Source organism: Brassica napus, chromosome C8 (assembly GCF_020379485.1).
Source record: "Brassica napus cultivar Da-Ae chromosome C8, Da-Ae, whole genome shotgun sequence".
Lineage (NCBI taxonomy): Eukaryota > Viridiplantae > Streptophyta > Magnoliopsida > Brassicales > Brassicaceae > Brassica > Brassica napus.
Genome location: NC_063451.1, coordinates 8983573 through 9044520, shown reverse-complemented (window position 1 = coordinate 9044520; position 60948 = coordinate 8983573). Strand labels below are relative to the sequence as shown.

The 60948-nt window shown below is 41.4% G+C and overlaps 2 protein-coding genes and 1 pseudogene across 2 annotated transcripts; 2 read left to right on the top strand and 1 right to left on the bottom strand.

Moving 5' to 3' along the window:
• Positions 1–2250: 2250 nt before the first annotated feature.
• LOC106414531 (late embryogenesis abundant protein 1-like) lies at positions 2251–3135 on the top strand. The gene is made up of 3 exons (XM_013855170.3): positions 2251–2449; positions 2562–2762; positions 2934–3135. Exons 1-3 carry the CDS (start codon positions 2309–2311, stop codon positions 3012–3014), a joined length of 423 nt encoding a protein of 140 aa, XP_013710624.1. The 5' UTR covers positions 2251–2308; the 3' UTR covers positions 3015–3135.
• A 6321-nt stretch (positions 3136–9456) lies between these two features.
• Positions 9457–10875, top strand: LOC106412603 (annotated as a pseudogene).
• Positions 10876–19853: 8978 nt separating this feature from the next.
• LOC125591840 lies at positions 19854–28647 on the bottom strand. Its single transcript, XM_048766708.1, has 3 exons — positions 26664–28647; positions 20633–20943; positions 19854–20531 (listed from the first exon to the last, which is right to left on the bottom strand). Exons 1-3 carry the CDS (start codon positions 28606–28608, stop codon positions 19854–19856), a joined length of 2934 nt encoding a protein of 977 aa, XP_048622665.1. The 5' UTR covers positions 28609–28647.
• Between the last annotated feature and the right edge of the window lie 32301 nt (positions 28648–60948).

Here is a 60948-nt window from a genome sequence, read left to right as displayed (position 1 = left end):
AACAGCCATCTTTCAACAACCATTCTCCATACACTGCTTGTAACTGACGATCCATCTGCAAAAATTCAAAATAAAACACATTAGCAAACATAGAACATGTATGAGTTAAAAGCACATTAGACTAGAAACTTTAATTAACATGAATGTTGGTAACCTCATTAATTAAGTTATAAATTTCATTCAGTAGCCCAAATATTGATTAATAAACATGAATTAACAAGAAAATGTTAAAAATTCTTTATAGTTTTTGAAAAATTGCAAGTTTATTAAACACTGACGCAGACGACATCCACAGAGGTCTTCTAGTAGACTTTCGTAGAAGTCGTCCATTTAGGTCATTTTTGCAATTAAAATTTTACAAAGGACAGAGAAGTCGTCTCTACGGCAGACTTCTTTGGAAGTCTTCCTTTGTAAATATTGGCATACTTTTGTTTTAAAAAAAAATCTCGAAAAAACCAGAGACGACTTCCATGTAAGTCGTCTAGGATAAACAAGTTAGTTTTGCATTTGACCGGATTGTGTCAGAAATTTGACTTTTCCTGTACGACTTACACGTAAGTCGTCCAGTTGTAGATGACTTACCCATAAGTCGTCCAGTTGAAAACCAAAAAAAAAAATCATTATTTTATTATAACTAGACGACTTCCATGTAATTCGTTTCAGGTTAGATTTGCAATTGAAAAATAAAACATTTATTCTAGACGACTTACTTGAAAGCCGTCCAGTCGATGACTTATACTGAAGTCGTCCAAGATAAGCAAGGTTTGACCAGAATCTTGGAATAAAATCTTGGACGACTTTCGTGTACGTCGTCGACCGGACGACTTTCGTGTACGTCGTCGACCGGACGACTTTCAAGTAAGTCATCTAGAATAAATTAAATATTTAATTTTATTTTCCAATTGCAAAACTAACCTGAAACGACTTACTTGGACGTCGTCTAGTTATAATAAAATATTGATTTTTTGGTTTTCTAAGTCGTCTAGTAGAAGTCAAAATTCTAACACATTCATGTCAAATGTAAAACTAACCGGTTTATCCGAGACGACTTCCTGGGTTCCTCGAGATTTTTTTTAAACAAACAAAAATGGACGACTTTAGTAAAAGTCATCTCAAAAAAACACATTTAAAAGTCAATTGCAAAACTAACATCTGCATTGACCAGAAGACTTCTAGATAAGTCGTCTACAACCATAAGACTTACCCGGAAGTCTTCTAGGCGGACAGATCTGGATAAAATCTCGATTTCATACCTTAAATTAGTGAGATAACTTCCTTAGCACACATAAGTCTTCTCCAACCACACAGAAGCTCAAGTGAAAGTAACCCACCGAGAATCCTAACTTTCAATGGCTCTATGAACCATAAAAATGTTAGAATCAAATTCTTGGTTTTTTTTTTAATGAATATGGAGAGAAAGTAAAGAGATGTTGTTTTTGTTCGTAAGAATTGAGAAAGAAAGAGTGTAAATCGATTTTTAGGTGCATTAAGAGCTTCAAATTGGTTGTTCATGGTGGTTGGTGTATTGATGGCAATGACAATATTGTGAATACTTGAGGAAGATGAGGGTGATAGAGTAAAATATGCATTTTCGAAAAGAAAAAAGGTGATGGCATTTTCGTGGATAATCTGAACTTTGGAGGTGAAAGAGGCAAGTCAAAGTTAAAAAAAAAACATGAGTTAGTTTTGTGTTTGACTTTAAGTTTTGAGTTATATTTGCAAAAAGCCCTATTTATAAATAGTTCAGAAATTATTTAAAAAGTTTATAAACTTAATTCCACCTTTTTCATACTAAACGCTAAACAATAATTACTAAATCCAAATGTTGAGTTTTTGTTTAACTGTATTTTTGAAAATTAGTATCTAGCTTAGTGTATTTCAGTCAATTTCTCTATTCTTATGGTCGGAGTTTCTATAACCCATACAACCCATAAATTATATACGGGTTAGTCTTGGATATCAAAATTTGGACCACAGTTCGCCATGCCCAAAAAATTGAAATTCCAAAAGGAAGAAAATTTAGATTGGATAACGGATCCTTATTCATATCGGTACTCTTACTAAAAATAATTTGATTTTTCTACATGGGAGGAGGGTGGAGGGTGGCAGACCAAGAACTTTGATTTTTTTTTGTTTGAAAAAGTAAAAGGAAAGAAAAAGTCAAAATGATTTTACAGAACAACACAAATGGCTAACCACAATTCTCTCAAGATCAACATAAATAAATTCACAAACACACAAAAGTTTTGTCCACCACTTACTAAAAATTCAAAGAAATCCAAACAAAAGTGCTATAAATATACCCCGTATGAAACCAATTCAATCAATCAAGGCTAATAGAACGAACTCTTTCATACACTTGAATCTTCTTTATAAATTTTGCTTCTTTGGATCATCAACCATGTCACAGCAAGCATTCAATGCTGGCCAAACCAAGGGCCAAGCTCGCGTATGATCTGCGACCTCAATTTTTTTATTAATCAATTTTAAACTATATGGAATACGTATTTTACCAAATCATAATTATGTTTTTGTATATAACGTTCTAATGGATACGGCAGGAGAAGGCCGAGCAGTGGACTGAGTCTGCCAAGCAGACTGCACAATCAGCACGTGATAAGACTGCAGAGGTGGCACAATCAGCACATGACAAGGCAATTGATGTTACACATTCAGCACAAAACAAGTCTGCTGATAAATCTCATTCCACCAGAGAATCCGCCCAACATGGCCAAGAACAAACCACCGGTTTTCTCGGCCAGGTATATTTTTGTTACGTTTTCTTCCGTTAAGTTCTTTATTGAATATACCCATTTGAGGTTAAATTTACAGCATATATTATGTAGGTCTTCCAATATACCTTAATATAGTTATTAATAATAAAATATAACTTGGTAAAAATATTGGTATTTCAATATGATTTTGGAGAGCAGACAGGAGAATCTGTGAAGAACATGGCTCAAGGTGCTTTAGATGGTGTTAAGAACAGTCTTGGCATGAATGAGAAGAAATGAATAAATGAATATTTTACGTTTCAACTATTATATTTATTTACATATTGAAATGTTATTTCTGATGTTTAGCAATTTCTATTTTCTCTAAATTATGTTTGTAATAATTATTCTGTTTTTGAAAGATTTTGTGATCATAAAAACTGAGATGTAATAATGTGGTGTAACATACACACTATAATTTTCATTTTTAAGGAATGAAACAAATTAACAACACTCTTACCATTAAATTACAACGCTTTTGATAAGCTTAACCCAATGGAGATCGAAGAGAAATAAAGGAAAGAATAAGGAAGAAGGACAGAAGAGAAGTTAGAAACAAAGCTTAGGATGAACATCTTTTGAGTTTTTTTAATTAAATGTTAAGTTAAACTCAAAAGAAAAATGTCACTTTTTTTACATAAGATGCATCTTTGTGTAAATAAATAGAAAAAGAAAAACTTTATATGGTATCCTTCACTAAGTTATGGCTTGTAGCCATGCTTGAAAACCATTGGTGTGTAGACTATCTTTGATTGTGAGCAGCCTAATGGGGATGTGCTTATCAATACGTTGAACATGATTCCTTGAGGCGTTGCCTCACCATAGCGTCGATAATTTCTCTCTCTCCATACAGCATATATATGTAACACCCGTCTCTTCCTCTCTCGACAACGGCGTGTTATTACCAGTAAAATATTGAATTAAACTGAATTATTCAGAACCGAATAATAAACCGAAACATTTAATAATATTAAAAGAAATACATCTTTAAATTTAATTATAAAAATATGTCAAGTAAATCTAATGTAAAAGTGAAATAAAATATGCGATCCCCAAGACCCAAACCGTCAAGATACCCAACTACTCGGCAAGTTCACCTGCAAGGGGAAGAAGAGGGGTGAGCAACAGTGGAGTCACTTAGTGAGGTATGGGATGCTAAACCGCAAACCATTGACTCAGTACTTAGCACTATGACTATGTAGGCCTAGCTCTAGCATGAAACAACCTCGGTGCCTAGTACACCTTACAAAACAAACATATGCCTAAAGCACAATACAAACAATGCGCTGATAGTACCAGCTACTCTATGCACCCCGCATTTCCTCATAAGGATATATATTATCACCAGGCGTACAGTATTCCATCTCTGCACTCCCACAATCTGCGCGTCGGCGACTGATACAAACGTCTTTATACCCCCACAATCTCACTGCTCGTCGGCGGCTTACACAAGCGTATTTGTGCACCCGCAATCACACTGCTCGTCGGCGGCTTACACAAACGTCTCTGTGCACCCGCAATCACACTGCTCGTCGGCGGCTTACACAAACGTCTTTGTGCACCCGCAATCCACACAAACAGACTTATATATTTATATACACATATATATATATATATATATATATATATATATATAGCATTTTTAACATCACTCAATTCATTCAACTGTTGAATCATCTAATATCCTATTTCCGGTTTAACAATCAATAATAATAATAATCAAACAAGACTCTCAAACAGACTCGATTCACAGAGATGGATCATGTTTCGAAACTAGACTTTCCATAATAGTAGTACTAAACTAGCTCATGATTAGACGAAATAGCCCTCACCTTGGCAACTGGCTGAAATGATCGACGGGAGATGGTCAACTGCAACACCAGAGTCAACAACTTAGGCTCAGAGTCTCAGAAAATAAAGTTTCCAAACATGGAAACTTTCCTAAAATAGAAACTTTCCTAAAATAGCAACTTTCCTAAAATAGAAACTTCCCTAATATAACTTATTTCCTAATAAATTAGAAGCTTTCCTAAAATATTCCAATAACTAGAAATATGGAGGCGACAAACTTACTAGAAAAACCCGCCGGAAGCTCGTCCAGAAATCCCGTCGGAAGCTCGCCAAAAATAGAAGGGCGGGTTATCAGATTCTCCCTCCCCCCTTAATAGAATTCGTCCTTGAATTCTTAGTTGTGCAATTTCTCATCTTCACGACATTCTCAACTCGTCTCCATATATATTTACGTTGTCCACAACTGTTCCTTGAATGTCCTCCTCAAGGTCTCCACAATCGCCTTCGTATCTCTTCATTGGAATGATCACTTAGTCGTCCTCTTGCTTTTACTTTGCCATAACACACTCATTGCCCATGGTACTATCTTGTCCTTTCGATAGATATCATCCTTTTCCAGATTCCTCAAATCCATCTCGATCTTCTTTTTCCGAAATACTGATGAAGTCCTTTCCAACCGAAGTCTTGTTTCTTCCAACTGTCCAGTCCATACCACAGCCCAGTTCTTTGAATCTGTCTCTCCTCTTTCGCTTCGGGTTTGGGTTTGTCCTCGAACTCCCTCCACTTTAAGGTTTTCATCCCTTAAATTTCCGATCAACGAACACACTTACTCGCTGCAACTCAAAAGAACACCTCACACGCATGTTATTAGACAACTAATCCCAATAGTCTACTAACTACAACCTAGCAATGCAAACCAGACAACCTATCAGTGCTAACTAGCAACATAACAGTTCTAACCAAGCAACCTAGCAATTCTAGATTCCGCTATCTCAATCCTAATTCCTATAACATCAAATCATATTGCTGGACGTGACAGGTTTCCCTAATGCCTTTTGTGACTCTTTTTGACTCGATAAATATTTAAAACCGATTAAATCATGAGTTCTGGTTTCGTCCATGCTTCCAGAACTCATGATTTAATCGGTTTTAAATATTTTTCGAGTCAAAAAGAGTCACAAAAGGCATTAGGGAAACCGGTCACGTCCAGCAATATGATTTATTGTTTTAGGAATTAGGATTGAGATAGCGGAATCTAGAATTGCTAGGTTGCTTGGTTAGAACTGGAGGTTGCTAGTTAGCATTGCTAGGTTGTTTGGTTAGCATTGCTAGGTTGTAGTTTGTAGACTATGGGGATTAGTTGTCTAATAACTTGCGTGTGAGGTGTTCTTTTGAGTTGCAGCGAGTAAGTGTGTTTGTTGATCGGAACTTTAAGGGATGAAAACCTTAAAGTGGAGGGAGTTCGAGGCCAAACCCAAACCCGAAGCGAAAGAGGAGAAACAGATTCAAATAACTGGGCTGAGGTATGGACTGGACAGTTGGAAGAAACAAGACTTCTTTGGGAAAGGACTTCATCAGTATTTCGGAAAAAGAAGATCGAGAAGGATTTGAGGAATCTTGACAAGGATGATATCTATCGAATGGACAAGATAGTATCATGGGCAATGAGTGTGTTATGTCAAAGTAAAAGCAAGAGGATGACTCAATGATCATTCCAGTGAAGAGATATGAAGACAACTGTGGAGACCTTGAGGAGGACATTCAAGGAACAGTTGTGGACAGCGTAAAGATATATGGAGACGTGTTGAGAATGTCGTGAAGATGAGAAATTGCACAACTAAGAATTCAAGGACGAATTCTATTAGGGGGGGGGGAGAATGTGATAACCCGCCCTTCCGGATAAGAATGGTCGAGACAGAAGATTTTCCGAGCATCAACTTGGTTGTCGAATCGCGGGCGGTAAAGATCGATCGGGAAATTTTGAAGAACGAGGTGGTCGAAGAATTGATTGTGAGCGAACTATGAGTCAAATAAGTTTCTCGGCCATAGTTAGAAGAAGTCTTATATTGATCAGACGGATGTTTTGGAAGCATAACATTTTTGGAAGCACGACGTTCTAGAAGCTCGACGGTTTACAAGAACGACATTTTCCGCAAAAATTTGTATCAGCGGAATAATATTTCGAAAACATTGGAAGCAGGATGGGATTTAAGCAGGACGGGAAGCAAGCACGACGGGATAGAAGCACGACGGGAAAACCCGAAATTGGACGAAAACCCTAATTTTGGTATTATGGAAGTTTTCGATGAAGCCGAAGGATAGGGAAATATTTACCGCAAAGGTTAGAGTTCAGTATGGATTTTATTAAAAATATTTAGCTCATCAGAACGGGAGTGGAAAAATATTTGGGATGGATCGCGGATCAGAAATTTGTCGGAAAGACCGAAATCAAGCGAATGACCGAGAAGCTCGAGGTGGCTCGTTGCATGGGTTCAGAACGTGGTGTCAACCATCTAACAATCTGAGTGTCTACAGAAGCTCGAGGTTTCGTCGTGCATGGAAGCAGTACATGCAGCCTGACATGTAGAAGCACAAGGTTGATCGACCAAGCACGAGGTGTCTCCGCGCATGCAACCGAAGCAAGCTGATCGACATGTGTGTGCTGCTGTGGCGCCTTGCATGAGTTCCAGTCATGCAGCCTGACATCTGGGAGGAGGGTGGCGTCCTGCATGTTTCCTGGCCATGCTGAAAGACATGTGGAGCACGAGGTGCCGCCGCGCATGCGTCCGGAACCATGCGGAGCGACACACGGACTGCCACCAACCTGAAGCTGATTGGTTACTGTCTCTTATAAATACCCCACGACCCCATATCATTTATTCACATACAGACCTGTCCAAACCAAGTTAAAACCAGGAGAGAAAGGTAGAAAAAGAAACCAAGAGTTTCCGAGCTATTTCCAGAGTTTTAGAGAGTTTTCGTGGTCAGTTCTCTACTGATTTCGAGTCAGCGCCTAGGGAAGGTTCTGTCCAAATGAATTCGTCCAGGCCAGTCAGTTCCTTTTATGATCATGTGGAGGTACTGTCCAGAGTTAGTTCAGTTCCACGGGTTCAGATCAGTCGAAGTTCTGCTTGATACTCCGCCGAGAAGTTCGAAGAACTGTCCAGAAGCTAAAGGAAGGACTGTCCGAGTCCAGATCCGTCCATCCAGACCTGTTAGTGTCTACATGGTGAAGCCGAGGTTCTGTCCAAGGCGAGATCAGTTCAGTCCAGTCCAGTCAAGTCATCCCTTGGGTTTTGGCCAAGTCTCTTCCGATCAACCAGCTGCTTATCGGCAAAGAACACTGTGAGTTATAATCAATTGATTGCTGAGTTGTTTTCATGCAGGATCCCGTTACTTGGAAGTTGGATCATGGCAGGCAGCCGTGTCTAACTGAGTAACGGTTTAACTAGTAAATAATTGAGGTTATGTTGATTGAGTTGATGGCATGCTTGTTATTGCTTGAGAACCATAGTAGCATGCTAATGGTTAGGTTGATTGTTTCGTATTCTCTGTTCCTTGTTTTGTATAACTTCTTGTTCTTGTCTGATGTTTGCTTCGAACCAAGCATGGCATTCTGATTCAGCATGTCGGATAGTTTTCAAAGGGTCTCTGTCTATTACTCTGAATAATTTATCATTTTTCGCTTTCCAAATGTACCACATGATCCAAGGGTATAGATCTTTATCTAGTTCAGGGTCTTCTATATCGTTCTTCCTCCAAAATAGATAATCTATATTTGTAAAGTGGCTTGCGTTACCATTTTATATTTAATACATCTTATTTTTTTGGTCAGGAAATATTTTGATCTTTATATTATTTCACTGTAATTCTCCCTCGACTTGTGTCCGCTACAAACCTAAAGTTTTAAGAGGTTGATTGTTTGTGGTTTTTGTTTTAGTTTTTGGCATTTGTTTTTGCAAAAACTATTTTTCATCCAATCAAATTTTAGTTTTTAGTTTTTGTTTTTCATTTGATTTGCCAATCAAGATATCTAAGAAATAGATTTCCTAAAATTTAGGGAAACTTGTTTTTAGAAAGTTTAACCAATTTATGAAGAAAAACCAAAAACCAACTTTTGTGAGTTTTTAAAAGGAAAAACGAATTTTGATTTTTTTTGGTAGAAACTAAAACATTTAATTAGTTAATAATTAATAAATAACATGTTCATAAAGATAAATAATAATACAGTATTTTGGTACATTAGCTATAATTTAAAAATAATGTGATAAATTTGTGTTTCATATTTGTAAAATAAATTTATATATTTTATAAATAATATTAATTAATTTTAAAACTTGGTTATTAATTTTTATATATAAAATAATTGAATAATTTTAATAATTACTAGTCACATTAAAATAACCAAAATTATAAAAACATAATTTGTTTTATTAATACAATATATTGTATTAGTCATGAAAAATAAAAATAGCCATTCAATTTTAAGAAAATATAAATAATTTATATGACAAAATTTATAATTAGTTTCAAAATTTTAAGTATTTTTATTTTTGTATAATTTATAATATTTATATAAGAAAAACTATAGCTATTTAATTTTTAAAATTAAAAATAATTTATATAAGAAAAATTTCTAAGTAATTTCAAACATTTAAATATTTTTTATTTTTTTGGAATTTATATAAATTTTATGATAAATATTTTATTACTATATATTTTTATAATAGTATAATAATTAAAATATTTTATTGTATTTTATTTTAAAATAATTATCAAAATATTTTGATAATTTTAATTGTAAATCTAAATATTTATCTATATTTTATTGTATTATTTTAAAGTAATGTATTACTTAATTTTTGAAAAAAAAATATAGCAAAACCAAAAACCAAAATCAAAATCTAAAAACTAAAAACCAAAAAACAAAAGCTGAAAATCAAAAACCAAAATATAAAAACCAAAACAAAAATCTAAAAACCAAAAACTAAAACTAATAATTACCCAAACAAGTCAGCTGAGTTTTCCAATTTATCTGCTTCTCTCTTCCTTCTTTAACTACAGATGGCTAAGAAGAAACTCAACCCTTTAGAGGACCCACCAAAGTCATCTTCAAGCGACGATGAAGTGGAGACTCTATCTGGAGAGGAAGAAGAAGAAGAAGAAGAAGCTGAAGAACAGATATCCGACGATTCTTCATCTGAGGAAGAAGACGATCTCATGGATCCCGTCATCATTCCACCTGCAAGGAAACCAAAAAGCCCAGCAAGACACGCCGTTGCTTCTGGATCTAAGAAGCTCACCGCCGTAACCGTCGCAAGTCCTTCGAAACCTGGATCTAAGCGTTCGAGTGAAGAGATCTCCCCAAAGAAGGTGCATGCAAAACGGTCCAAGAAGGAGGATAGCAAGAAACCTCTGTTTCAGAGACTGTGGAGCGAAGAAGATGAGATCTATCTGCTACAAGGTATGATCGATTTCAATTCAGAGACAGGGAAGAGTCCGTACGAAGATATGGATGGGTTTTATGAATTCATCAAGAAATCGATTAGCTTTGAGGCTAGTAAGTACCAAACTGTTGAGAAGATTAGGTCTTTGAGGAAGAAGTATGTGAAGAAAGTGCGGAGAGGTGTAGAATCTTTGCCCAAGGCTCATGATATGGAATGTTTTAAGTTGTCCAAGTATATTTGGGGATCTAATGGAATGGCTCTCAAGTCTAATTTGAAGAAGAAGATAGACTCTGTCAAACCTCATGGTAAAGAGGTTGAGAAAGACGTTGAATCATATGGGTCGCTAAAGAAGAAGCTGGACTTTTTGGAAGCTAATGGTGAAAATGTACAAGGGGATGATGATGAGAAGGAAGAAGAAGATTGAGAGGTCTTGGTAAGAAGGTGGAAGTAGACAAAGAAGTGTTGGTTAATGGAGATTCGAAGTCTGTTGGTGTGATGAGTGCTTCCGACTGGTTTGAAGACTCGTTTCTTGTTGGATCCATTGCGAGTTTAGGTGTGGGTGAACGGTTTGTGAAACAGAAATGGAGCATGGTGGCTGTGGAGACTAAGAAGAAAATGGAAGAGAAGTGGAAGCTGTTGCAGGCCAAAGAAATGGAACTTGTGTTGCAGAAGACTGACTTTATGCGTGAGGTTGGCTCTGTTATTGCTGAAGCATCTTAAGAAGGCACAATTATGTAGTTTTATCGGTCTAAGTTGGAGATGCAATGTCTCTTTTGTTATCTAATTATGAAGTTTCTATTGTGAAACTTAAGATTTAGAACTGTAAGTTTCTGTATATTATTAATGAATAAGTGTTTCCTTTATATAGGGATTACAAGAGAGATAAATGGAAATACAATAATAGGAAAGATTACAAATCAAAAACATAAACAAATTAGGAAATAGACAAGTTGTAACCGCCTCTCTCTCCTCTCCAAGTCTCGCGGCCGCCTCTCTCTCTCTAGGGTTGGGCCGTCTCTCTCTCTAAGTGTATGAGCCGGTTATGGACCGGGCCGGTTATGGACATCCACCAATTGATTTATAACACTTCCCCTTGGATGCCATAACCATACATGGATTGTAATACGCTTAATGTTGCTTCATTAAAACCTTATCAGGAAAACCCAGTGGGGCAAAACCATGATAAAGGAAAAAGAGTACAACACGTAATACTCCCCCTGATGTGAACCTCAGTGGAGGTCCTTCAGCCTACGCATCCTAATCTGATGCTTGAGCTTCCTGAACGTGCAGGTAGGAAGTGCCTTGCTGAATAGGTCAGCTGAATTGTCGCTGGATAGTACTTGGACGACCTGGACCTCACCGGCTTTCTGAAGCTCGTGAGTAAAGAAGAACTTAGGCAATATGTGCTTCGTCCTATCACCTTTTATGTAACCGTCCTTGAGCTGAGCAATGCACGCAGCATTGTCCTCATACATCACAGTTGGCTTTTTGTACTCTGCCATCCCGCAATCAGCTCGGACGTGTTGGGTCATCGACCTCAACCAAACACACTCGCGGCTGGCCTCATGTACGGCCAAGATTTCCGAGTGATTAGATGAAGTGGCCACGATGGTTTGTTTCATGGAACGCTATGATATGGCCATACCTCCATGTGTAAAGACATATCCTGTCTGTGATCGAGCTTGATGTGGATCTGATAAATAACCAGCATCAGCAAAGCCAATTAAACCATCTTTGTGATGGTTAGTATAATATAGACAAAAGTCTTTCGTTCCTTGCAGATAACGAAGAACATGTTTGATCCCATTCCAATGCCTCTGGGTCGGACATGAGCTAAACCTAGATAGTAGTTTCACGGCAAAGCTTATATCAGGCCGTGTGTGAGTTGCCAAGTACATTAAAGCTCCTATGGCACTGAGATATGGCATTTCGGGACCTAAGTCATCTTCATCGTCCATCTTGGGATGGAATGGGTCAGTGTCCAGGCCGAGATACCTCACGACCATGGGACTGGTCAGAGAATGGCAATCGGCCATATTGAATCTCTTGAGTACCTTTTCAGTGTATGCCATCTGATGCACAAGGATCCCATCATTTATGTACTCAAGTTATAATCCCAAACATAATTTTGTTTTCCCGAGATCTTTCATCTCAATTTCTTTCTTAAGGTATTCAACCGCTTGGGAAATTGTATCCAGAGGTTCCTAGGATATTCAGATCATATATTTCGATGATTATCAATATTGTTCTCGAGAACTTGCTGTACATTCAGCCTCTAGTACTTTCATTATCCAGTGGACCATATAAATATGCAGTCACTACATCAGTTTGCTGCAAGTTTAATTTTCTCTCTTATATAGCCAGAGAAATCTTAAAAATAATTGCATCCACCACGTGGGAGTATATCTCCTCATAATCTATTACTAGTCTTTGTGAGAATCCTTGTGTAACATTAGCTTTATATCTCACGATTTCTATTCCTCACAAGACCCATTTATATCCAGTGGTTTTAACATCATATGGCGTCTTAATCATATGGCCAAATACGCCTTTCTTCTTTAAACTATTTAACCCCATGTTTTCATTCAATCTGTTCTACGAGTGCGCATTCTTATATTGACGTGGGTTCATGATCCTCGCTTATATTCATAAATTCAAGTGCTACATTGTATCATCTTATGTCGACATTCCTTATTGTGTTCCATTATGTTCCACACATGATATAATCGATTGAGATTCATTATTATCAGGACCTTTAATACTTTGCAGCTTGGCATCCCAAGCTACACTGTTTGGTACCTGTACCTTAGAGCCGGCCGGCCTTATCTCTATTTCTGGTATGGTTTTCTTGACCTCGGATTTGTTTTATCATTCTATGCACTTTTCTCTTTTGTTTCCGAGGATTCTTATCTTTTGGAACTTATTGGTCTATCTTATATAGACTCTGTAGCAACTTGACTGTGGCTCTCTTGGACATCAATTTAGTTGGTGCTTTACAAGCTGGTTTATATATGACTTAATCATTCTTTTTCGGGTCAGCAAATGTGTCTGGCATTTGATTAGCTACCTTTGTAAATGTATAATCTTTGGACGTCTATTTCACATTCTTTAGTCCGAGGATCTTGCCAAGACAATGATGGTCGATGCCATTCTGTTTCTCTTACCAACTTATTATTTTCTCCCCCTAATGTTGGATAGTCGGATCCATTAAACTTTGCAATCCGTGTTCTTGGCCACTAAATAGATCACCCATATTTGGCTCAAGGTACTTCATTATTTGTGGGAGATTCATATCCAACATATATCCCCATCCTCATCCTCTTCTAAGGATCCATCTTAGATGGCACATATATTTGTGGTGGCTTATCCAAATATCTCAAGATGTTATATGTCTGGCTCATAACCCGTAATAAATTTGAGATGAGAATATCTATGCTCACTTAATGGTCTGATGCTTATTAGTTAAGATGCATGTAAATTCGTGTGTCCCCAAGCCTTGGACTGAGAGTTTGGACCTATGGGTAATGGCCAATACAGATTTATAAAAGGATTCAGCCAAGCTATATATAGTATGGACATGTGCGGATTTGTCCTCACTGCCCCCTCATGGACATACTATAATGTTTAAGTGCTTTGGGACATCATGGCCTAATGAGTTTCCCTTGTGTTCATGCTACACACGTGAGATTCTATGGGATAACTCTTTGTGCCCTTTCCAATATCAATTTCGCATCATGTTTTGGACAAGGATGGCCAATCCGGTCATACCATAAAGTGTATAATTTCGTGGGTAAACAATTCTGGTTACCATGACTATTGCCTCTATCATACTGATCTTGGCATAGTCTCGATCAATAGAGAATGCATGTATAGTTTTTTTCTTAGGACTCATTATGGCCTTGGGCGATTTTATACATATATCTGAAGGAACTCTTTGTTTCCTTCGCCCATTGTTTCAATATGGAAACCATTCATTCTTATATCTCTATATAATCTCAATGGATTTTTCTGGGTGAATATAAAACATCTAAATGCTTGCCCTTATACATATCTGGCCATGGCCCTTAATGTGTACCATACCCGCAAATCATATTGGCATTTTCAAAAATCATTCATTCCTTTTATTAAGTTTTAATAAAACAAGTTCATAGAAATGAAAAACATAGAAATGAAAAATATCATAACAAAGAACATATAATTTAGATTATAAATGTCGAAATCAATCTTCAGTTTTTTTTTTCGACAATCTGAAGTTTCATAATCCATAAGATCGTCCTTCTCATGATTGAAGTTGTTTTCATCATCTTGGTAAGTCATATGGGCTTCAGGATTCTTTCCTTTAAAGCTCTCTTGATAGAGGTCAACTAGATGCTTGGGAGTCCTACAAGTCTTAGCCCAATGATTGCTCATTCCACATCTATGGCACACGTATTTTTCTGATTTAGTCAAGTGTTGGGGTTTGAAAGAAGATCCACGGCCACGACCATGGCCTCGTCCAAATGAGCCACGGTCCCGTCCATGGTCTCGACCATTTTCTCGCCCGCGGCCAAAGGATCTTCGACCGCGGCCACGTCCGTTCGATTTGTCTCGACCAAGGGCTTGTTGGCCTCTTCCTTGGACGTGGATGGACTCTTTATTGTCCTCTGTAGTGTGTGCATCAGGTAGTGTAGCTGATCCAAGTGGTCTCATCTGACTGTTTCTCATTAGTAATTCATTGTTCTGCTCAGCGAGCAAGAGACAAGAAATAAGATTAGCATAGGTTTTGAAACCTTTCTCTCGGTACTGTTGTTGTAACAGCACATTGCTTGCATGGAAAGTGGAAAAGGTTTTCTTAAGTATATCCTGTTCTGTAATACTTTCACCACACAGTTTCATTTTAGAAACAATTTTAAACAGTGCAGAGTTATATTCGTCCACAGACTTATAGTCTTGGATCCTTAGATTCGTCCAATCAAACCGAACTTTTGGTAAGATCACCGTTCTCTGGTGATCATATCTCGATTTCAATTCATTCCAAAGATCTAGTGGATTCTCAATGGTTATGTATTGATCCTTGAGTCTCTCAGCTAGATGATGACGAATGATCAAGATGGCTCTGTAACGATCCTTTTCATTGGCATTATTGTTCTCGGTGATACACTTCCCGAGTTCCTTGGACTTCAGGATGATCTTAGCATCGAGCGCCCACTGAAGATAATTGTCTCCAGATAGATTTAGGGCAGCGAAATCAAGGTTGTTGATTTTCGACATCTGAAGTTATAGATTAATATTTTTAGATCTTTTAGGAATTGTTTTTAATGTTTAAACGATTAGGGTTTTATGTTCAAACAATCAAACAAGCCTTCACAGCCAAGATCTATGCCTCACGGCAAATGAGCAAGCCGCAAGGCCATGGATGTAAACTAGTTAGTTTTTATGCATTTAGTTTGTCGTGTAATTGCAATCCTAACATGGTTTGTTTCTATCAGTTCATGATGCAATCAAAACAAGCAAACCTATCAGCCAAGCAAAGATCAAACCACACGGCTATTTGATTCAATTCAACACCATTCCTAGAATAAGTTCTAAGTGTAATTGCAATCAATCAATGTGATTAAGTTATGGTATGAATGCAACAAGGCCACACGGCCACGAGTATGTTCAAGTCTAGAACAGTTTAACCTAATATGTAGTTTCAGATTTCGATTTTAAAATAATTTATACTAGGTCATTAGGGTTTTAGTTTAAACAAGCCAAACAATCAGATTCGAGTTTGAACAATCCTAACAATAGTTCTAGGTGATAAAATCAACCAATCAATGTTCAATTTCAAACAATCAAAATCGATTTTCAGAACTATGGTTTCGATTTTATTAACAAGCAATTTCAATTTCAGGATGATCAAATTCAATCTCAATCAATCAATCAATCAGTTTAATTAATCAATAGTTTTCGAATTAGGGTTTAGGGATTTCGAAAATTTGATCTTAGATCAAAGGGATTTGATTTGAGATTCAAAACCTTTAATGTTCTGATTTTAATTGATCAATGGATCAATCTCGATTTTTTAGGGTTTGGGGATCGAACTTATAGAGCTTCGATTTACTCGCTTAGGGATTGATCTATTATCTTATGGCTTTCATCTTAGGAGGTGTTATTGGTTTATATATTTTGATTGATTTAGAAATTCATATAGTATTTAGGGGGTGTTATTGGTTTGTATATTTGAATGGATTTAGAAGTTCAAATCAAATCTACTGTTATTGGTTCTATTATTTTAAAATCAGATTTCAAATGTGTTGTTATTGGTTCTATGATTTTGAAATAGATTTTAGAATCATGTGTTATTCAATAGTATAGATTTGTTTAAAGATTTGATTTGGATTTGGATTTGAGTGAATTTATAAGTTTTTTTTAGAAGTAAAATACAAAGGAACAAATATTGTGTTGAGCCTTGTTATTTTGATTGGATTTGTATTATTGGTAATTCCTTAATACTTTTTGTGTCCTAATAAACTTCGGTTGACAAACATACTACTTCAATATTTTAGGAACCATCCTCACTAGAGGCTCACAGTTTTGTGACTTTCTCCGCCGGAGGTTTCGTTAACGGAGTGGAGAAGTCAAGGCTTATTGGCCGGAGTGCTTAACTTCTCGCTGCACCCAAGTGAAATTCGAATGTAAAGCGGCTTTAATTTTTTTAAATACTTTTGCATCACCACGAACTGTGTATACGGAAACGACGTACTCAATGCTGATTTGCTTCTTCGTGGTGGATCTAGATGAAGAAGAAGATAAAAAGTTTTTCGAGCTGTTGTCTCTTGTGAAGATTGGAGAGAGACATTATTGGCACTTCTTCCATTTTTAAATTGACATTAACCTTACTCTTCTGTTGAGAATGAGATTCTTCGCAAGTGAAATGGTGGTTGCGACAAAAGAGAAGACGGTGGAGTTTGATTGTCAAAGTCTCCAGATTACACTGAATTTCAAAAGAGTTGCAAACGAAGTGTCTTTCATACGAACATACTGAATTTAGTTATCATATCACTGTGATTCAAATAAAAGAAGTACATGAGCAATCATAAATCAAGAAGTAACACCATCATATGAAACAAGAAAATTGGATTTCATCAAACTTAGTCATGCTTGTTTTGATAGGTTCTTAAAGCTTTTAGGTCAAATTTAAATATTATCAAACATGAACCCAGAATTTCTTGGACAACAAAAAACTTCAGAAGAAGACATAAATTTATCCGTTGCATTACGATGAATTAGATGCATGCCGTACGTATTTTCTGTCAAATTATATGTTTGAAGAAACGGTAATGAGAACTTCAACTCCAAATACATTTTTGATTCTGAAATCTATATCATTAATTTTGAAATCTATCTGTTCAATTGTAAAATAAGTGGATTTGTCAAAAATTTCAAAATCCAAATAGAATTTATAAATCCATCAAAATGGTAGAACCAATAACCCTCACTTATAAATCCAAGTAAAATATGCAAATCCGGAAGTTTTCCCTCGGATTTGAGTCTATTTTTCACTAAAAAATCCTAACAAATCCATTCAAATCCATTATAAAATCAAATATATTAGTAAATCCATACGATTGAATAACACTTCATTTGATACAGAATTTATGAATCATTAAACCAATAACACATGATTTTATAATACAGATTTGAAAATCATAGAACCAATAACACTAGATTTAGTTCGGATTTTCAAATCCATTAAAATACAACAACCAATAACCCCTACTTAGAGATTATATTTTAGGGTTTCATTCTTTACAATCAACCAAATTCGATTCATTATGTTCTTAGAATTCGAAATACTTTTAGTTTAGTTGTTTGTAGAAACCGGACCACCAAGAATGAACCTCGAGCTTAGACACGATCGGGATGCGAGCTGGCTGGAACGCGAGCTGGACACGAGCTGGAACAGAGTCGCGAACGGATTAGGGTTCGTCGGTATCGTCGGGTTCGGATTAGGGTTCCAAAGCAAATCGGCGCGCACTGTATCTGTGCGTGAGGACGCGTCGGTGGTCAGATCGACAAGCGGTTTACACTGACTGATTCGTCTCGGCCAGGGCTTCGATTTGATATCTTGATCGTCTTCTGGGTCCTCACGGTTTGGGAGAACGGCCTCTTCGAAGTTCCGAGGCAGATTCCTTTTCATTTAGGGTTTTAGGGTTTTAGCGATTTGGTTTTAGGCTCAGGGTGTTAGAGGCTATCGTGCTGATAACGTGTTGTGAAACTTAGGATTTAGAACTGTAAGTTTCTGTATATTATTAATGAATAAGTGTTCCCTTTCTATAGGGGTTATAAGAGAGATAAATGAAAATACAATAATAGGAAAGATTACAAATCATAAACGTAAACAAATTAGGAAATAGGCAAGTTGTAGCCGTCTCTCTCTCCTCTCCAAGTCTCGCGGCCGCCTCTCTCTCTCTAGGGTTGGGCCGTCTCTCTCTCTAAGTGTATGGGCCGGTTATGGACCGGGCTGGTTATGGACATCAACCAATTGATTTATAACAGTTTCGTTATTTTCCTACCTAACTTTCTGGTTTTCTGTTGTATCTTGTAAACTCTACGGATGTAATTAAAAATTCTGCCAAGTCAGGCAATTAGCTATAAGAGCATGGTTATCGCCATATCTTAAGCCCATTTCTTAGCTATTATGGGTCGAAATAAAAATGAAAAATACTGAAAACGTTTGCAAACGGGCCATCTCATTTCTTAGTTAAGAAGTTCTCGGGCTCGTCCTTCTGGGGCAGGTGTCACATGTTTGTTCGGTCTAGGGTTTGTGTACGGGAAAGGAGTGTCTCTCTCTTTCGTTCTTCTCATTTCTTCTTCTCTCGAACTCTCTCGACGCCGACTAGGTGGTAAAATCGAAATCCCAATCGTTCTTCTCATTTCTTCTTCCGTCATCCCAAAAGTTCGCCGGCGATTTCATGCCCAAATCCAAAACCTCTGGTTGATTGCTTTTTTGCATTTTGAATGTTTTTTTTTCAACCTCGTAATTTTTTTTTTCAATTTTGTAATTTTTTTCAACTTTGTAGTTTTCTTATGTTTTCTATTTTAATGTTATATGTTTTATTTTAAACACAAATAACTTACTAAAAAAAATTAAATTTTCTATTTAACTAAGAACCAACAAAAGTATCTACCAATAATCTCCACTTTTACGCAAGTATCTTAACTTCATCTCTTAATCTACATATATTAATAAACTATCCTAAGGAACTTCATCTTGGTCCTAGCAATAAGGATGCCCTAATATTATTGTCTTTGCAGTTTCCACGCTTTATTTTAAACCCTTAAGCTCCATTAAGTTCCCAACGTCTGGCTAATTGACTCTATTGAAAATCCTTTAGCCAACTTTATCTATCATCCTCTCTTGTTGAGTTTCCATCGACTGACTCTCTGGACCTGGATTTGGGATAAATATAAAACACTGGACGGAAAACCATTTCAAGAAACAGTAACCTACATTAATAAATTCAGCGGAGACTAGTTGTACTAAAAAAGCAACGAGTAGCGAGAGCGTTGAAGTAGTGCCTTACACAAGAAAATAATGTGTTACACACTTCAAGATCTAAAGTGCTAAATCATATCCAAGCCAGTTTGCAAACACACCTTTTCTCATATCGATCACTATCTATATTAGGCAGATGTACAATGAGACAAATATTAGCCTCTTTTGTGTCAAGATGCATTAACCTATTTGTGGCAAGAATTAAAAACATGATTCGGGAATCATACTTGATCATACAAGGCGAAAGCAATCACTAATTCATAAACATTTAAAAAAAAAATCATAAACAAGATCGCAACCTTGATCATACTCGGGAATCTAGACCTCTCCTTCACCCATCGCCTCGTCCAAACTCGGGGCCGCACCATCTCCGCCTTCCCCAACCAGAGGGTCTTGCCCCTCAGGGACTTCCGAGGATGTCGGGAGGATGCGCTCGGATTTCAGGTCAGCCAGGATGAGTTCAAAACTCCAGTCCACGGCCTCCAGATCCTCCTTGCAGGCAGACAACCTGGCCTCCTCGGCCTGGAAAGATGAAGGGGTCTCACCTTTGAACTCCTGAACCACGGCCATCCCACCATCAATGCTCGACAGGACCAAATCCCTACTGCAAACACACTCAAGGGAGCTTAGAAAGTCTGCGATCCTCGTCAAACGGGCCTGAAACTCAACGCTTAAAGCACCTCTGGACTCCTCGACTCCGCGGTTCGTTGATTCTTCGCCATCCTCAATCTGGCGTTGAAGTCGACGTACCTCCGAAGACTTGGTCTTCATGGCCTTCTTCTCTTTAATCAAATAACTCGCCGTCTTCCCAAGGTCCCTCTCGAGCTCGCCAGTCTGAACCTCGAGCTTGGACACCTTTGCGGAATGAGAATCCTCGACCATTTTCATCATAGCTTCGAGCTCGAACAATTTGCCCTGCGTCTCCGTAAGCTCTCTCGCAAGACGACTGGCCTCAGAACTGCAATTGTTTATCATCCCGTCGATCAACGATACAAACTGCAAGATGAAGCCACAATTAGAGATGCGAAGCAAAATGGGGGTGGGCAAAATCCAATACGTCGAGAATAAAACACCAAAAAAAAAATAAAAGGACAAACCTTTCCACGAAGTCCCGACGCCAGACTCAACCCCTCTGGATGCGAAGGCTCCCCATCATTGCCCTTCGTACACCTCCTCTTCCGACTCCTCACTGGAACAGCCGGAGTAGCACTGGGAGCACGCAACGCTAGGACGATTTCCTTTTTGGTTGGAGGTGGAGGCATCGATTCAGTGACCTTCTTCTTATCATCAACAAAGATCGGAGTTGTAGATGAACCAGAAGGTTGGGCCGAGGCATCCAAAACACACAAAATGCCTGTCCCGGACTGTTCCCCCGCATCTTGCGGATCCTGAACCATAGGATCGACGGCTGGAGTGACAACCGGAGCAGAAGAAGACGGAGGCTCGGTGTGGGAACCAAAATTCGCACTGTCGATTTCCGTTTAAATAAGGAAACTAGGAAAACCCTAATTTCCAAGAGGACCCGGATATCTGCTAATTACCACACGTCAAGCAATCAGAACACGAGAATAACAACGATAAGAATAAGAAATAAAAAAAGAGAGCAAAGTAGATCTTATTCCGAATCTGCGTATGAGCGTTTACAACAAGGTATAAGCCTGGGCTCGAGAGCTGTCGGCGAGATTCCTAGTTCTAGCAACCCTAAGACGGCTAAACCTAATTGAGTCGCATCTCGAAATAACAAAAACGGAAAATTGCCTAAATTGCTCTAAGTGCTAAGTTTGCTCTAAAAATCCTCCCCGATGCTCCTCGCCTAGGACTCCTTATATACTAGCTCCAAGGTCGGTTTACACTTTTACTCTTCTGCCCTTAAGCCGTTATAGCATTAAAATGGAGATATTCCATTTTCCCGATCTTCCAATTATCTTCAAAACTTCCGTATTTATCCGCGGAAACTTGACATTTATCCTTCCTTGTGGACCAAGCGTAAACCGTGCTGCGGTTTACGGGCTTTTGGTTAAGAAATCGTTGGATGGGCCTCGAGTCGTGTTTTAGATCCCTTTGGGCTGTCTTCCGACTCGACACGTTTACTACGAATTCTTTTCAATAAAGAACAAACTTTCCGCGGTTTCTAATCCGCGAAGTTTGATTGAAGGATTTGAGTAGCGGAAAACATGGACTGAGCTTGCTACGGTCTTCGGGAGATAGCATTCGAAGGTTTGACGAGAATGCATGGATTGATGTCGTATCGATGTTCGGAAGGGTTCGATCGCTACACAGCGACTGAACTTTGGCTTGAGCCCGATTGCTACGTAGCGACCGAGCCTTGGCTCGAGCTCGGTCGCTACGTAGCGATCGAGCGGGACGAGCGCTAGGTCGCTACCTAGCGACCGAGCGGGATGGACGTTCGGTCGCTGTGTAACGACCTGTTTCGAGCTTTCGTCAGACATCTCGATTCTTTCTTCCGTAAAGCTTTTTCGTAAGGAAGAATCTATTTCGAAAAGTACTCTTCGGAGAAATTCTTATTTTCTTCCTCGGACGTTTTGAATGTTAAATTTGTCGTAACCGTTTTTGACCCCAACAGTTAGCCCCCCAGCCCATTAGAGTTGTGACCCTAGCGGGCGGATAGATGACTTTGACAAGGTTAAGTGTATTGGACGAAATTCACATTTTAAACTCCGCGGAAAAAAGTTGTCGAGACGATATTCCGAATCCATACTTCTATAAGTAGTGAGCTCTTGTCATTCATTTTATTCACACCTTCCCTTCTTCATTCCTTCAAACTCATTCAAAAATTAAAAAAACTCTCTAGTTTCATAACTTTCCTTTCAACATGTCTTCCTCCCAAGATGATAAGAAGGATTCCGACGTGGAGATGGGCGAGGCCACTTCTCCGGCGGAAGCGCCGGCTTGTGTTGCCGGTCATCTTTCTTTCCAAGAGGAACTAGTTCGTCGTCAAGCCGAGAAAGAACTAGCTCAAGCTGGCGCTGAGTTTCCGTCTTCTTCCGCGCAGGTCGTTGCCTCGTGTCATGGGACTGAAGTCATGGATCTTCTCCCGCAAGCCCTACCTGCAGGATCTTCCACGACTCCGATCCTCATCGAGGACAAGGAGAAGGCCGCTGACTCTATGCCTCCTCCTCCAGCCAGAAAAGACGTCGTTCTGGCATTGCGTGCTCCTAGAGCTGTCCTGGCTACTCAGCCTAAGAGTCGGAAGAGGAAACTTGCCAAGAGTGGTGACGGGGAGAATTCACAGCGAGGCGGATCGAGCCTAGCATCGGGACTTCGCGAAAAGGTTTATCTCTTGTTTGAATTCTCGATCGTCTTTTGTGCATTCTTTTCTCGGACTTAGTCCTAAGAATTTTCACCATTCGCAGTTCATATCGTTGATCGATGGGATGATCGGCGAATGTGGTTCTGAGACCAGTCGCCTTTCCGGGGAGTTGGTGGAGCTTCAGGGCAGATGGTCCGAAACCGAGGCCATGTTGACGGCTGTCAAGGACTCTCACTCTGCGAAAGTGTCGAAGCTCGAGGTTGCGATTGGAGAGCTTGAGAGGGACCTTGGGAAGACGACGAGTTCCTTACTTAAGGAAAAGAAGGCCAGGAAGGCCAAATCCTCGGAGGCGCGTCGACTCCAGCGTCAGATCGAGAGTGACACGGGACTAGCGCGCCGTGGGATCCAAGAGGCTACGGATGCCCTTCGCGCGGAGTTTCAAGCTCGCTTGGCGAAGATTTCTGCTTCCCTGGGTTCCCTCGAGTGTATCCGGAGCAGGGATCTAGCTTTAGCGACGATTGAGGGCGGGATGGCCGTGGTTCGGTCGTTCCAAAGTAAGACTCCCCCGACCTTGGAGGCCGAAGAGGCCCGACTGTCCGGCTGCAAGGGAGATATGGCGGCCGAGAATGGAGATTTCGGTCTCGTCCTGGCCGACCTGAAATCCGCGTGCTTCCTTCCGGCGTGTTCAGAAGACCCAGAGGGGAAAGACCCGATGGTCGGAGAAAACGGAGGTGGCGCGGCTCCAGGCTCGGATTAGGCAGCGGGTGAAGAGGGGGCGTAAGTTCAGAGGATGACTTGGGTTAGATCTCTTGCGAGAGATTTTTTTTTTTTTTTTTATTTTATGTTTCGGCCTTGAATGGCCTTATTTGTATTTCGGGACTGGCCGTGTGTGGCTTTGAATCTCTGCCGCTCTGCGGCTTTATTTTTATGGTAAGATAATCGGATAGCGCTTTGTATGAGTTTGCGAATAGTGGGGAGGAAGGTGATGAGTTGTCGTCTCATATCCTTCTTCGATTGTGAAATGTTTCATTCGAGACCTGTTTCGAGAGTTCTTCCGTGAGATGTGAACTCTGCAAGGGTGCTGAAGATGTCGAACATAAACATAGAGGCATGGTTTAAGAATCTCTTATCTTTCGATAACATGCCTTAGAGATGTTAGAGACCAGTGCGTTGGGTTTAGGGCAAGACCTAGGTTTACTCTCGGTTTAAGGATTGTGCGGTGACTAACCGGCTATCGTTTTTCCTGTCGCGATTTCTTCCTAATTTGTGTCGATGTAAAGTCCGCGATAGGTTCTCGGCTTATACGACTTGTTTGATACGAATCGAGCATCTCTCCGGAGACCGGAAGTGCTAGACCAAAATCTGGGATTTCTTTTATAGCGCTATTATCCTTGTGTCGGATGTAAGAGAGTCATCTTCGTGAGATGGCTATGTCTGTTTAGGACGTTTTGTGAGTTCGATGTGATCAGCATCGGACTTGGTGGCGTGTGCCGTTGTTTCGAATTTTTTACGCAAAATAGGTGCTAGTGTGTGCATATATATGTTTCTTTTGTGACGGAAGTTTCGTTCGTTCGAAAGAAATAAACTTTTGAGGCATCTTTTGCGACGTCTCGCGATGCCAAAGGTTGCTTCTCCTAAACAGTTGACTAATATCCGAAGACCTCGCACTGATTTTACAGGTGAAGAGGTTTTGATAAGTCGAAAACACCAAGAGCGTGGTAAGAAGTTTTTTCGATTTTGGGGAGTATACGAGTATACGTACCCACTCCCCCCTTTTTAATGAGGGGGGACAGCTGAATTTGCCTTTCGGCAAACTGCCTACGTACTCCTTGCAGAGATCAAGCCGTCTCGTAGTTCAGTGATTGCGGGTTGGTTCGTTTAGTGATAGTATTTTTTGAGATGCATCGCATTCCAGGTTCTAGGAATTTTTATGCCCTGCATGTTGGCTATTTCGTAAGAACCTGGTCGGACGACTTTTTCGATTTTATAGGGACCTTCCCAGTTTGCTCCGAGTTTTCCCGCGTTTCGTTCAGCGGTGTTTTGGAAAACTTTGCGAAGGACCAGATCCCCCTGATTGAGCCTATGATTTCGTACGTTGGAATTATAGTATTTTGCAGCGGCGTGCTGGTAGTTTTGAATTCAGATAAGCGCTCGATCCCGGCGCTTGTTAATGAGGTCGAGATCGTCCAAGAGCATAGCATTGTTGAGTTCCTCTCGTTCGAGTAATAACCTTCTTCAAACACCGGGAAATTCAACTTCCGCGGGAATCATGCATTCCGTGCCGTATACCAGAGCGAAGGGAGTTTCTCCCGTTGCTCGCCTTGGGGTGGTACGGTGAGACCTGAGGACTCCCTCGAGTTTGTCGGCCCATCTGCTGTTTTTGGCCTCTAAGCGTTTCTTCAGTCCGTCGAGAATGGCCTTGTTGATTGTTTCAGCCTGTCCGTTGCACTGCGGATATCTGGGAGTTCACTTGTTGAGTCGTATCTTCCATTTTTCGCAGAATGCTTCGAATCGGGTGGAGATGAATTGAGACCCGTTATCGGTTACGATCTCGTAAGGAACTCCATGCCTACAGATGATGTTTTTCCATACAAAATTCTCGACTTGGACGTCCTTTATACTTGCGTACGAGTCCGCCTCTACCCATTTTGAGAAAAAATCGGTAAGGACTAGAAGGAAACGCTTTTGCTTTGAATTATGCAGAGGTCCGACAATATCCATGGCCCAGCGGATAAAGGGGTAGGGCGATGTGATGGAGGAAAGAACTTCGGCCGGTTGTCGGATGGTTGGTGCATGCCTTTGGCATTTTTCGCATTTTCGTGCGAATTTTTCGCATTTTCGTGCGAATTTTTCGCAATCTCCGATCATTGTCGGCCGAAAGTATCCATGGCGTTTGATTTTCACGGCTAGTGATCTCCCGCCGGAATGGTTGCCTCAGGAGCCGGAATGTATTTCCTCCATTACTTTTCTCGCATTTTCTCCTTCCAGGCATGTCATGAGTGGTCCGGAGAATCTCCATTTGTAGATTTCGCCGTCCACTGTTACGTAGCGTGCGGCCTGTGTTCGGATCTTGCGAGCTGCCCATTTTTCGGCGGGTAGTTGCCCGTCGACGATGTAGTCTCGAATCGTCTGAAGCCATGGGTTATCACAGCCGTAATCAGATTGCTCTGATGGTGGTGGTATGATAATTTCTTCTTCGTCGTCTTGGCCTTTTATGAGATTGACGACGATTGGTGGTCCGATGCTCGGATGTTCAATGAATTCGACCGGAATTACGCTTTTGAGTCCTGGATCGGAACTTGATGCTAGGGCCGCGAGGGCGTCCGCCTGGACATTCTCGGAACGGGGGATCCGCGTAAGGGCAAAAGAGTCGAAGTCTTGAGCTAGACCTTGGACCAATTTGAGGTACGCGTCCATCCTTTCGTCTCTGGCTTCATACTCTCCGCTGAATTGACTGGCCACTAACTGGGAGTCGCAGTAAGCGTGGAGATTACTTATTTTTAATCCGTGAGCCAAACGTAGCCCTGCGATTAATGTCTCGTATTCGGCCTCGTTGTTCGAAGCATGGAATTCCAGCCTAAACGATTGTTCCAAGATCTCGCCCGTCGGAGAGGTGAGACGGATTCCGATACCCGATCCTTGCTTGGATGAGGATCCGTCGATGTGGAGGAGCCAGGTGGAATTTGGTTCCTCATTGGTTATTGTTCCCGTTGGAAGTTCGACCAGGAAGTCTGCGAGCACTTGTGATTTTGCGCTTGTCCTCGGTCGGTATTCGATGTCATACTCGCTCAACTCGACCGCCCACTTAGCCAATCGGCCTGATTGACTCGGGCTATGCAAAATTGTCCGTAAGGGAAAAGTCGTGAGGATGACAATCGTGTGGGATGGGAAATATGGTCTTAGTTTTCGAGCCGATGTTACGACCGCGCATGCCAATTTTTCCATCAACGGATACCTAGATTCGGCATCCAACAAGGTTTTGCTTATGTAGAAAATAGGTTTCTGCTCCCCGCGTTCTTCCCTGATCAGGACTCCGCTTACGGCCGTTGCCGATACAGCAATGTACAAGAATAAAGGTTCCCCTTCCACGGGTTTTGCGAGGACTGGAGGGGTAGCTAAATAGCGCTTCAACTGTTGGAAGGAGTTTTCGCACTCCTCCGACCTTTCAAATTTTTTATTTCTTCGCAGGACGTCGTAGAAGGGCAGGCACTTATCTGTTGATCGTGAAATAAATCGGTTGAGCCCTGCGATTCTGCCGGTCAGTCTTTGAACTTCCCGCTTATTCTTTGGTGAAGCCATCTTGATTAGTGCGTTGATCTGTTTTGGATTCGCTTCGATACCACGGTATGTGACCAAGTAGCCGAGGAATTCCCCTGATGCCACGGCAAATTTACATTTTGTCGGGTTGAGCTTCATGTTATGGGAATTTAATTTCGCAAAACACTCTTCGAGATGTGACACGTGATCTTTTGCTTTGAGGGATTTGACGAGCATGTCGTCGATATAAACCTCCATCGTTTTTCCGAGTTGTTTGGAGAACATTCGGTTTACGAGTCGTTGGTAAGTTGCACCGGCGTTTTTGAGGCCGAAGGGCATTACCTTATAGCAATAAGTTCCGCGATTGGTAATGAACGCAGTCTTCTCGCGATCGTCGGGATTCATCCTAATTTGATTATAACCTGAGAAGGCATCCATGAAGGATAAAAGTTTGTTGCCCGCTGTTGTCTCTACCAATCGATCGATATGTGGTAGAGGGAAGCTATCCTTTGGACATGCTTTGTTTAGGTCGGTAAAATCCACGCAAACTCGCCACTTCCCGTTTTTCTTTTTGACTACTACAGGGTTGGCGAGCCAGTCTGGGTATCTTACTTCTGTTATCGACCCAACTTTGAGCAATTTTTTGATCTCATCGTTTACTGCGGCAGCACGTTCGGGTCCTAGCTTCCGCCTTTTCTGCTTGATGGGTTTGAATGTTGGGTCGATATTCAACTCGTGACATGTTATGTTAATGTCGATCCCCGGCATATCTTCTGCAGCCCATGCGAATGTATTGAGGTTCTTTTTAAGACAGGCTATGAGTTCTGTTCTTAAAGGCTCGCGGAGATTGGCTCCAATCTCGACGCAGCGTTCTGGGAAGGCTTCGTCGAGACAGATCGTCACCACGGGTTCGCATGTTGGCTCGCGTTTTTCGTCTAGGGCTGCGATGCTGCGAGATTGCCAGAAGAGTTCCGCTGAATCTTGACCTCGTGTATCTTTGCTGGAGGTCTTTTTCTCCACTTTTCTAGGAGTGATCTCGAGGATTGGTCTTTTTCGTTTCAGTTCCGCGGCGAAGGAAACCTGTGAGACTCTCGGATTTCCCCATATTACCTCGACTCCGTTAGGGGTCGGGATCTTGAGGCAAAGATGGTACGTTGATGGGATTGCGCGCATGGCGTTTAGCCATGGCGTCCCCATGATAACGTTGTAAGATGCGGGATGGTCAACGACTAGAAGCTCTGTGACGTTCGTCACAGTTCCGGCTTTGACAGCTAGATTAATCGATCCATAGGCCATGGTTATTTCCCCCGAAAGTCCCAGCAGTGGGTTGCGGTATTTTGTGACTTCAGATTGATTGATCCCCATTTTTTTGAGCGTTTCTTTGAAGATGATATCGGCCGAACTACCGGTGTTGATAAGTACCCTAGCGACGTCGACATCTCGAATCGTCAACTCGATGACAAGGAGGTCGTTTCGAGGTTTGGCCCGATCGACCGTTGCTACCCCCTTGAATGAGATGACGTTCGCGCACGTCGAGTCTTGCATATCGTTTCTGATCGTTGAGTGGCTTTTGCGGGTTAGATTGATCCGTACCCCCCCCCCCCCCCTCCTTCTAGCGCCAAACTGTGGGAACCGAAATTCGCACTGTCGATTTCCGTTTAAACAAGGAAACTAGGAAAACCCTAATTTCCCAGAGGACCCGGATATCTGCTAATTACCACACGTCAAGCAATCAGAACACGAGAATAACAACGATAAGAATAAAAAATCGAAAAAGAGAGCAAAGTAGATCTTATTCCGAATCTGCGTATGAACGTTTACAACAAGGTATAAGCCTGGGCTCGAGAGCTGTCGGCGAGATTCCTAGTTCTAGCAACCCTAAGACGGCTAGGACTCCTTATATACTAGCTCCAAGGTCGGTTTATGCTTTTACTCTTCTGCCCTTAAGCCGTCATAGCATAAAAATTGAGATATTCCATTTTTCCCGATCTTCCAATTATCTTCAAAACTTCCGTATTTATCCGCGGAAACTTGACATTTATCCTTCCTTGTGGACCAAGCGTAAACCGTGCTGCGGTTTACGGGCTTTTGGTTAAGAAATCGTAGGATGGGCCTCGAGTCGTGTTTTAGATCCCTTTGGGACGTCTTCCGACTCGACACGTTTACTACAAATTCTTTTCGATAAAGAACAAACTTTCCGCGGTTTCTAATCCGGGAAGTTTGATTGAAGGATTTGAATCGCGGAAAACATGGACTGAGCTTGCTACGGTCTTCGGGAGATAGCATTCGAAGGTTTGACGAGAATGCATGGATTGATGTCGTATCGATGTTCGGAAGGGTTCGATCGCTACACAGCAACTGAACTTCGGCTCGAGCTCGGTTGCTACGTAGCGACCGAGCCTTGGCTCGAGCTCGGTCGCTACGTTTCGATCGAGCGGGACGAGCGCTTGGTCGCTGCGTAGCGACCGAGCGGGACGAGCGCTCGGTCGCTACGTAGCGACTGAGCTGAGGCTCGAGCTCGGTCGCTACGTAGCGACCGAGCTTGGGCTCAAGCTCGGTCGCTACGTAGCGACCGAGCGGGACGGACGTTCGGTCACTGTGTAACGACCTGTTTTGAGCTTTCGTCGGACATCTCGATTCTTTCTTCCGTAAAGCTTTTTCGTAAGGAAGAATCTATTTCGAAAAGTACTCTTCGAAGAAATTCTTATTTTCTTCCTCGGACGTTTTGAATGTTAAATTTGTCGTAACCGTTTTTGACCCCAACACTCGGCGCAAATGTGGATAGGCTCCTTCTCAGCTTTACGGTGAGCCATCTTCCCCCGGAAAGAAAGGAAGCCGGCGACATAGGCTGGAGCATTGTCGGAAGGGGTTGACTCCGGCGCCTGGGAGGAGGCCTCAACCATCTCAGCATCAGAACTCTTCTTGTCGTTTTGGGAGGAAGACATCTTCAAATAAAAACTAAGGAGAGTTTGGAAAGAGAGAGGAGGTGTGAAGAAAATGAAGGATGGGAACTCAATACTTATAGAGGTATGAGTATGAGATTTCAATATATATATAAATAATATATATTTTTCGTACAAGTTTTTCTTTATCGAAATTTGGTAAGCGAACCTTCGGATATAAACTTCGTCCAATACGCATATCTTGCCTAACTCGCCAAACCGCGCGCTAGAATCTCATCGTAATCCACGATTCTAACGGGCTGGGGGGCTAACTGTTGGGGTCAAAAACGGACACGATGAAGTTAACATCCAAATATCAGGAAAAATCAGCATGAACTTTTTTACGAAAAGTAATCTTCTTAAAGAATTCTTTACGAAGAACTTTGCGGTGAAATCTTGCACTGATATCGGTTGATTCATCAAATCTAAACACCCATAGTCCAAGAACACGTTCATAAAACGTCAGAAAAGGATCCAAACAAGGTCGCCACGTAGAGACCAGTCCGCGAACGAGCCAGTCGCTACGTAGTGACTGACCAAGCCACTCGGTCGGTCGCTACGTAGCGACCGACCAAGCCATTCGGTCGGTCGCTACGAAGCGACCGACCAAGCAACTCGGTCGTAGCGAACGACCCGTGAACGAGTCGGTCGCTACGTAGCGACCGACCAAACCTTTCGTTTGGTCGCTACGTAGCGATCGATCCAGCGCGGACCAGGTCGCTACGTAGCGTCAGAACTGTCTAAGACATCAATCAACGGGTACAACCCAAATCCGTGTATTCTCGTCTGTTCCTCAATGCTAGCTCCCATGTACCACAGCCATATCATTTCTCACATCATTCCGATCAAAGTTATCGTTGAAACTTTACGATAAAAACCGCGAGAACTTGTTTTTGTCGAAAAGAAGTAATTTTAGGCAACTTTCCGTTTTTGTTATTCGAGCTGCGACTCAATTAGGTCTTGCAGTCTTAGGATTTTAGAACTAGGAATCTCACCGACATCTCTCGTAGCCCGGGCTCTTACCTTGTTGTAACGCTCAAACCCGGATTCGAAATAAGATCTATTTTGCTCTCTTTTCGATTTCTTATTTTTCCCGTTTTTATTTCGTGTTCTGATTGCTTGGCGTGTGGTTTAGCAGATATCCGGGACCTCTGGGAAATTAGGGTTTTCCTAACTTTCCTTATTTAAACAGAAATCGACAATGCGAATTTCGGTTCACACAATAGAGAGACAAAAGCTGGGTAGCTTAGGAATTTTTCAATAGCGATTGTTAGTGTGTTAACAAGTCGTGTAAAACTGATTAAGCAAGTCTTGTAAAGATTGTTTATAGTGATTTCTAATATAGCAAAAAGTGTTTGCTGAATATCCATTCTCTTGATTATCTTCTGTCGTACTATATTGTGTTGCATCTTGCACTTACAATTGGTATCAAGAGCCGGTCACCGACATTACAGGTGAGATCCGGAAGTGAAGATGGACACAATTATCTCGGTACAGAAGGCAATCATGTTGAAGGTGGACCAGTATGGTCACTACAAGGTGTGCATGAAACAGTTGATTCAAGGAATAAATGAAGATGCGTGGACAGCTGTAGAGACTGGGTGGGAGGAGCCTACCATAGTCACCGCAGAGGGGACGAAGCCCAAGCTAAAGGAGTCTTGGACTGAAGCAGAGCGAAGTGCGTCAAAGTATAACGCAAAGGCTCTATCAGCGTTTTTTGGAGCTGTTGAGGCAGATCAGTTCCAACTGATTCATGGGAGTACGTCAGCGAAAGAGGCGTGGGAGATCCTGCTGAATTCATTTGAAGGTGATGACAGTGTCAGGAGGACATGTGTAGATCATCTGGCGTCGCAGTTCGAGAATCTCAGGTGGACTGATGATGATTCTGTGGCGAGCTTCAGTGCCAAACTCAGTGCTATGGCACATGAAGCATCTGTACTTGGCCAAAATTACATGGAGAAGATGCTGGTGATGAAGCTGCTACGCTGTCTTCCAGCAAAGTTTGTAGCTCACAAGACGGTCTTGAAGATGACTACAAACACTGATGAACTCAAGTTTGACAACCTTGTGGGCCTGCTGAAGGCTGAAGAGATGGAGACAGACGGTAGCTCAGTCTCTACGTCAAGGAGTGTGCTAAGGGCGGGTGTCACTTACGGCTGACAAAGATGGTGATAGACTTCAGGAGATTGAAGACACCATAGGTCTGTTGGCCAGGAATTTTGGCAAGATGATGAATCACTCTGGTAGAAGGATGCATCAGCCGATGAAGCAGCATGTCCGTCAGGGAGGTGATCGTGACAGTGGTAGGAGAAGGGAAGATCTCTAGTGATTTGAGTGTGAGGGCTTCGGTCATATGAGGAGTGACTGCCCTGTAGCACGACGAAGGGAACTCAAGTGTTCTGAGTGTAGAGGTTTTGGACATCAGCGGAGTGAGTGTCCAAACTCAAATAAAGGAAGAGGTAGATCATCATGATCGTCAGATGTCGGGTGATGATGAGAAGGAGTTGAAGAATCTTGTTGCATTTGGTGCACACAAGGCTGAATCAAATGAATCCTCTGATTAAGATATTGGTCTAGACGTGGAGGAGTATCACATCCTGTATGACAAGTGGTTGAAGCTCAAGGATGAGAATCTGAGGTTGCTTCAAGATCTGGCGCAAAGTCGAGAGCATAGTGTGGCTCAGGAGGCTCGCCAGGAGCACATCAAGTTGTTTAAAGAACTTGCTGCTGTAAAAGAGACGAACAAGTCTCTGGTTCTGGAGGTTAACAAGCTTAGGAAAGTTGCTATAGGTGAACAAGAGAGAGCAAGGATGCTAGAATGTGATTTGGCTGAGAATCACAAGCAGATCAGATGCTCAATGGTGGATCCAAGAGCTCGGATCATATACTCTCGATGGGACAACCAGCCAAGGTGAATTGGGGTTTGGGATATCGAGGAGCTGAAGGTACTGGCGAAGTACATCAGAAGGAGCTGTCACACTTCGTGCGGAGGAGCACATCAGAGAGTGGAGGCAAGAAAGTACGTCAGGACGTACAAAAAGAAGTTCGGCAGGAAGTACTACAGCGTGGAGCTGTAAGTAACAAGCTGAAGGTGGTACATCAACGCAACAACATCAAAGTCAGACAGGAGGCTATATAGGGTGGTTGTGCTTGTGGTACAAAGAAGAAGACTGATCGGTGTATCAGCAACTGTGTCAGGCGGAACAAGACACAACATCATCCGTGATGTTGGTTATGTGGGAAGGTTGGACACAAGAAGGTGGACTGTTTAGCTCGTGAGAAGAGAAAAAACAGTGCCCAGAAGATGAACAAGGCGTTCATTGAGCCCAGGAGGGTTGATAAGGTGTGTATAGCCAAGCGTGGCTTAGTTGATGATATCAAGGAAGAGAAACCAAAAGGAGGATGCGACTTTGTCAGAGTTGATCTTGATGTAGGTCAAGAAGCATCAAACTTGGAGCCAGGGCAAGGAGTTGTTCGTGGTGCAAAGGGTAATGAGATCGAAGTGCATCAGGAAGTGATGCAAGGTGATCGTCTAGAGAGTGATGCGGGAATCACTCAAAGCCTATAGCGACGAGTGCGGTGTGCGCTCAGTGAGGAGGGGCTCGAAGGATATTTTGGTCGAGATGATGACACATGGGTTGAGCCAAGTCCTCAAGAGAAGTTGGTAAAGGGGTATATCGACGGATGCGTCAGAGCATGATGCAGTACTGTAATATATTCCGCTCCAGCAGGGACTGTATCATGATTACGCATGAAGAAGCACACGAGTTTGTCTGTGAAGTAAGTCTTGACATCTAAGCATATGTGTTTTAGCTTAGTATGAAATCAAGCAGGGAGAGAAGAGGTGACGTTCTGGTCCAAGGAGTGCATATCTCGTGGCGGAGAAGAGCATGGTTTGATGGACGTCCTGATGTAGGTTGTGCATATCTCGTGGAGGAGAAAAGCATATCTACTGTGAAAATCTAGATGATGCACATCTTGTGGGGGAGAAAAGCATATCTAGTGTGGAAGTTTCCAATTGAGGAAACATGGTTGTTGAACCAGAAGGAAGTTGTGCTTGATCAGCACGCAGAAGCTAAAAAAGTGAGATTGAAGATGCAAGCCAGAGGTTGTAGATGTCAATAGCCTGCCTTGATGAAGTTGGCGATGAAGTCACTGATGCTGGATGCATTAGTCATTACTACATAAGGCATGTGGGTTACCATGTGGATGCAAGATGCTGAGATGGAGATGGATAAACATATGGTTTATGCCTTGACGAAGTCGCTGACATAGTCCCTGACGCAGGTGGCTTCAGACAGTGTTCCAGGAAGCATGCATGTGGTAGGGACCACGTGGATGCAAGATCCTGAGCTGGAGTAGGTTAATCTGGAGGAGCAAGTTTATATCGTGGAAATAAGGCAAGTGAATAAACTTGGGGATCAGGTTTATGCCTTGGAGAAAGGGAATAAGTATAATTTCATAAAAGGGAGTTATACTTATTAATATGGAAGTTGTCCATATCCATAGTTCCTTCGACAAGGGTTTTGGAAACGTATGAGATCACTATAAAATAGCCTCATCGACAAGACTCTCGAAGCTGATTATTATAGAGGAGGGTGAAAATCCCTTGGTGGAGTTCTTGGTGTCTTTCTGAGTCAGAGGCTGACGTAGCAGACGATAGATAGACATAAGCTGGGTAGCTTAGGAATCTTTCAATAGCGATTGTTAGTGTGTTAACAAGTCGTGTAAAACTGATTAAGCAAGTCTTGTAAAGATCGTTTATAGTGATTTCAAATATAGCAAAAGGTGTTTGTTGAATATCCATTGTCTCTTGATTATCTTATGTCGTACTATATTGTGTTGCATCTTGCACTTACAGTTGACTCGTCGGAACACTCAGTCATAAAGAGAGAAACTGGTGGTGCCTTCCATTCACACTCGAAGCAACTAGAATCCAACTTTTTTCCTCACAAAATCCGTCGTTAACCATTGGCACGTCGAATCAACCAGCTGTTGTAAACAAAAGATATGATGATATAGTTTATTGGTCTTTTTATTGTTGTATTAATATATTGTATATTAAATCTTTGATTTATTATAAATTTGAAAATGAAATTGTAAACAGTATATAATGAAAGACATGATTTATTGATTTTGGATTAAAATATAAAGTTTGATACAAGATTACAAAAGTAAATTTAAAAAACTAAAAAAAAAACATGAAATTTGAAAGCTTGGAGAATTATAGAGAGAATGTCAGAGGGTGAAATCGCTTGTGCCTCCCTTCATTGATAGGAGGTAGTATTTATAGCAGAACATGTTTGCTTAATTGACTGATAAATGTCTTTGCATGAGTGGTGCCGACACTTTGAGTAGTTGGTTGATGGAAAGTTTTGTTATTTGGTGCAGAAGTTTTCTTGTGGGTTCCATCTGTCGGCCATCATGATTGTGAGTAGTTTTTTCGTAATTATACAGATATACTCTTATATTATTTGTAGATACAAACAGTAATATACAACTGAGATACATAAATAAAATACAAAGTTTAATAGAATATAGGTTAATAAAAAGCGAGAAAATGATACAATACTATTAGTTTTTTTTTTTTAATAATTCATGTGGATCCTGGCTTAGTGGGCCGCCAAAAGAATCGTCTTCTTACGTAATATCTTCTTCATCGGAAGTCTATTAACTCGAGAAGTTTTTTAATTGCGTCCTTTTTAGAGGACTTCTTCGAGGTTGATGAACTTGTTGAACGGGTTGGCTATTTGGTTGTGGTTTTGAGGTTGAAGTTGGGGGTTTGGTTTAGTTTATTTTGTAAGTTGGTTTGGGGTTAAAGAGCAGTATAGATTTTGAGATCGTTTGTATAGTACCTTTGGATTTGTTTGTTATTTGGAAGTATTTTTGTCTATTGGCTAGGGAACAACGGTCAATATTGTATTTCTCCCACCTTTAATGATCATAATTCTCTGATCAATGAGTACAGCATGTCAGTTAAGGCGAGGGCGAGGTTAAAATGCCATGAACAGCTCCATGGTACTCCCATGTCAATGTGAAATGTGATCTTTGTAATCGGTCCGACTTGTTGGTCGGGTACCTGCCTTTTGTAGTATGGGAAGAAAGTTTTGGTAATTTCTGGAGGATAAATTTCATCCACTGGTCCGAACCAGTATCAACATTAGTTGAACCATTCAGGGTGGTTTTTGGGCATTTTTTATCAAAGGAAATAAGCCAGAAGTGATCATAGGATCTTAAGTATAAGGTTCGGAAGAAGGAATTTTTTGGTAGTCTACGTAGGTATATCCTTGTATATGATATATGGGTGTTGAGAAAGGTTTGATAGTGTGATGGTGAATAAACCCGAGGTTTGGAATAGAATAGCCATAAATTTTTCATGTTGAGTATGAGATTTGTAAGGTTTTGATTTATCTGGATAATAGGTAATTTCTACTGATCTAGAGTCTACTAGAATATACCCGTAAAATATATGGTCTTTGGTAACGTTGTCTGTTGAATAGGCTAATGGAGGGAATTCAGCGAGTGCTGAGTAGGGATTTGGGATTAATATTTTTCCTCGTATATGAAGTTGGTTCTTGATATAATCTGATGATATCATCATTTTTTGCTCTCTGGATCACTCATCTTGAATATGTTGTTGAATAATTATTGTTTTTCCCTGTAAATATTCTCTTGTTAGAAAATTTGGTAAATGTTGGGGTTGAAAACGGTTGCGACGAAGTTAGCTTCCAAATCCCCGAAGAAGAAAACGAAAAACCTTCTTCGACAAACACTTTTTCGAAATAGATTCTTCTTTACGAAAAACATTGCGGAGGAAACGTGAATCATCGGACAAGAGCTCGAAAAGGGTCGCTACGCAGCGACCGAATGCGTGCTCCGCTCGGCCGGTAGCGACCGAATGCGTGCTCCGCTCGGTCAGTAGCGACCGAGCTCGAGCCAAAGCTCGGTCGCTACGTAGCGACCGAGCTCTTCCGAAATGTCGATACGACATTAGTCCATGCATTCTCGTCTACCCTTCGATGTTATCTCCCGAAGACCGTAGCGAACCCATTTCACGTTTCCCGCCATTCTAAGTTATCGATCAAACTTTACCGTAAAAACCGCGGAAAGTTTGTTCTTTATCGAAAGAAGCCGTAATAAATGTTTCGAGTCAGAAGACGGCCCAAAAGGACCTAAGACATGACTCGAGGCCCGACTTACGATTTCTTAACCAACAGCCCGTGAGCCGCATAGCGGTTTACGCTTGGTTCGCAAGGAAAGATAAATGTCAAGTTTCCGCGGATAAATACGAAATTTTGAAGATAACTACGAAGATCGGAAAAATATAGAATATCTCCATTTTTATGCTATGACGGCTTAAGGGCAGAAGAGGAAAAGCGTAAACCGACCTTGGAGCCAGTATATAAGGAGTCCTAGGCGAGAGGCATGGGGGAGGGACTTTTACACAGCAAACTTAGCACTTAGAGCGCTTTAGGCAATTTTCCGTTTTTGTTATTCGAGCTGCGACTCAATTAGGTTTTTGCCGTCGTAGGGTTTTAGATTTAGGAATCTCGCCGACAGCTCTCGTAGCCCAGACACTTACCTTGTTGTAAACGCTCAACCGCAGATTCGGAATAAGAACTATCTTGCTCTCTTTTTTTATTTCTTATTTTATTACTGTTCTCGTTTCGTGTCCAGATTGCTTGGCGTGTGGTATTAGCAGATATCCGGGACCTCTGGGAAATTAGGGTTCTCCTACTTTCCCAATTTAAACGGAAATCGACACTGCGAATTTTGGTTCCCACAGTTTGGCGCTAGAAGGAGAGGGGGTACGGATCAATCTAACTCTCAACCACATCACACTCAACCAGACATATCAATTGACGACACGGATAACGTGCAGACTCCACTTAACGGACGCAGTGGCACTTATCTCCACACTCCCGCAGCGGACGTATCCGCGGCCAACGCACCAGCCAACGCCGCGGCGCTCGAGGAGTTTAAAAAGATGTTCGCCCCCTACGAAAAAAGGTCGGAAGAACAGGATAAGCTCGTCAGCACCTTGACCAAACAAGTTGAAACTTTAACGGCAAGGACTCGAGCAATCCGCCCCTGCGGAACCACTAAAGTCCGCGGGAAAAGATTCGACTTCGCAACCCCACTCGACAGGCTTGGAGCCGCGCAGGAACGACCTTCGGGTCAAAACCCTAGCGAGAAATCTCCCATCGAAAAGGGAAACCCCGAAAGCCCTCCGCCGCCCGCGAAGGCATCAGAGGACAACGGAGTCGAGCATGTCGACCTGGATCCTAGCGATGTCTCCAACGATACTGATGAGGACGTCGACAGACATCCAAGGAGGACCAGAAGCCGATTCGCTCGGGATAGCTCTCCGTTCGACAAACCAATGACAGAAGAGGAGGAAATCCTCTATTGGAATGAACAAGAAGAGCTGGCTGAAAAGCAAACCGAGCTCACTAGCAGTAAACGCTGACAAACACGGAAATCTGCTGGCGAGACGTCGGATATCCGCGATCTTCGCGACTATATCACCAAGACTGCGGCAGAGGTAAGAGCCGTAAACTCCCAAATCCATCACGGTAGCGCGGCCCCCGAGATCGACAGGCTGCTGGAAGGGGCTCGGAAGACCCCTTTCACCACTCGCATCTCAGATACAAGGGTATCCGATCCAGAAAAAATCAAAGTACCGAAGTATGATGGTACGACCGATCCGAGAGCACACCTTCAGGCTTTCCACATCACGATGGGAAGAGCGAGGCTGAAGGACGGCGAAAGAGACGCCGGCTACTTCCACCAGTTCGTCGAGAATCTGGAAGGAGCAGCCCTCGAATGGTTCACACACCTTAAGCGAAACACTATCGGAAGTTTCCGACAGCTCGCATCGGAATTTCTCAAGCAATACTCTATGTTCATAGATAGAGAAACTTCCGATGTCGATCTCTGGAGTCTGTCCCAGAGGGAAGACGAACCCCTCCGCGAGTTCATCATTATCTGTCCAGGGTCAGCGGGATAAGCGACAAGGTGGCCATGGATGCGCTCAGAAAGGCGCTCTGGTACAAGTCGAAATTCAGAAAATGGATATCCCTCGAAAAACCTCGGACGATCCAAGATGCCCTCCACAAGGCGACGGACTACATCATGATCGAGGAAGAAACGAAAATCTTATCGCAAAAACATAAGTCGGCGAGACCATCCTCAAAAGATGTAGACCCAAAAACGAAGAAGAAGAACCCTCGTAACGACAAGTATGTCCATCACGAGGGGGAAGAACTCCAAGGAGCGCACAATTACGCGATCGGCTCGGACCAGGGCCGAACCACGGGTAATACGTGGACTCACAATCAAGGATATGATGAAAACACCTTCTGCGAGTTCCACCAGTCCCGAGGACACTCCACGACTAACTGCAAGGTCTTGGGAGCAAGGCTGGCCACGAAGCTACTAGCCGGAGAACTCTCGGAAGTAACCAGCGTGAAAGATCTCATCCTCGAGACCGATCGCCCCCCGAAGCCTGACAGAAATCTTCCCGCGGAGAAATCTTCTCAAAGAAACCAATATGGGGATAAACGCGGCACGAGGCCAGACGACAAAGGGAACGATAACAATCGTCGTAGAGTCAACATGATCATCGGAGGATCGCAATTCTGCAACGATACAGTTTCGGCCATCAAGGCTTACCAGCGGAAGGCGGAGTCGAGCGCAAACTGGCCTACATCGTCTCCTACCCGAGATGATCAGAACTGCTCAATCACCTTCACAAAGGAGGAAGCCGGTGGGATCGATCAACCTCAATGCGATCCGCTCGTCATAGACCTCGTCATACGAGATCTGGAAGTCGGAAGAGTACTCATTGACACGGGAAGCACGGTCAATGTAATCTTCCGCGACACTCTCAATCGGATGAGCATCGAACTCGGAGAAGTAACTCCAACTCCAAAACCGCTCACAGGCTTTTCAGGCGAAGTATCGATGACCCTCGGATCGATTCAGCTACCAGTCATGGCCAAGGAGATCACAAAAATCGTCAAATTTGCGGTAGTCGATCATCCTGCTATCTACAACGTGATCATGGGAACCCCATGGCTCAACGCTATGCAAGTCGTTCCATCGGCGTACCACCTGGGTGTCAAATTCCCGACCCCAAACGGAGTCGCAGCTATCTGGGGATGTCAGAAACAGTCGCGACTGAGCTTCCTCGCGGAGCACAAGTTAAGACAGATGACAACCTCTGCAACGGCAAATTGCAAACGCACGAAGATTGATAAATTTTCGATCGACAACGTTTCAAGAAAAGACGATTTAACATCGTCTACTGACGCAGACGCTTCGGGTGTCGAAACTCAACATGAGTCCGAAGCCGACACTACAACTCAACCGGAACATCCGGAAGAGAACACTGACCCAGCCACGATCATCACGATCAAGGCGGTCAGCACGGCGACAACCGCCGAGTGAAAACGCTCGCGGCATAAAACAGATCTATGAGATGGCTTGATCCTCGAAAGAGGTACGTAGGCAGCTCGTCGAAAGACGAGTTCAGCTATCCCCCTCTAAAAAAAAGGGGGGGGAGTGGGTGCGTATACTCGTATACTCCCACATAAGAAAAGATGTGTTATTGTAATCGAGTTCTTTAGAGATTTCGAAGATAAGAAACGATCAATATGCGTCGCTCCTTTTTAAGACACTTGCAAAAGTCTCAGAACACGCCTAGAAAATCTACAAACGTTAATACTCTTTCCAGCAGCCTCGTACGGCCCAAAATCGCAAAACAATCTCACTTCAGCACCGAAAATATACGTATAGTCTTCGAAATAACTGCGAGACGTCGCCAAGTTAAAAATCGAGATGATACAAACAAATTGTCCGAATGCGACCACTACAAATCTTACACTCCATTCGTCGATTGGCCCCGACGAACACATCAACCGTCTTAAACAAACGCAACTTGATCACTTTTTTGATCTTCGAACGTCCAACACAAGGACGAAAGCGCGCTACAAAAAAAATCCGAAATTTTGGTCTAGCACTTCCAGTTGGCTTAAAAATTATCGCTGGAAAGATGCTCGATTCGTACCATGCAAGTCGTATAAGCCGAGAACCTATCGCGGACTTTAAATCGGTACGAATCAGGTAGAAATCCAACAGGAAAACCGATAGCCGGCTAGTCACCGCACAAACCTTAAAACCGAGAGTAAACCTATGTCTTGCCCTAAACCCATCGCATTGGTCTCAGACATCTCAAAGACATGATATCTAAACGATACGAGATCCTAAAACATGTCTCTTCGTTCATATCTCAACGTTCCCGAAAGATCGTAAATTTTTTTTACGAAAACTCTCGTCTCGAACAAACTAACAGATTGAACGCCTCGACGAAGTTAAATATGAGACGACAACTCATGTTTACTTCAAACCCACTCTAAACAAAGTAACTCAAACAAACATCCATTATATAAACCGCATAGCGGTAGGGGTTCAAAGCCACCAACGGCCAGTCCCGACAAAAACGGCCAAAACAGGCCCATACAAAGTTCGAAGGCCACACTCGGCCAGACATATATAAATAAAGGCCACACTCGGCCGCTAAATACTAGATAAGAGAAAAACTCCTTCCCGTCAAAACACTCACAGATCAAAGTTAAAATTCCCGGACAAGGAAACTCCGAATGCATCCGCGGGATAGTTCACTTCCTCATCGTCACCGGCAAAATCAGTCGTGGTTTCTACGGTATCAGGAGAAACTGGGATGGGATCCCAGAATCCCTGAATCTTCCCATCGATCGGAGGAATGAGCGTCTCAGCGTGAGCATGATCCTCCATGCCACCCTTCATTAACTCCATCTCCCTCTCGAAAACGTAGTCATCCGCCTGCGTCTTCCAAAGGCTCCCGACAGAGCCGCGACACTCACGGAAGTCGCCCAGCGAGTTGAAAGCGTCCTTAAGATTCCCATACTCAACCTGGAATTGAGAAGCACGAGTCTTCATTACCTCGGCGATTTCCCTCTTGCCCTTCCGTTCCGCCCTACGAACAGCCCTGGCATGATCACGAGCGAGTTGAGCATCTCGCGCCAACATCTCGTCTCGCATGCGAGCAAGATCCTTTTCCGCCTTCTCCGCTTTAAAGCGATAGATCATGGCCTCTCTATGGCTCGCCTCAATGGCCGATCCAAGCAAGTTCAAGCCCTATAAAACCGATTGACACGTTATAAGCAAAAAAATAATAATAATAACAATCGTCAAAATTCTTAAAGTTTATACCCCGTTGATGATACGAGATCCTTCCGCGACGACTTTTGGCCTCCCCAACTCGCTCGTGGCCGGAGGAGCATCGAAGCCCGACGGAAGACCAGCGAAGAAATCATCAAAGTCCGGAATAAGGACCTCGCTCGTACCGCTTCCATCGCCGAAAGAAAGGTCCGGATCCCATCCTGGAAGCATGCAATCATCCACCGAAAACTCCAGGTCACCAAGGTCAATATCTTTCCCCTTCGAAGAGTTCAGCCTCGTCGCAATCGTGGGAGAGGCGTCGGGACCTTGGTCTTCAGGCCCGGAATCACTCCTTGTTTCTCCGCCCAAAGCAGGACTAGGATGCACAAACCTCAGCGCCTTTCGAACTCTCTTCGGCGTAAAGGAAGTCCAGAAAAAAGGACCGTTCCTGAGCAGATCCCTCACCGCAATAATGTCCTCAGGAAACGGAGCAAGAGGGTTGATAAAGGGATGATCGTTCGGCAACCTCCGAAACAATGGGATACAACTCTCCTCAACGGACGCGGCGTCTACACGAACGAAGAAGAAAAACTTCTTCCACGAGTTGAAGTTAGAAGTAAACCCCTTTACCACTGACATGAAGTTCCGAGGAACCAGCCTGTACGTGTCCGTATCCTTGATGATCTGTAACCGAATAAGCGCTTCGAAGTGATCGACGGTGAGGGAGAGACCATGCTCGTAGCTCAGGATCAGGACTCCAGTGAGGTGTTGGATGCCAAGAGGATTCAGTTGGCTTATCGCCACCCCGAAACGATCCAATACACGGACGATAATCTCAGGGATCGGGAACCACAAATGGCAGCACACTACGAATGCTTCGTAACAAGTAAAGTAACCCTCCGGGGGACTACTAGCGCATTCTCCTTGACGAGGAACCCTGAATTCCACCGCGTCCGAAATATGGTAGAACGACCGCATGACCTCGAGGAATCCACTAGTACTCCTACTTGGTGCACCTACCTCCACCGGGCGATGATTCATTACCGGGAACGATTTTTCTTTGGGAGGCGTGATCTAACCGTAACACGCCACCCACCATGTCTCGTACTAGGCTGGGTCTACCGAGTGAGGAATGAATTCCATCTTCGGCACTCGAAGCTCTTCAGAAACGTTCGCGGGCAAGGACCCTTTCTTCGAACTCCTCTTTTTACTCGACATCTCGTGTTTTTCTTTTTATCAAGAAGGAAATGATAGAGAGAAAGAGAAAGAAGAAAAAACTTTTCAAAAAAAACCTCTCTATGAGAATGAGTAAGTGTAAATATTGTGAAGAAATTACCTCCCTTCTTATAGGCATGATAAATTACTATTTACTTGCGGATTTTTGGACACGAACTTCGCCCAAATACACCAATCTCGTCCGAACTCGTCGTACCATGCATTGGGATCTCACTAGAAATCTACCCTCCCAACGAGCTGGGGGGCTAACTGTTGGGGTCGAAAACGGTTGCGACGAAGTTAGCGTCCAAATCCCCGAAGAAGAAAACGAAAAACCTTCTTCGACAAACACTTTTTCGAAATAGATTCTTCTTTACGAAAATCTTTGCGGAGGAAACGCGAATCATCGGACAAGAGCTCGAAAAGGGTCGCTACGCAGCGACCGAACGCGTGCTCCGCTCGGTCGCTACGTAGCGACCAAGCTCGAGCCAAAACTCGGTCGCTACGTAGCGACCAGGCGTCCATTCCGCTCGGTCGCTACGTAGCGACCGAGCTCGAGCCGGAGCTCGGTCCCTACGTAGCGACCGAGCTCTTCTGAAACGTCGATACGACATTAGTCCATGCATTCTCGTCTACCCTTCGATGCTATCTCCCGAAGACCGTAGTGAACCCATTTCACGTTCCCCGACATTCTAAGGTATCGATCAAACTTTACCGTAAAAACCGCGGAAAGTTCGTTCTTTATCGAAAGAAGCCGTAATAAACGTTTCGAGTCAGAAGATGGCCAAAAGGACCTAAGACATAACTCGAGGCCCGACTTACGATTTCTTAACCAACAGCCCGTGAGCCGCATAGCGGTTTACGCTTGGTTCGCAAGGAAAGATAAATGTCAAGTTTCCGCGGATAAATACGAAATTTTGAAAATAACTACGAAGATCAGAAAAAATGGAATATCTCCATTTTTATGCTATGACGGCGTAAGGGCAGAAGAGGAAAAGCGTAAACCGACCTTGGAGCCAGTATATAAGGAGTCCTAGGCGAGAGGCATGGGGGAGGGACTTTGACACAGCAAACTTAGCACTTAGAGCGATTTTAGGCAATTTTCCGTTTTTGTTATTCGAGCTGCGACTCAATTAGATTTTTACCGTCTTAGGGTTTTAGATCTAGGAATCTCGCCGACAGCTCTCGTAGCCCAGGCACTTACCTTGTTGTAAACGCTCAAACGCAGATTCAGAATAAGAACTATCTTGCTCTCTTTTTCGATTTCTTATTTTATTACTGTTCTCGTTTCGTGTTCTGATTTTTTGGCGTGTGGTATTAGCAGATATCCGGGACCTCTGGGAAATTAGGGGTCTCCTACTTTCCTAATTTAAACGGAAATCGACAGTGCGAATTTCGGTTCCCACTGTAAATAATTATTTTCTCTAACATTTTGAATATCAAAATCAAAAACAGACAAAATTGCTTGTCATCTGGCAAAATTTCTTACATCCTTTTGTAAATTTTCTTTTGCTGACTTTTTTTTTTAATAACCGTAGTGTGATCCTAAAGGCTTTCTAGGCCCAAGAACTAATCACTACGAGGCCTGCAGGATCCGCGTTTTCTTACCACTTAAGGCGCCTCGGGTGGCCAAAGGGAATCGAACCCAGGGCGGTACTCACAGCTGTGAGCCCTTTACCATTAGGTCAAGACCACTTGGTTAGCTGACTTACAGTCTACCCGTAATAATTTTTATTTATTTATTAAATTGTTTTGGAATTTAGAAATGCAATTTACAATAGAAAGAACTTCTTTTTGACAGTGGAATGAGTTTTTTTTTTGTGGTCCTAACCAGATACATGAATGGAATCTAACTATAGACTTGATCCCTGGAGTTTTTGTTTTAAAATTCTTCCATAACCTAATTATGAAGCATATGTTTCTACTATCATATTGGCCTCAGGGTTTGGTAGAGATAAGCAAGGAATAGTTTAGACCTTTTTCTTAACCTGTTGGACTAGAAGGGTATGTTGACTAGACTACAGTTTAGGGTTTTTTCTGAAGTCGTTGAAATAATGGCTGTATTGTTTTCTTAAGGTTTGGTAGAAAATTAGAAACATAGTTTAGACATCCTAAAAACCTTTGTAATTGTGATTTTTCCCTTAATTCATCAGGGAATTTATTAGCAAATTTAATTGATCTCGAGATAGCTGTAATGGTTCCTTGATATATATTATGTCCTAGAAATCTTATTTTGGTTTGGAATAATGACATTTTGTTTGCTGATATTACTAGGCCATGTTTTTTTTACTATGCATAAAATGTCTATAAGTGGTTTATATGTTAAGTTGAATACTAGTACATCATCGGTATAGACAATGGTGAATTTTGAGTAATTATTGAATATGTCATACATTATATGTTGAAATTCGAAAGGTGCATTTTTTTAGTCCAAAAGGCATTACGTTTCATTCGTAACGTCCAAATGGTACTATGAATGTAGTTTTATATTTATCATGTTCAACAATTTGTATTTGCCAGAACCCACGTACTCTTCATATCAAAATGTAAATAGATTTTGCGTTATAAAGTTGTTTTAATAGATATTTTTTACTAGGTATTGAATATCTAATCCATTGTCATAGATCGTTAAGCGGTTTATAACTGATTGCTAATTGTGGTACTCATCGTTCCTTTCAGTCTTATTAGTTACATAAAACGCCGAACAACTCAAAGGAGATTTAGATGGCGTAATTAACATTTTATCTAATAAATCTTTTATTTTCTTTTTACAGTGTTCTAACAAATCAGTATTCATTTGTATAGACTATGCTCTAGTTGGTATATTTTTCTCATTAAATTATTTTATATATGGGAAGTTCAACCATATGTTGTTTTCTTTTCCAAAAGGCGTTTGGTAAAATGATATACTTGATTTAACAAATCATTTGCAATAAATTTTATTTTACTTATTATATATGCTGTTTTAAGAGGTTCTTCTATCTTTATGTGAAATTTCATCTTGTAAATACTGAATATGCTTTTATTAAATTGATTGTTTTTTGTTGTAGATTTAAAATCTCTTTAGTCTTCACTGGTGATAGGAATCTAAATAAATTTTTTGTTCCTACACGGATGCAGTTATAATCTGTGTTAGATTGTTAACTAGAATAAATTGATTTTCAAAGCAATATCCTTGATTGTATATTTCTCTGCATAGTAATTTATTGTTACAGGCTGGAAGCTGGGTCGCCCAAATGGTTGTTGGAGGTTCAAATCGGATCAACCAAAGATGTGACCGGTTGGTCGATATGGTCTGAAATATATTGTAAAACCTGAAACAAATGAAAGATTAATGAGATACGAATGCTATGAAGAATAAACTAAGATAAATAAAAAAAGTAAAAGGATAGATATGGCGGAATCAAGCTGCTGGATGTGTATCACCCTCAGCTTGATCAAAAGATGGATTGAAGTGGATTTGCGGATGAATGTTTGATTGAATCTCTCAATCCGATGTATGATGGAAACGATGTGATTGACTCTCAATCTGTGTACTAAGCTTGTTTGATTTGCACAAACAAACTAGACTCACGAAATCAATAGAACAACAAAGAATCTCTCTTTGAATCCTAAAGACTGATATTTTATACAAAAAACAATCTTTGATAAAAACTGAATAAACTTTTTATTAACTTGGTGATCGAGGGTGTTCTTTACAATGGACGTCTAGGAGCTTATATAAGGATCAGAGACAAAGGTCCTAACGTTCTAAAACAAATAAAAAAAAAGGAAACAAATCAAGCAAAGTAACAAAATCGGAAACTAGCTGTTGGAGCCTTTTATGGGATTTTGGCTCCAAGTGAGAAACTTGATTCTTCTTGAACCTGGACGGTTTTAATGGATAAGAGAGCTTCCTTGGGATCTTCTGGATGGCTTGAAAGGTTCTGATCTCGTTCATAACTTGATAGAGAAAGAGCTGTTGGACATTAATGCCGGTCTGCTCCAAATAAGGCAGGTTTGTGTAAATGAGGATCCCCCTGATACAATGTTGGCTGGTGCATGGTATGAACTTGTAGAACTCCTCTTGGACGCCTATGATGTCTCCTGATTGGTTGACATGATCTCCTGGTCGCCAATGTCTGGTTTGAAGCTGATTGAACCGGTTAGCTTCCAATTGAGGCAAGTGTAGAACTGGTTTTGCCGGTTCTGGAGAATGGATCATAACTTTATAATTCCGTGGCCATTTCTCCTGATCTTGGGCTTTATAGAAATCTGATAAACTCCTCTTGACTCCTATGATGGGTTTTTCTTCAGGCCGCTTCTTCATTGGCCTTGAATCTTGTTCTAAAGTCGGGTACTCGCAGGTGGACGGGTTGAGAAACCTCTGACTTGTAAAATTCATAACTTCTTGCTCCGTGAATATTTTGGCCTGATTTGAATAGTCCTGGACTTCTTCTTCAGTGTAGATTATATAAAAATTAGCCTCGTCATCTAAACCCTCCCGGTTTGTAAGATATGGCATTTTTATTGCATGTATGTCCTGGTTGGCGCCTTGGATGGTTGAGTAGGGCTTTGGGTTGACCTCTGGTTCAATTTCTGATCTGATGTAAATGCTGCAGGCTGGTAATCAGGGTGGGCGAGATGGATGATGGAAGCTTGATGGATCGACCAAAAATATGATCGGATGGGCGATATGAATGGAATGCAAGTTGTAAACCTGAAAACAAATGCGAAAACAAATGAGATGTGAATTCTACTATGATAAAACAAGATAAGTAAAGATAGATAGGATGTAATTAGGCTGCTGCTCGTGTGACACTCTCAGCCTAATCAGTTGATGATTGAAGTGGATTGATATGGTGCTTTGCTTGCTGGATGTGTATCACTTTCAAGCTTGGCAAACGAATTGGAATGGAAGGATGGTGGATTGAGTACGCCACAAGACTCTATGGAAAGGAGCCTTGATAAGTCAAGGTGCTTTGAAACTGCTTCACACAAACTCAAAAGACTTAGAACAATAGTTTTGACAAAACTAGAAAAACTGAATATTTCATAACTTTCAAGATGGGGTGATTTACAATGAAGCAAAGACTAGAGCTTTATAGGCTCAAAAAAGGACTCTCTAACAGTCTGAAAATTACATAAGGAAATAAAATAAATCGAAATAAAAGTCTTGGATGAGAAGGCTTTGATGGCTCCATGAAAACTAGTCGTTAGCTCGATTTTTGCCTTCAAAATGGAATCTTGGATGATCTTGTATCTGGACAGCTTCTGGATGTAGCCACGGTCAAGAGGTCTTCCTGATATGTCTCTGAATGGCTTTGATGAAGAATATGGCCGTTGCTCCTTTGCCATAAGCTGCTGAAGACTTTCCTTGCAAGTAAATGGTGTGCACACATCCAAATAAGGAAAGTTGATAGTAAAGATAATCCGCCTGATCCTCCGGATGCTGGTGCAGCTAAGAACGTCTTGGATGTCTTATGAATGGTCTAGAGTATCTCCTGGTTTCCATAGATAGTTTTGGGTCGGACCAAATCGAATTGGTTGGAAACTTTTTGCCAAATTGGTGTCGGTTTGGCTGGTTTTAGGAAATTGATTGCATCTTGGTTTTCCCTTGACCAATTCTTCTGATTTCGGCCTTTCTGGAAAGCTAAGACTTTAAAATTGAAGTCCATGCTTGATTCTGAAGATGGCCGCTTCATGGTTGGGCTGAAATCCACTTCTAATGGCTGATACTCGCAACTGGACGGGCTGGGGAACCTCCGGTTTGTAAAATTCATAACTTCTTCCTCCATGAATATTTTCTTGTAATTCCAAGCCTCATTGATTCCTTGATGAGTTAGCCTTCTTTTAAAATTAGATTCATGGAAAACGACCTTCTTGTTTTTGATATATTCGCCTTGGACGGAACCTCTATCGCTGGTATCTCCAAAGTGGTTGGTTTGGACAGTTTGGTTGACTTCTGGTTCAGTTGCTGATCTGATGGCCGCATCATACCCTCCCCCTTGAAAAATTTTCGACCTCGAAATGGGTTTTCCTGCACCAAGATAGAGCAAGTCAGCTTTCATACTCTTTTGAGAGTTTAGAACCTTACCTTGGTATAATTTCGGTTTGGTGATGCATGGTGCATCTGGTGGCTCTTCTTTGAGAAGATGTGAAAGGATCACGCCTCTCTATGGTTTTGGACATTTCATCTCTTCTGGAGTGGATGGTCATTCAAAGTTTTGGTGGCCACGTTTCTGGTCTCCCTTAGAGTTGATTCTCCTAGCAACAAAAGATTATCTGGTGGGATTTCTTTGAAACTTTCTTCTTTGCAACCTGAAATAATCTCAACATTCTGGACAAGAAGCAAGTGCATTATATCTGTCATGGAAATATTAAAAACATGCTGATCAACAATGAAGCTTACCATAGGTTTTGGAATTTGAACAATCCATTGTTCAGATTTTGGTTTCCACTTGTGAGGTGGTTTATGACTGAGCTTATGGTCTGGTTCCTTCCTTGCAACTTCAGTAAGCATATGGCCTTCATTTTTACTCCCTGTACCAAGAACACACATGTCAGCACTAGTATCTCTAGGTGGTGTTAGACACTTACCTTGGTGGGATACGTTTTTGACCGGTTTTGCTTCTTTAAGCAATTTGGACAGCTTGGTGTCTTGAACCTTGTCCTGGTTCATCACTAGTGTGGCACCTGGTGCCTCCTCTCCTCTGAATTCATGCTCCTTAATTCCTGTTACAACACCTTTTGACAAAGACAAGTGCATTACACAAGAATTTGGAACCAATAAATCAGATTGAATAAAACTATCACTCTTCATAGATAAATCTGTTTTCTTTTCTAGTGATGTTTCTATCAATACTTGCTTAGTAGGACAAACTACAGCATAGTGTCCTTTCTTATGACATCTATAACATGTCTGATATTTTAAATCCTCAGAGTTAGAAGACTTACATTGGCTTGATGGCCCTTCTTTCTTTGGGTTTAAAATCATGGACAACTTTTGATCTCAACAAGGATGTGGAGATCGTGTCTTCCTGGACCTCAGGACCTGTCTTAACATTCTTGGACAAAGACAAGTGACTCATACCAGTGAGAGATGATTTATAAACACATTTATCAAGTATAGGACTTACCTTGGCCTTTTCTTGAGAAATCGGTTTGTCTGATTTTTCTTTGTGTCTGGCCAATGTGTCTTGGCTGACAAAGTTCGTCTTGCCCATGGCCTTTGGGACCTCATAAGGCTGGTATTGATCATATAAAACCGTGGACCTCTTGTTTGGCCGAATCTGGTCTTGGTGGATTAAGCTTCTATTGCTTTGTTGTGGCATCATTCTCTTTGCCTCTTTGGAACCATGAGTTGGATACCTCCTTGGATATAGTTCATGGATTTCAGAACTTGTAAAATCTGGTGCAAACTCATTTCTCATGACTTCCTTAAGAGCTCTCCATGTTTTGATAGTTGGCTCCTAGTAAAACCGCCTATCATCTTCTTCTTGTACCCACCATTTAAAAGCATCATCTTTTAGTTGATCAATGGCATAAGACATCCTCTCCTTTTTCTGGATGTTGTTGTAGTGAAACCACTCATCAAGGTTTCTTTCCCATCTAAGATAACCTCTTTTCCCTAAAAATTTAAAGAGTTCAACTTTATTAGCAAAAGAGTTATAAGTTCAACTTTATTAGCAAAAGAGTTATAATCAAACCGAGAATTAACAACATGAGAGTTGTGGGTTTTAGAAGTTGGAGTTTGATTGATCCTTGAAGGATCTGGTGGCTTGGGCTCAACATATACAGCCCCTGGTGCATTTCCAAATCTCCTTTCTCCTTCATGTGGACGTTGGCCTTGTGACTTGTTTCTCTTCTCCATCCGAGCAGTCTGATTTTTGAGCTTTTGTAGAGCTGCAAAATGCTGGCTCAGTGTGGCCTCTAGGGCTTGGCCGTGTTCTTCCTCTTCCATTACTTCCTGAAAAACAATCTCAAAGAGAAAGTGAAGGTATGGGAAGTTCTGGTCGAACCAAAATAAAACAAATGTAATATTGAAACTTAAACTAAACCGAGAAAATATGCAATTATGAACCGAAATGAAATAAAGTATGTGTTGTGAAACTAGAGAATATAATCTATTTTTTTGTATCATTCATAAACATAAGGATCCCTTTATATATAGGGAATTACACCGTCAGAGAATAATGGAAAGACTAAAGAAAGGAAATACAAATATGGAAAGAGTACAAATCATAATCTAATAAAGAAAAGGAAAGATGCCGATTCTCTCTCTCTCTCTCTCTTCACGGTCGACTCTCTCTCTCTCTAGCATTGGGCCGGTTTTAAACCGGGCCGGTTATGGACATCCACAATATTATTTATAACACTCCCCCTTGGATGCCATAACCATACATGGATTGTAATACGCTTTAGATGTTGCCTCATTAAAACCTTACCAGGAAAACCCAGTGGGACAAAACCATGGTGAAGGAAAAAGAGTACAACACGTATTACTCCCCCTGTTCTGAACAACTCGCGGATGGCCTCATGAACAGCCAAGATCTCCAAATGGTTTGAAGATGTGGCCGCGATCATCTGCTTCATGGAACGCCATGAACGCCACCATGTGTGAAAACATAGCCTGTCTGTGATCGAGCATTGTGTGGATCCGAAAGATAACCTGCATCAGCAAAATCAACTAAACCTTCATTGTTTTGGTTAGTATAAAATAAACCCAAGTCTTTTGTTCCTTGCAGGTAACGAATAACATGTTTAATCCTGTTCCAGTGCCTTTGGGCTGGACAAGAGCTTAATCTAGACAATAGATTCACGGCAAAACATATATCTGGTCGTGTGACTAGCCAGATACATCAAAGCTCCTATGGCACTTAGATATGGCACTTCGGGACCAAGGACATCTTTATCGTCCATCTTAGGACGAAACGGATCAGTGTCCAGGCCGAGGGACCTCACGACCATGGGGCTAGATAATGGGTGAGACTCGGCCATGTTGAATCTCTTGAGTACTTTTCTGTATATGTCATTTGATGCACAAAGATTTCATCTCTTATGTACTCAAGCTGTAATCTCAAACAAAACTTTGTTTTTTCAAGTTCTTTCATCTCAAATTCCTTTTTAAGATATTCAACTGTTTGGGAAATCTCTCCAGAGGTTCCTAGGATATTTAAATCATCAACATACACTGATATAATCACAAATCCTTTATTTTTGAATTTCTTTATGAAAATACATGGACTGATCGGGTCATTCTTATAGCCCTCTTTCACTAGGTACTCACTTAGTCTATTGTACCACATTCGACCTGATTGTTTCAGTCCATAAAGTGACTTGTTCAACTTTATACAATGTTGTTCTCGAGAACTCAATTTTTTTTTCAATTCAATACCCTCTGGGACTTTCATATATATCTCATTATCCAGTGGACCATATAAGTATGCAGTTACTACATCCATTAACCGCAAGTCTAAGTTTTCTCTTATAGCCAGACTTATCAGGAATCTAAAAGTAGTAGCATCCACCACAGGGGAGTATGTCTCCTCATAATTGATTCCTGGTCTCTGTGAGAATCCTTGTGCAACATCACGACCTTGCCGTGTTAATTTCTTTTCCTCACAAAGACCCACTTATAGCCGACTGGTTTAACATCATATGGTGTCCGGACTATTGGTCCAAAGACATCTCTCTTCTTTAAGGAGTTTAACTCCACGTTTATAGCTTCTTTCCATTTGATCCAATCTGATCGTTGAGTGCACTCATAAATAGACGTGGGTTCATGATCCTCATTCAAATCCATAAGTTCAAGTGCTACCTTGTATGAAAATATATCATCAATGTCGACATTCTTTCTGTTCCATTGTATCCCAGACAAGACATAGTTTATTGAGATCTCATTATTATCAGGACCTTCAGTACCTTGAATCTTGGCGTCCCAAGAATCAGTATTAGATACATCAGGGCCGGCCGCATCTAAGCATTCATGATCGGCCGCGATTGCTATTAGGGTTTTGGGATCGGCCGCGGTTAAGTCCCGGGATTTAGGAACGGCTGCGGTCGTGTCTAGGGTTTCAACAACCTTGGTTTCATTCTCTGCACCTTTCTTAGTTTTCCGAGGGTTCTTATCTTTGGAACCTATTGGTCTACCACGTTTCAAACGTTGTCTAGACTCTATAGAAACTTGATTGTGTCCCTCTTGAACATCAATTCTGATTGGTGCATTACCAGCTGGTATATATGACTTAGTCACTCTTTTCGGGTCAACAAAGGAATCTGCCAAGATAAGGATGTTTGATTCCATGCAATCTTTTTTACCAGCTTATTGCTATCTCCCCCAAATGTTGGATGTTCGGATTAATCAAAGTAACAATCCGCATACCTGGCCTCAAATAAATCACCCGTAGTTGGCTCAAGGTATTTTATAATCGTGGGGGAATCATATCCAACATATATCTCCATCCTCCTTTGAGGTCCCATCTTTTTTCTCTGTGGTGGAGCAATTGGTACATAGACGGCACAGCCAAATGTCTTAAGATGGGATATGTCTTGCTCATGACCCGTAAGCAATTGTGATGGGGAATATTTATGTTCACTAGACGGTCTGATACGAATCAGTTCGGCCGTGTGCAAGACTGCGTGTCCACAAGCTGTGGCCGGAATCTTAGACCTCATAAGCAATGGTCAAGCTATTAGCTGAATTCGTTTTATGAATGATTCGGCCATGCCGTTCTGTGTATGTACATGTGCCACAGAGTGTTCCACACTTACCCCCATGGACATACATTAATCATTAAACGCTTGGGACGTGAACTCACCAGCATTGATCTATATCATTCCGACCTTATCATAGTAAAAGGCCAGTAGGGAGCGCATGTATAGACTCTAGGACTTTCTTATAGCCTTGGCCGATCTCCATGATCTGAAGGAACTCTTTGTTTCCTTCGCCCTTAGTCTCAATATAAAAGCCATTCATTCGAATGTCTTTAAAGCTCAATAGGCTTCTCGTAGAGCTGGGTAAATACAATGCATCAGATATCTCGTTGCGTACCCTTAGGCAACAGGATGTTAGCCTGGCCGTATCCCTCTATGAGACTGGCTATACCCGAAATGATACTTTAGAGACTTCATATAAAAACTTTCATTCATTAATAAAATAAGTTCAAAGCAATCAAAACATAGAAAACATAAAGCAAAGAACACGAAAACATAGATGTCGAATTCAACTTCATTCTTTTAAACAATCTAAAGTTTCATAATCCATAAGATCGTCTCGTTCATGATTGAAATCATCTTCACCATCTTGATAAGTCATATGAGCTTTAGGATTCTTCCCTTTCAAACTCTCTTGGTAGAGGTCAACGAGATGTTTGGGAGTCCTACATGTCTTAGCCCAATGATTATCCATACCACATCTATGGCACACGGATTTGGTCAAGTTTTGTGGCTTGAAAGATGTACCACGGCGTCGGCCATGTCCACGGCCTCCATAGGAGCCACGACCATATGAGCTGCCTTGGCCTCGACCAAACGAGTTTCGGTCTCGACCACCACGTCCATGCCATTTTCCATGACCACGGTTGTGTTGGCTATCACTCTGGACATGGTTTGACTCTTTCTTAGCCTCTACGGTCGCATGTTCCTCAGGTAATGGGTTTGTTCCAGGAGGTCTCAATTTACTGTTTTTCATAAACAGTTCATTGTTCTGCTCAGCGAGCAAGAGACAAGAGATCAGATTAGCATAAGTTGTGAAGCCCTTCTCACGGTATTGTTGTTGTAACAACACATTGCTTGTGTGGAAGGTGGAAAAGGTTTTCTCAAGCATATCTTTATCAGTTATATCCTCACCACACAGTTTCAATTTTGAAACTACTTTAAACAGGGCCAAGTTATACTTGTCCACGGACTTGAAGTCCTGGATTCTGAGATTCCTCCAATCATACATAGCCTTTGGTAATAACACTGTTCTCTTGTGATCATATCTCGTTTTCAACTCTGTCCAAAGGTCTAGAGGATTCTCAATAGTCAAATACTGATCTTTGAGACTCTCAATAAGATGATGGCGTATAATTAATATCGCACTGTATCTATCTTTCTCACTTGCATTATTGCCTTCGGTGGTACATTCACCGAGTCCCTTGGATTTTAAGATGATCTTAGCATCAAGTGCTCATTGCAAGTAATTATCTCAAGAGAGACTTAGGGCAGCAAAATCCAAGTTGTTGATTTTCGACATCTGAAATCATATGTTTCATAATTTAGATTTAAAAGTGTTCAAGCGAATGCAATCAATATGCTCAAGCAATCCGGATTCTAGGTATGATGCAAATAGGTCATTCGTATATGATGCATACATGTTCAATCTTAGCATTCAGATTCTATATGCAATCAGTTCGTACTATTATGCATGCATGATGCAAACAAGCCTCACGGCCTCAATCTTAGCAAACGGTTTCAATGCAATCAATACAATGGTTATTCGTTTTCAATCTTAGCAAACGGTTTTCTAAGAGTTCAATGTGTAATTGCAATCAAACAGTCGAGCAATGCAACAATTAGGGTTCATTCGAGAATGTATGAAAACTATCAATACTAGGCGGATCATTATCAATACGAGAATGCATAAATCATTTAACCTAGCAAGCGATTTCTATTTCAATTCAAGCATTCGGTTTTAATCAATCAAACAAGATAGTATTCGATTTTAATTTCAAGACAGTAGGGTTTCGATGAAACAATCAATACGACTTCAATTTGAAAATCATTCAATCGTTTTTATCAATTCAAACAACCAAATTCAAGAATGAGATTATCAATCCTAGCAATCGATTTCTATGTGATCAAATTCAATACGGTTTTAATTAATCAAGGCTAGCATACTATATCCAAACATACAATCATTCAAACAATCAATTTCGATTCAAAGCATTAGATTAGGGTTTCGATTTTAATTCATTCAATCAATCAATTTGATTTCGAATTAGGGTTTATAAAATCAAATGTGTTTTAAAGGAAACAAAACAAGCAAAGTAACAAAATCGAAAATTAGCCGTTGGAGCCTTTTATGGGATTTTGGCTCCAAGTGAGAAACTTGATTTTTCTTGAACCTGGATGGTTTTAATGGATAAGAGAGCTTCCTTGGGATCTTCTGGATGGCTTGAAAGGTTCTGATCTCGTCCATAGCTTGATAGAAAAAGAGCTGTTGGACATTAATGTCGGTTTGCTCCAAATAAGGCAGGTTTGTGTAAATGAGGATCCTCCTGATCTAATGTTGGCTGGTGCATGGTATGAACTTGTAGAACTCCTCTTGGACGCCAAAGATGTCTCCTGATTGGTTGAAATGATCTCCTGGTGATGTAATCATGGAAAGCACCAAGGAATGGAAGTATGAACCTGAACCTGAAGAGATTGTAGCCGAGTATGCAACATTGAAGAATGCTTGGAAACAAGAAGAATACATTAGTCTTGGCCGAAGCTTGATCATCCAAGACACCTTAACCATCATTCAAGCTGCTCTACCTTCGAGCTGATCATCATCTAGGCAAGTAAGGTTTCCACTAGGGTTTCCAAAGGAAGGTTTTTAACGAGGCCACAAGTCTACTTCTCCTATCTCCTAGATGATTGATCTTGGTCTGTCCACATGAAGACCTTATGTTATATTTTTAAGCTATGCTTTTATGTTATTTAGTTTTCAAAAACTCTAGTCTTTGTTGTGTTTCCAAGGGAGCCTTTGTCTTTATTTCCCTTGTATTTTCGTGACCTTGTGCATGTACAAGGCTTCTCCTTTATATTCTGGTCGTGACCCCCTTTGTAGCAACAATCCAATCTTTTTACCAAAACCTTTGTTTTCTCTTTTCTTCTTGCTTGTCGAGTTGATTAAGTGTTGGTGTGTAATATCCAACTTCTGGTGTGTAATATCCAGAAACTAAGGGCTCTAGTTTGGTGTGTCATATCTGATCTATTGCCTAGGAGTATCAAGGAGCCTTTCCGCAGCCTCTTGTGTCACCATTCGATCCACAAACCTTGAGAAACTTGAGTCTTTTGATTCGTTTCTGCAAGGATTATCCCATCTGTTCCAGAGCATCATCCTAGGATCTCATTATGTGGTATCAGAGCAACTCTGGAAGGGAAGTGTTTGTTTTCTCTCTGATTTTCATTTGTCTCTTCATATTCATGCTAAGAACTGATAGATCTATGTTGTGGCTGTTGAAAACTGATAGATTAAGGTTCTCTGATTTTGTTTCTGAGTTTAGACTCTTCGAATACTTGCTGAGAAAGTTGTCAATTTGTTGTGATCTGTTTCTGATTTGTTTTCACGATTTGGATCTGATTAGAATAAAGGAAGATCGATATGATTTGTACTTGTCTTTGGTTGAATTCGAAAATTATCTGAGAAGTGTAGGGTTTGATTTTCGTTTTGATCTGTTTCTGTCAAAGTTTAAGATTGATCGATCACATTCTTGGTGATTTTTTTCTGATTATCAACCTGTTTTATCTGTTTTGCTTGTCGTTTGAAATTTATCAGCTAGTGATTTTGATAATCTGGATCCTTTATTTGATTTATCAGAACCTATAGATCCTGATCTGTTTTGTTAGAACTACTTACTGGCTTAGTCTTTCTATTGTCTCAGGTACCATCGCAGGAGATCAGAAAGGTCAATTCACTAAAGGAAGAAAGGCTGTTGCTTAAGACCATAACCAATCAACTGAATCAAACAATGAAGGGTTCCATGGACAAGATGATGAACGCTAAGATGGAAGAGTTTCGACTGGAGATTAGACAGGGATGTCAATGAGCTACTGGTCAGAATCATGAGTCTAGGAGCAGTGAGAGGAGACAAAGGCGTGAGCATGAAGGCATATGCAACCTGGATTAAATTAAGGGCTTTGATGCGTCATAAGTATGTTCCCAGACAGTACCACAAGGAAGTCCTTCGAAAGTAGTCTGAGGCAAGGCTATGTTCTTCAATCTTGGATCAGAAACAACAAGGAAGCATGAGATCAACTCCAACCAGTGTCATTAGTTTATCTAGCAAAACAACAAGCCGGGTCAGTGAGGAGGACATCAAGGAGCTGTCTCAGTTGATTAAGGACGTGGGGAAACCACTCAAGAGAACCAATACAACACGTCCATTCACTGAAGCACAGCAGCATGAACCACTTACTACTGTCTCAGAATTTCAAGTTGAAGAACCGGTATCAGTTGAACATATTCAAGAAGATCAAGCCAAAGAATCATCACTTACCATTCAGAAAGAAGAGCAACCAGTTCAGGACGTGATGGTTCCTATCATTCAGGACGTGAAAGAAGAGGAGGCCCCCATGGACTAAATCAACTGAATGTCTTTGATCCGTCTGATTTCTAAAAGACATTCTTGAATACTTTTCTGATCAGTCCCTTCGTTTGGAACAAGACCAGACCAGTGAAGCTTTCAAGACACGAATTGGGGATGAAGCAATTTGTATTTGAGCTTGAAGGAGAGTTGTGTAATCTCAGGAACAAGAACAAACTGATTGAGAAAGAATCAGCTACAGCAACAATTGATTTTGTTGACTTCTCATCCTCTGAAGATAAGGTGTTGCACGTCTCATCTCAGCAAGACTTTCACTACAAAAAAAATTGTAGAATGTTTCCCACTCAGTCCTTGATCCAACAAACCAGACCACGCAGTAAATGGCCTCCTGATCATCAAGATATTGCCAATTTTGCAAATCACATCGATTTGGATCAATTCCGAGAGATGCTTATATCTGATTGGGTTGGAAGGTTACAGACCTACTTGTGGAGACCTGGAGCATATGTCAGCATATTTATCTTCCTTGAAGAGCACTCTGCCCGTGATAGAATCATCTTGGGTTATAAGGAGTTGGAAGCTGGTCAAAACGCCTTCCTTCTCGACCATGTCAAGATATGGAAGCCACCAGATATGCAGCAGCTTCAGCACCATTACAAAGATTATCAAACCATGAGTGGAGATGGAGGAACAACTGGAGAAAATGGTGAAGTAATTACTAGATCAGAAGAAGAACTCATGGTTTCTTCTCAAATCAAGGAGAAACCACCAGATCAACTTAGCTTACAACAAACTCCAACGCAACCAACCCGAGATACCTATCTAAACTCAAAGAAAAATATGAAACCTGATTTGCTTGCTGTTGGAACAGGTCAGACTATTTTGAGGTCTACACTTTTCGAAAAGAGGGGCTATAATGACCAAAGTATCAATGATGAGTCATTGGCTAAGTTGGAGAAATAACAAGCAAACCTTGAAAACTGTCTATCCGCCAGCTTTGACATAGGAGCAGTCCAAGGATCATATCTCAACAACCAAAGGGAAGAAAGCAACAAAATTTACTTCCATGGAAACTTAACTAATCAGGGGCTCACGGTGAATTGGAATCATGTCCAAAGCTTCTCAGGGGAAAGAGTTATGGGTTCTACAAGTCGGGTGAACCTGTGCTTGCTTTGTTGGAATTTTTCTGAGTTTAGAACATCTCAATTCTATCTATGGCGACCAGGTTTAAGGAATGCATCAAGTAGAACCAAACGGATCAGTCCCTTCTACATAATCAAACCAATCAGAAATAATGCCTATCAAAGAGGCTTGCAAGGTAAGTGTAATCTGATTTTAAACTTTGATATTACTAACTTGGTCCCCTCTATTGCTGGTAAAGCAGGTTCGAGGACAAATCTTTTTGAAGAGGGAGGGGATGATGTGATCATGGAAAGCACCAAGGAATGGAAGTATGAACCTGAACCTGAAGAGATTGTAGCTGAGTATGAAACATTGAAGAATGCTTGGAAACAAGAAGAATACATTTGTCTTGGCCGAAGCTTGATCATCCAAGACACCTTAACCATCATTCAAGCTACTCCACATTCAAGCTGATCATCATCTAGGCAAGTAGCTTGTGTGTGCTCTTTTCCTAACCTTTGGTTTTGTCCCATTGGGTTTTCCAAAGGAAGATTTTTAACGAGGCCACAAGTCTACTTCTCCTATCTCTTAGATGATTGATCTTGGTCTATCCACATGAAGACCTTATGCTATATTTTTAAGCTATGCTTTTATGTTATTTAGTTTTCGAAAACTCTAGTCTTTGTTGTGTTTCCAAGGGAGCCTTTGTCTTTATTTCCTTTATATTTTTGAGACCTTGTGCATGTACAAGGCTTCTCCTTTATATTCGGGTCGTGACCCCCCTTGTAGCAACAATCCAATATTTTTACCAAAACCTTTGTTTTCTCTTTTCTTCTTGCTTGTCGAGTTGATTGAGTGTTGGTGTGTAATATCCAACTTCTGTTGTGTAATATCCAGAGACTAAGGGCTCTAGTTTGGTGTGTCATATCTGATATATTGCCTAGGAGTATCAAGGAGCCTTTCCGCAGCCTCTTGTGTCACCATTCGATCCACAAACCTTGAGAAACTTGAGTCTTTTGATTCGTTTCTGCAAGGATTATCCCATCTGTTCGAGAGCATCATCCTAGGATCTCATTTCCTGGTTGCCAATGTCTGGTTTGAAGCTGATTGAACCGGTTAGCTTCCAA

Bases quoted from the DNA above. Each gene is read 5' to 3' on its own strand.
- LOC106414531 (XM_013855170.3), top strand. From the start codon at position 2,309: ATGAAACCAATTCAATCAATCAAGGCTAATAGAACGAACTCTTTCATA. The intron at 2,450-2,561 runs GTATGATCTGCG...TGGATACGGCAG, and splicing joins AAACCAAGGGCCAAGCTCGC to GAGAAGGCCGAGCAGTGGAC. The intron at 2,763-2,933 runs GTATATTTTTGT...TTTGGAGAGCAG, and splicing joins CCACCGGTTTTCTCGGCCAG to ACAGGAGAATCTGTGAAGAA.
- LOC125591840 (XM_048766708.1), bottom strand. From the start codon at position 28,608: ATGCAAGACTCGACGTGCGCGAACGTCATCTCATTCAAGGGGGTAGCA. The intron at 20,944-26,663 runs TTCCCTTACGGA...TTGTCACTCCAG, and splicing joins GATTGTCATCCTCACGACTT to CCGTCGATCCTATGGTTCAG. The intron at 20,532-20,632 runs GTTTGTCCTTTT...TTCATCTTGCAG, and splicing joins CGTCGGGACTTCGTGGAAAG to TTTGTATCGTTGATCGACGG.